This window comes from Alosa pseudoharengus, unplaced genomic scaffold (genome assembly GCF_046254945.1).
Source record: "Alosa pseudoharengus isolate Yale_2024_CS ecotype anadromous, Long Island Sound unplaced genomic scaffold, YU_APseudo_1.1 YU_APseudo_1.1_scf_19, whole genome shotgun sequence".
NCBI classification, from domain to species: Eukaryota; Metazoa; Chordata; class Actinopteri; order Clupeiformes; family Clupeidae; genus Alosa; species Alosa pseudoharengus.
The window spans coordinates 25,820,494-25,892,582 of NW_027468657.1; the positions used below are offsets into that span (position 1 = coordinate 25,820,494).

Consider the following 72,089-nt stretch of genomic DNA (forward strand, 5'->3'; position numbering starts at 1 on the left):
GAAGGCAACTGCAAGATCTGTCTGCAGGCTAAGACTCCCGCGATATTTTAAGGCCATGTGACATGGTGTCACGGTGGTAAGTCCCTCTCTGGCTGACAGAAGTCGGACAGAATTTCTAACCAGCAAGCATTGCGTCCATCCCAGTATGCATTGTGTTCAACCCAGCATGCATCACATCAAGTCAGATCTGCACAGATCTGCCTCAAGTCGAACTCGCCTACTCTCCACCTTTTCCGACAGCAACCTCTTCATTCCGGACGTTATGGCATCTGAACCCAGCAGGTTACCTGCTCATCTTTTTAATAAAGTAGGAGCAGAGAATGTCTAATAAGGGGAGAACCTTCACTCTCGGAACTCTTCCGGTGTGGTACTGCATCTAGGGGCGCTCGCGGGCGAGTCCAGAATGAATGGAGGTCTATGGAGCTGTACCCCCCAAAATCTACTTTTCTCGGGATATAATTTTTTTTCAAGTAATTTGAATATTGTATTCGAAAGGGGAGACAAAGACAATACACTTGGTTGAGTATTATATTTTTTAAAGTCACTTAATTGTTCTAAAAAGCCTTTCAATGTCAACGTGTCAATGACGTCATTCATTAGCATGATCATAGCATAGCATAGCATCCAGGCCCGGGGTGGGTAATCGGGAGAATTCCCGGTGGGCCGCTTCACTTTTGGGCCGGTCAAGGAAAAAAAATATTGACATTTGTCACGTTAGTCTAACTTCTCTTAAAGTAGTCTACACGTTCCGCATTCTGTGCATGGCACCGTTGCCTCTGTATGGGTTGTAGCCTACCATGTGAGGCAGTTCTCCCCTCCCAAAAAGAGTTGGTTGGGTCCATATAGCCCGTCTTTTCCAAAAAGTTTTCTCAGATACGGATAGCCGGGCCGGCCCTACCATAAGCGTCAGGAAGGATGGATGGTAGAAAGAGGCCAGGAGGGACTGAAACGGCCAAGTAGATGCTGCTAAATGTGCAAAGCTTCTAGATTAGGCCTACAGACAAAAGTGGCAACTGGTAAAGAGAGATAGCCTATAGGCAATGATTATTAGCAGTTATTGGGCTAATATTGGACGTTTGTAGCGTTGTCAAGCTATTTGCAAGCAACATATTAAATTACTTAAACTATTAGCCTTTTGTATCCGATTCATAGACTTTGCAGAATGCAGTAACAAAACTGAAGTTTGATCTGTGTAGGCCTATATGCGGTAAAAATTGTAGCCTCTGAGCAGCATATCAATCAGTCGACCACTGAAAATGATGAGCCCGAAATTAGTGATGAGGAGGCCATGACTACAGGGACAAGTAGAGAGGATAAATTAAAGTTATTTAATGTAAGAAAGAGCAATTATGCTACATGATGAACCTATATGCCTTGTTTGCTCAGAAGAGGGTGTAGTAAAGGACAACAATATAGCCTACCCATGCAAAAAACATGTAGCCTAAACATTAGTTCAGTATGCCTCTGTGGAAGTGTGGGATAGCCTAGGCTACATTTCAAAGGCTTTCTTTCTTTCTGTCTTTCTGTTTTTGTTAACTTGTGGAATAGTGGAATATTTTTTGTTAACTTCTCAGTTGAAGTGAATTATTATATAACCTTTACACATTTGTTGAACCATGGTACTAATAAAAACTACAGGATAGTAAGAGCTGAAACGTTGCTTCATTTATCCAATTTCCACCACTATGGAAAACGTGGGCCGGTCTTGGGCCTGAAACTCCCGGGCTAAAAAGTGGCTAAAAGCCCACTCCGGCCCTGATAGCATCAATGCTAGCGTGTTATGGGCAACAACGACCCAACCTGTAAGAAAATGAAAGGACATGACTCCCGGATTATTTCACTTTTGATTGATAATCCATATCCATTTTGCGAAAAATAAAATAAAATCTGAGGGTTTCAGTTGTTAAATAGGTGAAAACAATAAATGTAGCCATGTAGCTCCATAGGACCCCATGTATTTGGGGAAGGATTATTGGTGCTTCACTCCCCTCCCTGAAGGACATTTACACCACCCACCTCACCCGCAAGGCGACCAAAATTGTGAGTGATGCAAGTCACCCCGCTCACAATCTGTTTGATCTACTGCCCTCTGGGAAGAGGTACAGAAGCCTGCGCTCCCGCACTACCAGACTCACCAACAGCTTCATACACCAAGCTGTTAGGATGCTGAACTCTCTCCCTCCTCTCCCCCCTCCACCCTCAGCTACATAACATCCTGGACATTGGACCCACAATGGCCGCCTGCACCACTCCACTTGCACACTTGTACACTTTGCAACTTGTTGTTGTTGTCCTGAAAACACAACACTTCTGCTGCTCTTACATAACTTGCACCACTATGCCACTTTATTTCTTACTTAGGTCAAACAGAACTACCTCAGCCTCTTATTGGCCTGACTTTGCACTAGTATTTTATTTTATTGACTGTCTATGCACAATTTCAACCATTTTTTGCTGCTCTTATTTTTTTCATTATATGTGCCCTCTTATTTACTTATTTACTTACTTTTTGTTTACTTGAATGTTATGTTTTGTCTGTGGACTTAAAATTGGTGGGATAGTGAGAAACGTAATTTCGATCTCTTTGTATGTCTGGAACATGTGAAGAAATTGACAATAAAGCTGACTTTGACTTTGACTATTTTGGACTCGCCCGCGATCGCCATCTAGGTGAACTCTGGTGAACTGCAGCCAAATTCGGTTTGTATGGGATTAATAGAGAGTGGGGAGGCTCTCCATAGACGGGCTCTGGTAGGAGGGATACAGTTTTTTCTAACATGTGACTTTAACCCAGTTAAATTACCATTTAAGCTATCTAATTTTCATAAACAAGTGTTACTATACTGGAAATTGATTTACAAGCATAACTTCACCCCACACACAGCTATTGTATGGAACAATAGGTACATTTTACATAAGGGAAAATCTTTGTTTTATAAGGAGTGGATGGAAAAAGGGGTTTGGGCTATTGCCCACTTCATGGATAGAGAGGGAAATGTTTTATCTAAATTCAATTTGGAATGTTCCTTTAAGCTATACTCTGTAGTCATCAAAGCCATTCCTTTAGCAGTAAAAAACATGTTCAAGTGTATGTTACAGTATTCGTCAGTAATTTCTGTTTATTCTCATCTAACAATTAACAATTATAATTTTATGGATATGAAATGTGACAACAAAGTACTTGCAATGACGAATGAATGTTTTCCTATTCCTGTTAAAAGAAGCATATTATCATCTGAATTTTCAGTGATTCAAACAAAAAATTAGAAGTAGATATTTATCCTTTCCCCTATTACCAAAAATGAAAGAAGTGCACTTCAAGACGATTAATGAGATCTATCCTTATAACAATTTTTTAAAATTAAGATTCAAGTTAAATGATTTTGAAGAAGTATGTACTTTTTGTCAAAAGGAAGTTGAAACACAGGAACACTTGTTTTATACGTGTATGATAGTTAACACATTTTGGATTACATATAATTGGGTTTGTACAAAATATGTTTTACCAGATATTCAATATAACTCTGTTAGATTTGGTATCTTCTGGGAGGAGAAAAACTCTGAATTTTTATTTAATAATCTTATTGTTTTTGCAAAGTTTTATGTACATAAATGCAGGTATTCAAAAACCCTCCCTAACTTTGTGTCCTTCAAAAATGATATTGCTTTATTTTTTGAGTCCTTAAAGAAAGTTAAAAGCAAGAATGCATACAGATTGTGTAACCTTCTTTTGGTCTTGTTATCCCCTTAATGTTTTTGACTGTGTATATGTCAAAGATGAAATAAAGGATTGGAAAAATAAATAAATAAATAAAAATCTGAACCCAGCAGGAAACGCAACCGTGACGGCTCAACAGAGACTGAACCAGAATCACCTCCCGCTTGCGCTACTTCTACATCCATCGAGGTCAGTTTATTACAATCCATAAACAGCAAACTTGCAATACTGGAACACCCGGCTACTAGTACATAAAGAATGTTAAATACACATAAATCATGTGAATATATATATATTTTTTTAATCAAAATATTGCTGCAACAGCATTTATGGTAATGACACTGAATAAGTCTACTCCATGATCAGAATGAATACATGATTAAATTACTTACTTTTTCAGACATCAAATGTCACTCTGCTAGTCTTCATTTCCATGGTTACAGCATAAACAAGTTTTTCCCTCAAAAATATCCTTGTAGGATTCATAGACTGTCACAGTAATGACAGTATTGAACCTGATTCATATCAACCAATGCATATTTCTTGAATTTCCCCTTGGGGATCAGTAAAATATATATCTATCTATCTATATGAATTATACATCAAGTGCCTTTTTAAGTTACTATTTAAACATATATTGTGTTTTTTTAATGAACATTTTATCACATTTTCAGAGCAGATACGTTTTAAAATCTGGCCTGGTGAAAACATTTTTAAAAATGGAAATCATACTGATTTTAATGTATAATTTTTTTTGGTGGGGACATACAAGTTCCCTTAAAGGAGAATTCTGGTGTGATATTGACCTAAAGTGTGTTGAAACATGATACCAAGTGTGAACGTATGTTTCATAGCCCATCTCGGCTTGTCCCCTGCACTCCAAAATCTGGCGCTAGTTAGCCGATGCTACCAAAAGCATCGCCACATACCACACATAAAGGACTTGGTGCATGCGAGTAGTGTTGCACGGTGCACCGATACTACAAAAGTATCGCAATACCCTGAAATTAAAAATGTCACGATGCCTAATTTTATTAGTATCGATACTTTTGAGAATTACCGTGTTCATGTTATTCAAGTAACATGCTGTGCACAAGGCATGCTTCTAGCGCCTCCTCCCCTAACCTGTGGCTGTGCGTCTTTTCTCCTCACACACACGTAAGCGCAGCTGTCTAGTTGAAGTTGAAGTGATGCTATGGTAACAAATAATAGCAGGCTAAGTTGATTTGCTCACTTGCATCTCTCAAGTTTGTGTTGCTAACCTACCTAGGCTGTGGAATTTTGGACATTTAAGCCTACTATTTGGGTTCAATGTAATTTAGAAATAGGCTAAGCAACCATCGCAAACTTTTACATCTAAAGAGAGATCCTTGCTAACTATCCCACTAGCTCAGGTCACGTTTGACAATAGTGCTCGCTAAAATCAGTAATGAACATTGCAAGACACTTATCTCTTCTAGGATCCCAGAAAGATTTTCTGGGAAGATGTAAATTTTTTGAACATTTATTTTATCTAATGACATACAAAACATAATTAATTGCATCCACATATCCTTATGCGCTATGTGCAACTTTTATTTACTAGACTAAAACCATGAGACAAGGCCAATTACTCTCACGTATCTCTTAAAGTGACAGGCACTCAATTACACCTACACATCACCAATGTGCACTCAATTAGACCTAGAACACCACATTAAAGATATGCCTAAGTGTAATAGTTTAAAAATAGTTATAGTTTGAGAATAGTTTTCAAATTGCTAAATATATTTACTAGTAATTATGCAGATAATATTAAATATGACATAAGCCATCTTTTTCCATATGTGTTTTTGTGGAGAGAGTCATCCAGAATCTGGGATGGCCACTGGTGTGAATGATCCCACTACAGTATATTCAATATTACTGATGATGATGTCAAGGTGGTGGGCCCCCAAATCAAATAAATTTTTAAAAAAGCATTTCTTGACTTGGTATCGGTATCGAAACATTAATTTTGGTATCGTGACAACACTACATGCGAGTCACCGGTCTCTGCGAAACCATATTTTAATTATGACTCGTCATATTTCCTATTGAATGACCCCTTCTTTTTCTTTGAGGTATCTGGCTCACTACCATCGTCAGTGGGTCTTTTTTCCCCCCTACCCCTTCCAAAGAAATGCTCTAAAGATGCTTGTTTTTTGTTGCTCATTCTAGCAGTTTAGCTAACTTCGTGTGACAATACCGTTTGCCAAGAACTGATCAAGTGAAGTGAGCTGACCTGAGGCTGCGCAGTGCTGAAGGCAATATGTAAAGTGTTGAAGGCGGGACAGACAGACGTAAGAAATACCTTGCAAAATGCAAACATGCGTGCAATTCAAACAACTGCATATAGGCCAATGCCATGTAAAAACGTGACATTATTGTAAATTAAATTGAGTTTATTTAGTTTGCATGCATTTTTTTTTTTTTTAAACTCATGTTGTAGGCTACGGCCCGGTTAGGAATGTCCCGCGGCCCGGTGGTTGGGGACCGCTGGCTTAGAGCACCTTTTATTTAGCCTATTCAGCCTCCCATGTATTGATGGCTCCAACATCTCGTCACCAGCGATATGCTAATGAGACCCAGAACGTCCACGCCCTTTTTTAGGTGAAGGAAGTAGGCACTTTGCTATTACTTTTGACAGAACAGTTGGCTACTTCAATGAGCAGGCACCATGCCTAAAAGCTGTTGTGTTGTATTTTGCAACAACAACAAAAAAAATAAGGATTTGCGGTTTAGTATGTTGCCACAAAAAGAAAGGGAAGGGAAAAGAAGGGGTTTGTGGCTTCAGGCAATCAGGAGAGAGAATCCCGATGGGAGGCTGTGGGACCCGACGTCTAAATTTGTTTACGTCTGCGGCAAACACTTTGTTAGCTAAAGTCAGTCAGTCATGCTAGCTAAAGTCAGTTGATGTCCGATGTTAAATATGTCTAATCTAATAATGAAGGAATGAATGAAACTTTGCGAACTAGGAGCTGTGATTACATGTCATAGTTCAGCTCCGAGTTAGCCTGCAACACCTAGCACTAGTGCTATTGTAGTTACCATGGTAATGATAAACAAAGCCGTTCTCATATTAAATGCTACACTATCATGGTTGCACTCTGCACTATAAAATAGCGACACCGGTCAGGACTTGGAAGAGAGTTTGTATAACTCGTCTGCTGGCTGGCCATAGCATCAGATCGGTATAAATAGCTATATATAACACTTGGGTAAGGTTCAAAAATGTAATGCACTGAAATTCTCATAGACTCCCATTCAAATATTTCCAGGTAGTTTCACCTAAAAATGCCCGGATGTGTCAAAAAAACGGAAAGTACCCGGATTGTTGGAGCCATCAATGTTCAACACCAAAAAAGCCAACCGCTAGCATTTCGCTAACCGCTAGCATCTAGATAACAAATTACACAGCAAAGGACAACGCAGTTCAAACGAGGGTAAGCAACGCTAAACACTTTTATTGTCATTGTTAATATTCCACATCTGGCAGAAAGAAGACATCATTACAACAAACTGTGCAACCAGAAACTGTCACTGTGCAACCAGGAACTGTCATTTTAATGTCCTTGTGACCAAGCTAAACAACATCAAATTTGCTGAATTGTATAGTTGAATGACTGTTATTGTGTTACGTTAACATACCGGGCACATATTCAGCCTGTTTGCTATTGTGTAGTTGAAAAACTTGCCTTTCCAGATTAAATGTCTGTTCTTGGTCTTGGATTTTTGTGAAATAAATTTCTAAATAAATGGCACTTATAGTCCAGTGTGACTTATATATGTTTTTTTTCCTCTTCACGACTCATTTTTTGACTTATAGTCTTGAAAATACGGTAGGCCTACTCGTATATTCTGAAGATGCTTATATTTTGTTGTAGTTACAGAATAGCCACAGCAATCAGGATATTAATCCAGATGAGTGACTAATAAGAAGTTCACAGGATTTACTCGGCAGCCTCCTTGCCCTAAGAAAGAGACATTGAAACATTTAATGAAATAGAGTATGAACATATGATGTCTCATAATACGTTGAAATATGGTCAATTGGATTTACCTTTCCAGAATCACGGCTCTTTGCTCTCATCTTGTTGACCTGGGATTCAGCAATGTCAGCACGCTCCTCAGCCTCCTCCAGCTCATGCTGAACCTTCCTGAACTTAGACAGGTGGGAGTTGGATTGCTCCTCCTAATAATGAGAAAATATGTTTGATGAGTGCTAAGGCTTATGTTTTGAAGCAAACTAAAATTGATTGTGTCTATGAAAATTAATTTAGGGTCCAGGACAGGTGATAGCAGTTATTTTAAAACTTGACTAAAAGGAATAAGAGATACAAAATGTTTCATCCTCGCATTAATTACAGTGCATGAAAATGCACTGTTCTGTTATCCAAAGTCTTCTTCTTTTTATCACAGTGCATGAAAATGCACTGTTCTGTCATCCGAAGTCTTCTTATTACAGTGCATGAAAATGCACTGTTCTGTCATCCGAAGTCTTCTTATTACAGTGCATGAAAATGTACTGTTCTGTTATCCGAAGTCTTCTTCCTTTTATTACAGTGCATGCCAATGCACTGTTCTGTTATCCAAAGTCTTCTTATTATTATTATAGTGGATGGAATCCACTATCTTGAAATCTCCTGGCTTCTTCTTCTTATTATAACCCTTTCTTTTTACCTTTTCAAGAATTAATGCGACTCTAACCGCTTAACGTACAGACATGTTGAAATAACCGTTCTGAAGGTCTGGAGTGGGGCAAGAGAGTTATTATTTCAGATTTTTTTTAAAAGTTTATAATTTTTAAGAAATAAGGGATTAAAAAATTTAAAAAACTCATTTTTCCCCCATAAACTTCAAAGGCTGTGATGTCATAATGGCCTAAAGGCAGCTGCGCTTGTTAAAGGTCCAGTATGTAGGAAATAATGGAAAATAAACTGTAACCATTCCAAAAATGATCACCATATGTTGTCAGAGAGTAAGGAAACACGATGAATTGAAGTAATGGCTTATTTGACAACATTACTCTAACCCGTAAAACCCATGAAAAAAAATGAGTTACGGGGCGGAATCTCTTGGAATTTTCGTTTATGTTTTGAACGATTAATTCTAGAATAGCGTATTAATAATGGGCTAACGCATCCTCCTATTTGGGTTGCCAAATTAGCAAAGGCCAACTGTCAACAGCTGTCAGTTGTAGTCATGAATGCCTACGAGAGGCAGGCAAATTTCCAAAATTAAAACAAGAAACAAATTAAGTGGACATCGGAGGAGCTTCCTGAGATGGTGACGTCTTCGTCAAACGAAGAATATCAAATCTGACGCAGAGCTGGCCATATTTCTCCACAACAGGTAGCCTAGGCTAAACTTCATCTGCATCGCTAACTTCAGCTAAATATGTTACGTTGTGTTAGAGAGGTATGTTTTGTTTTCACTGTTTCCGTAATGTGTAGCTGGGTCATGGTTGGAGAAACGTTAAAGCAGCTGCAGGTCAACTAACGTTAGCTAAGTCTTCATTACATCTGGCAACCCAGAAGAGGCTCGCGTCTGGTAGTCTTGAGAACGTTCACCAGTGTTTTGATTTTGGCCTACAGAACGTTCGTTAACAATCCTACAAATCGCACCTTTAAGCTCCCAGAGTAGTTCCCGGGCTAATTAGAACACTGGTACAGGTGTCACCTGTGAATTCAACCGTCTCAGCTTCTAATGCATACAATCTGGTGCTCCCTAAAACTACACATCCTGTTTAAGTGTTTCCAGTGTGTCAAAATAAAAGTCACAGCCATATCTCATGCTTTGAGCATTATAACTCCAGAACGGTTTGACGCATATGCTTCAAAGGTCAAAGGTCAAGTCAATGAACACTCTTGAGTGCGATATCTCAAGAATGCCTTGACATACATGCCTGAAATTTGGTATGAGTGTTTGTATGGACTCAAAGATGAAGTGAATTGATGTTGGAGGTCAAAGGTCAAATGTCAAGGTCAAAAACACCTTGAGTGTTATATCTCAAGAACGCCTTGACACACAAGGTCTTTTGGTATGAGGATTTGTATGACCTCAAAGATTAAGTGATTTAATGGGGTTTTTTCGAGGAATTTCCCCACCAACATTAAGCCAGCAGCTTTCCATCCACTATTGTAATTCCTCTGGCATTACATTCTAGTTATTCTTCCCACCAAATTTCTGCGTCTAATTCAGCTTCAACTGTTTCACATAGAAACTTCGTTCAAACTTTGTAACGTAGGTCTTGAAAAGGACACTTGAGGAATGTATTTTTCCTTTTTGTAAGCGTTATACTTTCAGTGTCCCGCCGGCGGGACGGTTACCCCCCTGCCCCACCTCCCCCCAAAATTCTAAATCAATTGTCTGCACCATTTCAAAGCTTTGACTCTTGGGGATCCAAAAATGACAACTTTTTTCACTTTTTGACTGTTTCCTACGAAAACTAAAGGTTCTCAGCTTTCTATAGAGGTCCAACATTTGATGGTAGGCCCCAGAAGAGGTGGGAACAATGCCCTTGTAAATAGGCACAGTGCAATTTCAGGCAAAAACTTGAAATTATTTTTGAGATTTAAAGAGTTAACATAAATCAAGCTTATTTTCCCCCTTAGACTTTGCATTGGCACTATGACATCACAATGGGCTAATTAAACTGATTTGCACCTGTATCAACCAGCTGCTCAAAGGCCCCCTCAAAGAGCCAATTTAACTGATTGCACCTGTATCAACTGCGTTCTGCTCAACTAGGCCAACTCTCTCTGTGTCTCTCCATTCTACAAGGATTCTACAAGGATATTAAGCATACAATCTGGCTCTCTTCAGATGACAGATCCTGTTCAACTGTTTCCTCTACCCACAACTGTTTCAAAATAATAGTCCTCACTACAATAATTCACTATTAAATAATTGAACTATTTAAACTAGTCAACTATTTAACTGTTCAGCCATTCCAACTGTCAGTTATCATCAACTATGCCTCCAGCCAACTATATTAAACCACCACCTGCATAACAACCAACATAGTAACCATTGAAATAAAGCATATATGTCAGTTTCCATAGCAACCAACATGATTACCCTAGCAACCATCAAAGAAACAGCTTCATTTAGCATTGCAACAACCATGTCTACCTAAGCAAAACCATTGTAACCATCTCTACATTATCTGTTTTAACACTGTATGTTTTACATCATATGTTTTGCACTGGTTCATGCACTGGTAATTCCTCGGAATTACTTTTTCTAGTTACAACTTATAATGGTATTTGCATGAACACAAATTGTTTATCTTTTATTCATTTTAGTCCTGTTATTTTAAATTAAACTATATGTTTTATTATGACAGGCATTTGACCATATAAGCAACATAGGAAACTACTTACAGCTTCCTCAGCCTGCCTCTTGTAGGATTTGACCTTCAGCTGCAACTTGTCAACCAGATCCTGCAGTCTGTTAATGTTTTTCTTGTCCTCCTCAGTCTGAAAAGAAAAACAGTCTGTCAAATGTTGTCCTCTTCGACTTAAATGCTGTTCAATAGTGGTTAAAACAAATGTTGTACCTGGTAGGTGAGCTCTTTCACTCTTCTCTCATATTTGCGGACTCCCTTGACCGCGTCAACTCCATGTCGCTGTTCATTCTCAACCTCACTTTCCAGCTCACGAACCTTTACATAATCAAGATTTTCATTTCAGACAAGGTCTTCATTTTATTCATTACATTCTGAACAATTTTCTTCTCACCCAAGTTTAGCCACTTACCCTGGACTCCAGTTTCTGGAGTTGTTTCTTGCCACCCTTCATGGCCAGATTCTCAGCCTCATCCAGGCGGTGCTGCAGATCCTTCACAGAGACCTCCAGGTTCTTCTTCATCCTCTCCAGATGAGAACTGGTGTCCTGCTCCTTCTTCAGCTCCTCGGCCATCATGGCAGCCTAGAAGACCGTATGATAGTTTATGGAAGGTAGCATGAAAACATATCCTTAATGTTGACATATTTAATACATTTGGGATGAATTAAGGAAAAATAACTACTACATACATCAGTGATGGCTTTCTTGGCCTTGTCCTCAGCATTTCTAGCCTCCTGGACGATGTCATCAACCTCTCCTTGGATCTGAACCAAGTCAGCCTCAAGCTTCTTCTTGGTGTTAATCAGACTCGTGTTCTAACATTCAGAAATCATTTCAAATATGGCATTCTGTAGTTAAACAGCTAAGGATAGGGAGGGAGCTCAGTCTTCTAAGATGGATTGCATTTGACGGAGAATTCAAACCGAAAATCGACACTACATACAGACATTGGGTAACTGTAGGCATAACTGCTATATGTAAATTATCAAGGAAGGAGAAATTAGGAGTTTCCAAGAAATAAAAGATACTTTTAGTTTAAGAAACACAGATGTATTCAGATATTTACAGAGGGACTACTATGAAAAAAATTTAAAAAGAAGGAGGGAGAGATGCATCCCCTCATCAAAGTATTTGTGATGTCTTACTATAGAGAAATCCCTAGAGCAATTTCAATCCTTTATTCTTGTTTATCACCCGGAGAGAATAAATACTCTTTTCTGATTGGCTGGCGGGTGGCCTTTAATTCTGAATAACAGGACACCGTTCCATATCAATGCTTATGAATGGTAACTATAACAACCATAGTAGGACGACGGTTGCAGCGCTCTAGAATCTTTTGGTTGCAGGCTTCCCAACAATGGAATCAACTGTAAACAAGCTAACTGTCCATGCTAAAGTTGTACAACAAGCTGAACTAGTGAGCTTCTTTTTAAACAGAACCGCTTGTTTATTTACAGTGGCAACCGGGTGATAAGCGGGATAACGGCCTTCGAGGTGTGTCCAGTTATACGGAATTAATGGACTCCGCTGCGCGTCGGGGAGTTTTTGCCCCTCGCCCTCGTCCATTAATTCCGTATAACAGGACACCTCGGCGGCCGTTATCCCTTACTTAACCTGTTGAGGAGTGAATTCTTTAAGACAATGCCATTCCCCAGAGAGTGAATTATTTTCCTGGCTCCTTCTAGAATTCTACGCGAACGTCCTATAGTTTCAGTGTTCTTAACATTGTTTAATGGCAGAAAAGTCCCTGAGGGTAATTGTTGCGTCATGTTATAGAACCTTTTACGAAAACGTTCTAATCCCATATTTGTGATCCTACTCCCAGGGGCCCAGCTGCATCTTATCACATATTTGTGACCGTCAGTGTTGGGAAGTAACTGAATACATGTATTCGGGATTACGTATTCAGAATACAAAATATGAGTAACTGTATTTAGTTACAGTTACATTTTCAATGAGTGGTATTCAGAATACAGTTACTTTGGCCATTTTAAAGGGTTACTTTTAGAATCCTTCTCATATGAATTTCTGGGATTTTTGAACTGAAATTCTAATATTTCTGTGAGATGATCTTGTGCATTAACAAAATGTATAATGTTTCAGTTTATCCGATAAGGTTAAGTTGTGGGTTTTTTGCTGACATCGCCTGTGGGTCTTACAAACGGAAATAGCAGCTTGATTTCCCACTTGATAAAATGTAAAACAGCGCTTATGTAATCCAAGTATTTAGAATACGGTACTTAGATGGAGTAATGTAACGGAATACGTTACAAATTACATTTTAGGGCATGTATTCTGTATTCTGTAACTGATTACATTTTAAAAGTATTCTTCCCAACACTGGTTACCGTACTCCTCAACAGGTTAATGGAATCTAAACAATAGTCAACACTATATATAAAGACCAAATGGAAGAAAGAGCTAGGTGAGGAAATCAGACCACCAGACCACCACACAATCTCAAAGGTGGAGAGAGTTTGCTTGGAAGAACCAGATCCGCTACTTTATCACCCCTTTAATTAATTAAAAGTAAACAACTATCAATGCAACAATCATGCTGGAGTACATGTCGTTTTATGTGAGATCTTAGGTTATGCAATTCCATTTACAGTACATGTAAGGTCCTATATCTAGGAGACTTAGAAGAATATGTATCCAAAGATGACCAATATCTAGTAAAGATTTTGCATACAGTGAGTAAGAAGGCTTATCACAAAGAATTGGCTAAAAGATGCAAATAGAACTGGGGAAAGTGGTTACAAAATGAATTGAAGGTAGACATAACAAGTTAAAACAAAAATGTAGAGTATGAATGTCCCCTCCTGTCATAGGCCACCTTATATCTGTTTATTTGCTTTTTGTTCTTTCTCTATGTATGTATTTGTTGTTACCAATAAAAATAAAGTAAAAAAAACAATAAAAATAATAATTTCATATTTTCTTTTGATGAGAAAAATATATCCCCACCTGAGAGTGCAGGAGGCCAACACGCTCACTTGCATCAACCAGCTCCTGTTCAGCCACTTTGCGGCCTCTCTCTGTCTGCTCCAGAGCAACTCTGAGCTCCCCAATCTCAGCCACCATCAGGCCGTTCCTGCGCTCCACCATGGCAACCTGCTCCTTCATGTCTTCTTGTCCTCTGACAGCATCATCAAGGTGCAGTTGGGCATCCTAATTTTAAAAAAAATGGAATGACAAAAGATGTGCCATACTAGCAAGAGAGTTTGGACAAAATCATATAATATTGATTTATGGACATTCTTGAACTATTAACCAAATAGTAATTATGGTAAGTTATGATCCTTGTACTAGTTTATTGCATAACTGACCTTGAGTTGACCCTGCACATTTCTCAGTTGTTTCTGGGACTCAGCAGCCTGGCGGTTAGCATGGCTCAACTGAATCTCCATCTCATTGAGGTCTCCCTCCATCTTCTTCTTGATTCTCAGGGCATCATTTCTGCTCCTGACCTCAGAGTCCAGAGTGCTCTGCATGGAGTCGGCTATCCTCTGGGCATTCCTCTTGATCTGCTCCATCTCCTCATCCTTCTCTGCAAGCTTCCTGTCAACTTCACCCTTGACCTGGTTGAGTTCAAGTTGGACACGAAGAATCTTGGACTCCTCATGCTCAAGAGTTCCCTAAACAAGAAAATTAAGAATTTTAAAATATAAAAATATCATAATTTCTGTTTCTCACTGTGTAGGAAAGCCCTCCTGATTTTTTACCTCAGCCTCTTCCAGGGCTGTCTGGATCTCAGTCTTTTCAGTCTCTACAGCCTTCTTGGACTTCTCCAGCTCATGGATGTTCTTTCCAGTCTCACCAAGCTGCTCAGTCAGGTCAGATATCTCTTCTGCAAATGTGCAGTTATATTATAGCAAACATTATCTGCAAGTTTAAAAATGTTTTTTGAGTGGGATATGGATTGGGTTATTTTGACTCACGCTGCAAGTTCTTGTTCTCCCTCTTCAGCATCTCAAGATGGTCAATAGACTCCTCATAAGAGTTCTTCATCTTGAACAGCTCAGTGCTGAGAGAACGAGCCTCTTTCTGGGCACCTTCCAACTCGGCCTGACCCTCCTCGTATTTCTGCTTCCATTCTGCCAGGATCTTTTAGGAACAGTTTTTTGTTGTGAAGCTTATACATATTCAGCTTTTACCTACATTGCACATTTGAATGTTTTGCAGGTAGTACCTTGTCAAAGTTTCTTTGCTTCTTGTCAAGATTGGCAGCAAGACCATTTGCTCTCTCCACATCAATCATGAGGTCCTCAACCTCACCCTGGAGTCTCTGCTTGGTCTTATCAAGAGAGGCACATTTTGAGTTGACAGCCTCAATTTGCTCCTCAGCCTCTTGGAGACGCTGGGCAAGCTTTTTTCTGAAGGAAAAAGCACAACATTGAAAAACATGATGAAGAAAACAGGTTTTAGTGGGGAAAATCCATATACAAAATAATGTTCAATCTTTAGCACATACTTGGACTCCTCAAGCTCCTCAGTGCGCTGGATGGCATCAGTTTCGTACTTGGTCCTCCACTGAGCAACTTCGCTGTTGGCCTTGGACATGCCACGTTGAAGCTCAGCCTTTGCTTCCTGCTCCTCCTCAAACTGCTCCCTTAGAAGGTCACAGTCATGACGAGCAGACTGAACAGCATGAGCCAGGGCATTCTTGGCCTGTTTGTTAACAAGTAAGGGTGTTTATGAAAGCATTTCCGAAAATATGATTTATGTAATCCAATTACTTCCTTCCATGCATATGTATCAGTACCTTGATTTCCTCTTCATTCAGTCTCTTCAGCTCCTCAACTTGCTGTGTGAAGGCCTGCTTACTTCTGGTCAGCTGAGACACAAGAGCATCTTTCTCCTCAACCTGGCGGCCAAGCTCACCATTTTCAGTCTGAAGTCTTGCTCTCTGACCACTAATGTCATTGACCTGTCGGGCAGCCTCATCACTCTTGGCTTTGGTTTCACTAAGTTGGTCTTCAAGGGTGCGGCACATCTTCTCCATATTTGTCTGTTTATAATAAGTAAAACGTTACTGAAATTATTGTAAGTTGATTTGTTTATAAAATAGCATGAGGGTAACCATTTCACCAACCTTAGATTTAGTAACAGCCTCCATATTGCTGGAGAGATCATCAAGCTCCATCTTGTATTCACTCTTCTCCTTCTCAAGCTTCTGCTTGACACGTTGGAGGTTGTCAATCTGCTCTCCCAGCTCAGCCACACTGTCAGCCTGCTTCTTGCGAAGAGCTGCAGCAGTGGCTTCATGCTGCAGGGTGGACTCTTCAAGGTCACGACGCAGCTTCTGGAACTCAGCCTCACGCTTCTTGTTCATCTCAATTTGAGCAGCAGTGGCACCACCAGCCTCCTCAAGCCTTTCACTGATCTCCTCAAGTTCCCTGGAGAGATCAGCTCTCTGCTTCTCAACCTTGGCTCTAGCTGCACGCTCAGACTCAATCTCTTCCTCCAGTTCCTCAATGCGGGCCTATCGGGGGCGAAAAAATATTATAGTATATTAATAATACAGAAAACTGCAAAAAAGCTCAGACTTTCAGTTGGTGGAGAATAATTAGACCTGAAGCTCCTTGATCTTCTTCTGCAGCTGGGCACCAAGTGATTGTTCATCTTCAATCTTACTAAGAAGTTGACTTGTTTCAAAATCCTTCCTGATTAAAATAAGATTGAAGAAAAGGAAGAATCATTTCTGAAGTTGGCTGCATACATGGGAATAGAATAGTGATATTTTATAATAAATAATGCCTTTACTTCTTTATCTTCTCATCAGACTGCTGCTTGTCATTCTCCAGATCCATGATGGTCTCCTGGGCCAGCTTCAGGTCACCCTCAAGCTTTCGCTTGGTTCTCTCAAGGTCCATACGGAGCTTCTTTTCTTGCTCCAGGGAACCCTCAAGCTGCCAATTTGAAGTGTGAGGTCAGTATGTGGTAAATGGTCAATGTTCAGTGTGAAAGTGGTCAAATGTTTATATTTGGACTTACATCATCCACTTGCTGTTCAAGCTTAGTCTTGGATTTGGTCAGAGTGTTGACTTTGTCTTCCTCTGCTTGAAGATCATCAAGAGTCTGCTGGTGGGCCTCTTGGAGGGCTTTCTTCTCCTTTGTCAGCTTAGCAATGGACTCATCCTGTGAGGCCATCTCTTCAGTTAGGTTCTTGACCTGCACATAGAATGTTTTATATTAGTGAACAGTGTAAATAATAAATATTTTTTTCGACAAACTACATTGATCGGCCCTTTATAAATCCAGACCTTGTTCTCGGTGGCATGTTTCTCCTTCTCCACTTTGGCTAGCGTCAGCTCCAGATCATCAATATCCTTCTTGAGCTCAGAGCACTCATCCTCCAGTTTCCTCTTTTTGGCAGTCAGCTCAGCATTGATTTCCTCTTCATCCTCCAGTCTCTCGGTTGTCTCTTTGAGCTTGGCCTCGAGCTGGATCTTACTTTTGATAAGACCCTCACACCTCTCCTCAGCATCATTGAGACCCTCAGATCCCTATTGTAAATATAAGATGGAAGCATAACAATACATAAATTATACTAAAAACACAATGCTGAGACTGGGTAGTGGTATGATTGTGAATATTGAAATGGTACACTATACACTTACAGATGACACTTGTAGCGCTAGGTCATTCCTCTCTTGCACCAGAACCACCATTTTCTCCTCTAGCTCCTTCTTCCTGGCTGTTGCCTTTGCACAGTCCTCTTTGAGTTTTTCATAGTTCTCCTTCATGTTGGCTAGCTCCTTCTCAGTTTCAGCACTCTGCAGCAGAGGCTTGATCTTGTAGTAAACCTTCATCCATGGCCAGTGCTTGACATTCATGAATGAGCGGACATTGTACTGGATGGTGTAGATTGCTTCTCTGTAAAAGGTAAATGGTTTGAAAACACCTGGGTCAGTTAATTGTCAAATAATGACAGTGACTAGTCTCATCTTTGATACACGTATATTATACATGGGAATTGGAATGATCTTTAGTTATAGCTTTCAAAAGTTAGAAAAGGATGCCTTATGTTATATTTCCACTAACAATTTATAAAACACTTATTATGAAACATACACCTTAACCTGAATAAAAAACTGTGATGATATATGGCAGATGATTTTTGAACATGATTGCACCAAATACATCATATATTACCTCCTTGCTGTCATCTTCACAAACTCTCTCCTCATCAGGTATGCACGGCAGAGAGCCTGAGTCATTGTGACCAGGGAAGCCAGTTTCTCATCTCGAAGCTCCTCAAGGTCACCCAGCAGACCAGCTTTGAAGAACACCTGAGGAATGAATGAAAATATAATCATCTATTTGACACAGAAAAAGCTGTGCTCTAGTTTACTCATGAGATACAGATAATAGATTGCATGAAACCTATCTACCTTTGTGTGTCCAAACATGTATTGCGTGTGATCAACATCAATAGATCCCAATAGCTTCTCAGAAGCCTTCTTATTATCAATGAACTGGCCGTCAGGGATGACACTGGCATTCAGCACTTTGTATCTAGATAAAATAAATAAATGTCCATATAGAGCATTACTTTTTCCTCTCTACATGCAGTATTGAATAAGTGTAATACTTCTTTGGCTTTCTCAGTTCACCTCTGCTTGAAGTCAGCATAGAGGATTCTGCTTGGGAAACCCTTTCTGCAGATTCTGATACCCTCCAGCACACCATTGCACCTGAGCTGGTGGATGACCAGGAAGTTCTGCATATAACCTGTCAAATACATGTCATGAGATCTGCTATTCTCAATGGAATACATAAATACACAGATCGATATTGACTACCAAACGCCCTTTACCTGGTTTCTTAATTTCATTTGGAATCAGACAACGCACAAAGTGGGGATGGGTGCTCCTCAAGTTGGTCATCAGTTTGCCCAAGTTTTCCTGTTAAGATAAGAAAGCTATTAAAACATCCCCTCACCTTTCTTTAGGATGATTTGATGTGTTTGTTATTGGTTTAATATAGATACCCTGAACTGTGATGACACTGTTTGCATGGAGCCACCCTTCTTCTTACCACCCTTCTTAGCGCCACCAGTCTCTGTTGACATACAAACAAGTGAAAAATTTGACAGTTGAGTTACAAACACAGAAAGTTCATAGACTGGACATAAAGCTCAACAGTCCCGCCCACCGCTGATTCTGAAAGTAAGAATTCAATGCAACTTCTTCATTGACAACTGGAGTATAAGCCATAAAATTGTACCTGTCCATGGTAGACTTAAAACCAGCAACGACATGAATAAGCGATTGTACAAGCTCATGTAGATGTCCAAATTTCATCGGGCATCAACCTTCTTTAGAGAAAAAAAAAATATTCGCAATTTAATGGAAAAGTACTACATTACCCAAAATCCTAACATGTAAAAACCTGAAAAGCAGAGCCTTTGATTGGTAGAGGTCACCATTGCCATGGAAAAGTTTATGCCACATGTCAGATTGTTACTCCCTGGAATCAAGAGGAAGGAAGACATTAAACTATTTTTAGGCTGCAAATATTCGAATGAGTCTTGTACCTTTGCCTTTTTTTCTCGTTTTTCTGATTGTTTTTTTTTATTGATTACGAATGACGTAATAGCTGGTCAGGGTCTTAAACTCTTTATATATGGATTATTCCAGATGTCAATTGGAGAATTTAATGGGATTAGTTTTGGAAACGAATCTCTCTCGGAGGAGGGGTGGGACTGTTGAGCTCTATTTCTGTATTAGATTTTACTTTATATAGCTTTTTGTTACCCTCAACAACAGGTGGGTACAGGACAGACAGGAGTTTAACTCCCGACTTCTGGTACAGCTGTATAACAGAATCGTTCAGTGGATCCTTGTTCTTGTCCAGCCACCCAGTAACATTGTAGTCCACAGTGCCGGCATAGTGCACCAGGGAGAAGTGGGCTTCAGCCTTGCCTTTGGCAGGCTTGGGCTTCTCAAAGGCCTTATTTTTGCCAAGATGCTGGTCATACAGCTTGTTCTTGAAAGTGGTGTCAGAGGCCTTGGGGAACATGCACTCCTCTTCAAGGATGGCAAAGATTCCCATAGGCTGTTGGAAAAATGAGCTTAGTTTTAAAAGTGGCTATTATAAAACAATACAAATCTAGCACTTGGCTCATTTGACTGATTAAAACTGACCTTCTCAATGAGCTCAATGCAAGCGGCTAAGTCCATGCCGAAGTCAATGAACTCCCATATAATGCCCTCTTTCTTATATTCCTCTTGCTCCAGAACGAACATGGTGTGGTTAAAGAACTGTTGCAGTTTCTCATTGGTGAAGTTGATGCATAGCTGTTCCATGCTGTTGTACTGTGATTGAAAAATAGTTTGTAATATGAATGTCCTCTACTGAGATTATACTACTGTACATTGTGGTGTGAGTGAAAAATGGTGTTAACTTATGCTTACATCAAAAATCTCAAAGCCAGCAATATCCAGCACACCGATATAGAACTGCCTTGGCTGTTTAGTGTCCAACATCTGGTTTATACGAATGACCATCCACAAGAACATCCTCTCATAGATGGATTTGGACAAGGCCGAAACTGAGTTATTGACCTGAAACAGAATATAGCAGTGGTCATCCTATGCTCAGAGACCAAAAAGTAAAATGCTTATAAGGACAAAAACAGGTCATTTTACTACTAGAAATTCTGTCCAAATACTGCAATGTGGTTTGTGATCTTAAGTAAACTTTTTAGTGACTAAAATAATACCTGTGGCACAGTCTGACCCTTGGTGACATACTCGTTTCCGACTTTCACTCTTGGGTAGCACAAAGCCTTCAGCATGTCAGCGGAGTTCAGGCCCAAGAGGTAACAGATTTTGTCAGCAGCTAAAAAAAAGTGTAACAGTGAAGCATTTTGGTGATTTGAAATGTATAGCGACCAATTTCATACTCCCCATTCCAAACAAATTTGAGACGGCATAAGAAACAAGTTTGTCCACCTCAGCTTTTTGTCCAAAATAGTGTTAGGTTAAAGGCTATATGTCTAACAAAAACATAAAGGTATCTAAGTGACCATTGTTTTGTAAATACTTGTCTTTAAATGAAGATAATACTTTTTTAATCCAGAGGGAAATTTAGAATATGAGTGTTTATACATGAATACACATATGATGATATAAATAACATGGTGGTATGACAATTTTGTTGGTTTGTTTGGTTCTCTTTCGGAATCTACCAGTGCCAGTCCATTTTTGTCAATTATGATAAAAATGTTTACTAGATATCAGTCATATTTAACTTTAATTTACATTATAAAATTACCTCAATAAATAAGACTACCTTGTAGTTATTACTAGAACTGACTGATTGAGTAGAGTGTTGTAACCTACTCTCAGTGCCATCAGGCTCAGCCTGCTCTTCGCGCTGCTTCTGCTTGAATTTCATGTTGCCATGATGAAGCACAGCACCAGTCAGCTTGTAAATGATGACTTTCTCCTCTGCATTGAAACCCAGGATGTCAATGGCATCCTATAATGATAAATTATTTGATTATTTTAAAACTATCTTCAAGAAACTGAAGAGGGGAAAACCAATTATTGGAAGACTTACATCTGTGGCATCCAACTCCTCTTTGTCATTAATGCTCGCCACAGTGATTTGACCCTGACTGCACATTGGGAAGTCATAGGGGTTGGAAGTGATGAGGGCCATTTCTGTCGGGATTAAAAAATGAATTTGCAAATTCTGAATTACATTTATTGATTGAACATTTGGTGAAATTATTAACCTTACCTATAATTTCAGGCTTGTGGTTGGTCATCATCTGGAAGAAGATGTGGTAGCCTCTCTCATCAGGAAGCTGGAATGTCACTCTAGACTTCTCCAGCAGGTCTTTTTATGCAGGGAAGGATGTATTGTCAATTGATACATTTAAGGCAATAAAAGAACATTTCTACTTGGAACAATTATACTTACAAGTCTCAATATCAGCACTAGCCAGTTTTCCAGATGTGGCAAAATGAATTCTGATGAATTTTCCCTGTTTGAGATTACATTTTGACATAACATGTATTAATTTAGCTCATGCTTTTAACCAAAGCAGGTTACACATGAGGAAAATATTCAAGTATTCAATAAATATTCAAATATTCAGTAATACACCTAAGAGTTACAATAAATCTGCCTTTTCTAATAAAAGAAATCAAAATATGATAGTGTAGAGTAGACAGAAAGAGATACTAATAAATATAAAACAAATTGCATGATAAGAAAAACCTTAAGAATTTGATTCTATCTAAAAACAAAAAAACATCTAAGAGATTAGATTTTTAGAACTTACAAAACGTGAAGAGTTGTCATTCCTCACTGTCTTGGCATTACCATAAGACTCCAGCAGTGGGTTGGCAGCAATAATCTGGTCTTCAAGAGAGCCCTGCAAGTCAATACATATATCGTCATTGAAGTTAATGTCTGTGTTGCTATGTGATAATTAGCCTATAAATATGCAAGGGGTCCTGTACCTTAATTTTTCCACTGCTGCCGGATGATGCATCTTTCTTCCCACCAGCCACTGCAATTGTTGCAAAGTACTGGATGACACGCTTGGTGTTTACAGTCTTGCCAGCACCAGATTCTCCGCTGTATTAAACAGAAGATATTGCAATTTTCTGTATCACAATTACAAAGTGTACCAGAAGAGTATACAGAAGATAATGTAAAGGTTTAGCCTTTTAATAATGTAAAAAAGTTTTAAGGGATGCATGGACAGTTACGTGATCAGGACAGACTGATTCTCTCTGTCTGTGGGGAAAAATAGAGATTGACATGAATGGTTCATTTTACATTTAATCAAATATATAATGTATTATTCAGTGATGGATTTAAAACTGAAAGCATACCTTGGAGCATGAACTGAAATGCGTTGTCAGAGACAGAGAAGATGTGGGGCGGGGCCTCCACACGCTTCTTGCCTCTGTAGGCATCCACCACTTCTTGGTCGTATACTGGGAGCCACTTGTAGGGGTTCACAGTGACACAGAAAAGTCCAGAGTAGGTCTAGAATGAAGAAATTAAGAAGATAGTTTTTTTCAGCTTTTCAAATTCATTTTATTTTCTTGATTTGTTTAAAAGTGTAATGCTTACATAGATCATCCATGCTGCATAACGCTCTTTGAGGTTATACAGGACAGAAGCTTCATTGAGATGGGTCATCATGGCCATGTCCTCAATTTTGTCGTATTTCGGAGGATTCAAGGGGAAGACTTCGTCTTCCTTCACTGTCCTTTCCTAAAACCAATGTAGAAACAGTTTTAACAAAGAGATGTATTCAAGAAACTTTCTGTGAAAATGACATTTTTACATCAGAGCAATTTCAACAGCCTTGCTTAAAGTACCTCCTTGGTTTCAACCGTTTCAACAACGGCTTTGCCGCCTTCCTTCTTTTTAAGTGTAGCCTTGACGTACAACTCCTCTTTGTCAACCACAAAGCAAGCAGTCTTTGCATCAAAGGGCCTGGTTTGGGCCTCAAGTCTCTCCCTCTCGGGCTTACGAAGGTAGATGGAAGCTTTGCCATACGTGGCCATGTCAGCGTCCCCCATGGTTGCTGGTTACTGCATTAATCATAAACATGAAGAGCAAACTGTGTCAACATAAAATGCTTTGCACAATCAGACATGTACAGATAGGGTACTGTAAATAAAGTGGTTGACAGTCAACAGGGAACAAAACATGTATGGATCTTATCAAAAGGGGACTCAAACTGCACAATGCATTAAAAAAGTAAAATACAACACAATATTTTGATATCTTAATAATAATGGAACCCATTTATTTACTGCATAATTGTCCTGAAATGTAATCTCATCCCCATCATACTAATATTGACTTTGAACACATTGAATATACACACATATCCAGATATCAATGAAATATGGTGGGGGTGGGGGGTAGGGGGGTTAAACATAAGCTTCCATTTTAGAACTGTGAAGGCCTTAGAGTCATAATCAGTGACATTACGTCACTAATGGTGTAGGCAGCATATTGGACACAATCTGCATAGATTGAATATTTCTATACAAATAAGACCTTGAAAGGAGCAATAATCAGTAAATGCCCCCAAAAGATCTACTTTACTAGAATGCAAGTAGCTTGCTTTAATCATTTAGCTGTTCAGTTAAATCAGATGTACTGTAAATCAGATGTACTGTACCTTACCTTTTCCTCCCAAAAGAAGATGCAATTTCCACAGTTGTTATGAGTATCTAAATATGATAAAACACACAAATACGTATTTTAGTATCAATACATTTAATGTAGTAATCTTAAGTTTATTATTACATGCTTTAGAGATGCAGTTTGTCACATTCTCTAATAGGAGCCACCTCCTGACTGCCTGTCTGTAAAAGCAAAGAATGACTTACTGTGCACTGGAACCCCCTCTTTTGCAGCCCTCCCATACTCTCAGCAGGTCCTTTTATTGACCGTATTCTGTCAACTAAGCAGAGCTCTAATTAAGCAAAGTGTGTTTGAATCTATTTAAACATCACCTCAACCTCACTGAGACGAAACAGCAGACTAGACGGTTTACTTATTAAGGAGCCATAATTGAAATATGTTGTTTTTTGGAAATCCCTTTGTGAAAAGATTTTTTGTGTATTTTAACTGATTCATTTATGGGATACATTAGGATTTTTAAAAAATAAAAACCATTTGATATCTGGAGATGCTCATTATGGTCACATCTGTGGCTATTTTTAACCGAGCAGAAAAAAAACTGCAAGAAGAAGTTATGGAATTGGCACACTGAACAATGTTGTCTATGAATATGTTTTCACTATGAACATAGTATCAAATGCAATTGTTATCATATATCATAATTAAAGTGTATTATAAAGTGTATTGTCCTATTTTGTTGTCACAAAGTGTTTGACGACCCCAATCATGTTTGGCTAACTGCGAGTCTGGCTGTTTTGCTACTTTGTTTGATACGTTGATCAAGCATGATGATGTCAATCAAACATCTCACGCAGGCTGTTTGTTTCAACGTAGCCATATTGTAATGAAGGATCAGATTAGTTACTTAACTTGGATATTATGGGGATTTTAATATTTTTTTTTATATAACCCTTGTAAGGTGTTCATGTTTTTGTTACTCAGCCAATGTTCAAGGGTCTGGTGGACCCATCACATTGTAATGTTTTTAAATTAATACAGCCATAACAATTTATGTAAAAATAGTTCAATTACCAAGGATATTGACATAATTTTTGGTTAATTAATTAAATTAAATTAAATTACAAACAAGGTATGGGTGGGAAAAAAACCCCAATAGAAACAAGGGTTTTGATCAAACACACACACTCACACGCACACACTCACCCTCACACCCTTTGTAGATATCAGTTTACAAAATGTTGTTTCCCAATGTAATTAATATGTCCTTCAAATATTAATGTTCCGTATTCTATTTCTGCCTGCCACGCATACATAACATGTGTTACTAGTTTTGTTTTGGCAGTGAGTGAAGCGGCATAATTGTAGGGCAACATTCCAAAAGTGAAGAGCACAGCCGTTTTATTACTGGTGTTCAGTGACAGATTTCAGAAGCTCTCGGCCTGGACACACTGCACTACCAAATGTGAGAAATTGAAGCATAAAGTAGATAAGAAGCAATGATTTCTTCTCTATTCTTCTTTAACCTTCTGACACTATTTAAATACTTGTTTTTGAGGTTAGCCTTTTTGGCCTATTCAGGGTTTTTTTATGGTGGCTCTTCAAATACAGTATGTGCAACCAGTCTCTAGCTTCCATAGTTAATAAATATGACGGTATGGTGTTTCAGCACACGCACACACACACACACACACACACACACACACACACACACACACACACACGTGCGCGCGCACGCACACACGCACACACACACACACATATATATGTATTTGTCCCCTTCCCAACTTCTTCTATTTTTGTCACACTAGAATGTTTCTGATAATCAAACTCATTAGACAAAAAAAAAAAGCTATCCAACTCTACCTGGTCCTATGTGAAAAAGTAATTGCACCTTAGTTATTAAATTAACCAACTAACCAAGCTCACAGACACACCCAGCCATGATTACTGCCAACCCTGTTTAATCTAAACATCACTTAAATAGAACTTGTCTAGCAATGTGAAGTTGGCTAAAAGGTCTCAAAAAGCAGCACATGTAAAGCAGCAATGAGGGGGCCAAGCAGAGTGCAGATAATTGAGCTGCCGAGATGGCAGATAAATTTGACATTGCCAAGGTCTCTACTGCATCGCCTGCCAATTGTCTAAAGGTCTCTACTGCACCACTTGCCCATTGCCCAGGGTCTCTCAACTGCACTGCCTACCCAGAGTCCCTCCACCGTGCTGTCTGTCCATTGCCCAAGCCTTTGAATGTTTTAGCGTTGGCCTGTTGGTGGCACTACAGCAAGCATGGTAAAGTGTTGTAAATTGGTGAGGGGGGCCTAACCTTTTGCCCCAATCCACCGAGCAAGTTTCAACTTGATAGGTCAAAGTATTGCAGAGATATTTGCATTAATGCTATTAAAAAATATGAAATTTGATCTGTTGGTAGCGCTAGAGGTTTAGATCTAGAGGTGTGAAAATTGGCGTGCTTGGTTATCGCCAAGCCTTGATGCCTCGTACCAAATTTGGTTTCGATTTGTGAACGGGTGGCTGACATGCGAGTTCACTTCCTGTTCCTCTAGCGCCGCCCTAGTGGTCAAACGTTACTAAATGTACTGTGCGTCCTCAGGATGTGGTCCTAAGTCTACGTACCAAGTTTGGTGTCGAAACGAGAAAGTGTTGCTAATTATAACGCCCCTTGTGGTCAACGGTCACTAAATTTATTGTGCGTCCTCAGGATGTGGTCCCGAGTCCACGTACCAAGTTTGGTGTCGATACGAGAAAGTGTTGCTAATTATAGCGCCCCTTGTGCGTCCTCAGGATGTGGTCCCGAGTCCATGAACCACGTTTGCTTTCGATATCTGAAAGCCTGGCCGAGATATTAGCTCATTTCCTTTAACTTTAGCGTCCCCCTAGTGGTCAAAAGTCAAAAGGTTTTTTTGTGTCCTCAGGATGGTGTCCCATAACCTGACTCCGCCAGATGTCTGACTCCGCATATCCATCTGGTAACTTTTCATTGAAGAACTTTTGGTAAGGGGCGGATATACTGGTTAGCTGATTGGATAAACCATCTGTCTATCACCACCTTTGTTGGTTATCGACGGGCCAAATCAACCAATTAGATGAATGTTCTTCTAATGCCTTCTTTAACAAAGGCTACAATTAAGTTAGGTAACGTAACTAACGTTAAGATGTTTTAACTTACCATTTGTATGTGACATGAACCTAATCAATGACAATTTCCATCAAGTTTTCACGGTAGGCCCTACACTTCTTAAGAAAGTAGGCCTACGCTGATTGGACGTTCGTTTGGTGAACTGCTCCAAATTCTCTTTAACGAAAAGTTGCCAGACTGATCTGCGAGTGAAACCCTGAATCTCGTGAGATCAGGATGGTCTCACGAGGCTAGGTGTCCCAAGTCCATGTACCAAGTTTGGTGTCGATACAAGAAAGTGTTGTGAATTATAGCGCCCCTTGTGGTCATCGGTCACTTAATTTATTGTGGGTCCTCAGGATGTGGTCTCAAGTCCATGTACCAAGATTGGTTTCAATATGTGAAAAGGTTGCTATAAGATATGAGCTCATTTCCTGTTACTCTGATGAAAATTATGAATTTTGACCTGTTGGTGGCGCTAAAGGCTTAGACCTAAAGCTGTGGAAAATGGTGTGCGTGGTCATCGCCATGCCCTGATGCCTTGTACCAAATTTGGTTTCGATTTGTGAAAGGGTTGCTGACATGCGAGTTCGCTTCCTGTTTCTCTAGCGCCGCCCAAGTGGTCAAAAATCTGACCAATAACTTTTGTTGGGCTTTGTCTAAAGATCATGTGCCAATTTTTGTCACGATCGGTTAAAGTTTGTGGTCTATTTTCTTGCATTCAAAAATTTGAACTGTTGAACTGGTGGCGCTAGAGGGTAGGACTTATTGGCAAGTTGGTGTGCGTAACCAGGGCCATGCCCTGATGGCATGTATCAAGTTTGGCACTAAAGAGATATGAGCTGACTTCCTGTGTGGCGGCTTCACCGCCATATTAGATTTGCTCTTACGGGCCGATACTTTTGAAATTGAAAAATCTGTCTCATAACTTTTGTGAGGCTTGAAGGTCTGAAGATTAAGTGTATCAAGTTTCATAAGAAACAGACAAAATCTGAGACCCGTGAAGCTTTTGGAAAGTTTTGGAAATTGGTGGGTGGGGCCGTACCTTTTGCCTTAATCAACTCTGCAAGTTTCAGCTTCATAGGTCCAAGTATTGTGGAGCTACTTGCATTAATGCTGTTAAAAAATGGATGAGTTTTGACCTGTTGGTGGCGCTAGAGCGCTCGAGGTGCCGACATGACACTTGGTGAAATTAATCATTGGACTGTCCCCAATCAGTGTGCCAAATTTCACAACTTTTTTACCAGACTTCCATGGCAGAATAATAATAATAGGAAAACATAGAAACACAATGGGTGCCTTCGCAGCTTCGCTGCTTGGCCCCCAATAAAGATATTACTAAATACATCTCATAATGAGTAGTTATTCACCATCATTTGCAAATTGGTAATGATGGAGAGGCAAATTTGAAGCACTGTTTTGTCATTGACTGACACCACGGTGAAGTAAGTTTCACTTTGCCAATGAGTTCAAATAATAGATGAGTGCAAATGTGTGTACGCTATACTCTGCTAATCTTTAGTGAAGCATGGTTTAGTGGAATATCTGTTCCATACGGTCTTGCGTGCAAGCAGATTCTTTCAGATGCGCCACAGACTATGAAAATATCGATGCACTGTTTAAAGTTGTGCTGCTCGCTGTTAAAGGGAAAGACAGATGTCATTATCATTGGTTTAAATGATGTTACGCCCAAAACACACCCATGACTAATTAAGAAACCTAGGAACTAGAGATGTCCGATAATATCGGCCCACCGATATTATCGGCCCGATATTAGCATAAAAATGTAATATCTGTTAATATCGTTATCGGATTTTTTTTGCCTTAAAACCGATAAAATAATGCTTGCGTTACACCCAAATAGTGCCTATGCGCTCCTGAAGCGTTTACCGGCGCACAGATGATGACCTCATCAAGCTGCGTCTTGAAGCATACAAACAAGCGTGGATGGCTGCAGTAACAAACTTGCTCGCTCTGTTTCAACATTATGTCTGTGGTTTGGAATTGGCCATGGCCGTCGTAGCCCCTTGAGTTGGCCGTGACGCCCCTTTGAAAATCAGAGGTTTACAGACCACGGTGGCCTTGGTGCCCCCTTCTTTAAATATTCTGCTTTGCGTCCTACTAATAGCGATATATATTTAGCCTATGGCCAAATTACGCAGTGGAGAAAGTGACAGCGCAAGAAAGTGCGTCCAAATTAACCCATTCTTCTCAGTTGAACTACTCGCGAAGTAGCCTACTCATCACACAGACATCACAAGTATCACATGAAAGAGCTTTTTCTCAGCTTTTAAACGATGTTAGCCGCTAATTGCTGTGGTGAACGGTTCGCGAGAAAAGTAAATAATATCATTCAATCATAAATTCTACTGAAGGTTTTGCGTCCATCTCCCTACCCATTCATCTCGGTGGAATACTTCAGAACCCTCCGTTTAACATATGACAAACCATATATCAGAATAAACAGCAGACCTTACCGAACAGAAAGGTGTAAATCAGTCCCCTGTACAGTTAGCCGTTCCAGACTAATCCCGTTTTGAATTTGCAGTAAATTTCAACATACATGGATGTCTCCAAATTTGGGATTTTTTGGGTTTTACACAGTGTTTAAATTGTTCCACATTATTTCATAACGGGCCAAATACAAAACAAATATTACAAATGTCGCCTAGATATCGGTAAATCAGAGGACAGCTGACTGTAAGAGTTTGTGAAAGTAGCCTTAATGATCACAAAATGCTAAGCATGCATAGGCTATTTGAGTTTCTTAAAGCTGAGCTGTGCTTAAATTGTTCAATACATGATTTCATAACAGGCCAAATATAAAATAAATGTTAAATATAGCCTAGATATCTGAAAATATTAGATGATCAGATGATTTACAGTTATATGTAATATGTCATGTTTTTGTATACAGTGATGCAGGTCTACTGCAGTGAATACAACTTTGATCATTTTTATAGCCTACTACTGTATAGTTAACTTTGGCCTTGGTGCCCTGACATGTGGCCTTTGTGCCCCCCACCAAATATGCCCAACTGAAGGCCAAGTGGCCTTGCCCCTAAAATGGTGAAATTCCAAGCCTGATTGTGGGTATGGCCCGTTATGTACTTCACCTCAAGCCTGAAGTATTTTTTGTAGCTCAAACAAATGTTTTCAAAATTGTGCAGTATAGTTGCTTGCCACATTGTAATTGACTCATATTTGTGCATTCATTCAATTAAGGTGATTGAGTTTTAGTTAAAGAAACAGTTCATGAAGCATCCTACAAATGCAGGCTCATTTAACACAGAAAAAGGGTAGCCTGTCATACACCATGCCTGTTATTTTAGTTGGCTTTACATTCTGCTATGTTGCACATAGTTGTTCAGGTACAATGTTTTATCATTTGTGAAGAAGTCAAATTTGCCCTATTTGTTGTGGGCATTGTCAAGATTATCTCAGGGAGAGTGTAATCCAAACTGTTGTTTGAGACAATTAAAAAATAAAAAATAAACATGGCACTTTTTCCCTAAATTAAGTTGAAGTATTTTTCTTATTTTGCACAGACAATGTTAACATTTGGAAAGCCTTGTTGCATTCAAGAATGCATCCAGTGGGGCATCACAATAACATTAAGCATGTTGTGTTAATTCCACAACAGGAGATATGTGATGTTACCTAAATTAGTTTTTAAGGAAAAATAAACCACATATCGACATCGGTATCGGCTGATATCGGAATCGAAATTTGAGAGTTGGACAATATCGGCATATCGGATATCGGCAAAAAAGCCAATATCGGACATCCCTACTAGGAACGCCTTGTTGCGCCATCCACCCGACGTTTGATAACGAAAACACTCCCAAATGTTGACTGACAACCGAGCAAAAATAGCATCTATGGGAGAGTTGCAAGGCGAAAACCACTGCTGACCAAAAAGAACACAAGAAAGGGAAGGCTTGTCTCACATTTGCAAATGATATATGTGACCCTTGCAAGGCGAAACCAGTCGTTTTGGTCAAATTTACAAAATTAAGTTAATGTGCTCACATGAACGGCCATTGACTAAGCTTTCCAACAATATGTATATCGAGGGTATTACAAAAAGTATCGCTAAGATAACCGCATCCAAAGTTGCCATGGTTCTCCTGTCACGTCACTGTAAATTGTCACGTGCGATAGTGTGAGGACACAGCTATTACTAGCCTTACGGTAGCGTGACTTTGAAGCGGATGACTGACTATGTCCAGTTTTATCAACCGAGTGAGTGTCTTTTTCTGCCCCCTAGTTAATACCTGGGACGGTCGTAAGGTGTCACTATAGTGGGGGGCCTTAAGCACATTTTCGCGCAAATTCATCTAAAAGCGCCAAATTTTGCATAGATGTAGCTTAGGTCATACTGAAATGATTTAGCTAGGGCGCCGGAGACAGCGACCCTTGGGGCCAAGATGGCGGCAAAATCCAATATGGCCGCTGCGCGAAAAGGGTTCCGGCTATAACTTTTGAACTACATGAGTTACAAATACAAACTTGATATCTTTTTCAGCTTAATTGATCATGGGGAATACATAGGAATGTTAATATTTATGACCCGGTGCATCTGGACCACTTATTCCTCCAATTCTAATATGGCAGCTTCGGCTGTAGTATGGGGCCTTACACCCCATTCTTTGTGCAAATTAATCTACAAGCAACAAATTTGGCACGGATAGAGCTGAGGGAATAATGAAATGATTCAGCCAGGCCGCCCGAGCCAGTGGTCCCTGAGACCAACATGGCAGCCAAATCCAAAATGGTTGTCGCCTGAAAGGGATTCGGCTATAGCTTTGGAGCCAGATGCGATACAAATACAAACTTGATGTCTATTTTACCTTTTTTGATGATGGGAAACCCATAGGAATACTTACATTTATGATTGGGTTTATCAGGACCCCCCAAATTCCCTAAATTCAATATGGCTGCTGTCCGAAAAAGGGTTTTGGCTTCAGATTTTGAACCAAATGCGCTACAAATGAGGATGTTGTGTCTATTTTTAGTTTATTGACCACAGGAAGTCCATTGGCATATTTATATGTATGCTTGTGTAAGTCTGGAACCTGTATTCTTTTCAAGACTTTGTTGAAAGTCTTTTTTTACCACAACTTTGAAGGTTATTCTCAATGTGGATTAATTTCCTTATAAAAGTGAAATGCTTTCAATGTACCACAGGTGAATACATTTTGAAATGTAATCATATAAGAAAGAATAAGACACAATTATTATTGCAAGGCAATATTTATAATATGTCAAATTGTTAAAAGAATAATATAGTCAATTTGTCCAAAACTCTTCAAAGGTTTGCTTAGCACATCAAAAAACAGCAATAACATAAAAACAACAACAGTGAATTTTCATGGTCTCTCTCATGAATTTTTGCCTGAAGAAGACCCAGCAGGGTCGAAACGTTGCCTGTTGTGCATTAAATATATGGGAGTCAAAAGCAGTGTTGCGGACATTATATTTTTTCAATTGAGTAAGTTTTAATTTGTCCTGCACCTGCCAGAAGGTGGGATGTGCACACAATAACTGTTTGCTCTCTCATGAATTCTCATTCTTATGGTCTCTCTCACAATTGTAGTCATAAGAACAAAACACTTATGGAAAAAAAGTAGACCTGGTTAGGAAGGAAGTTGGTAGGAAAGGAAGTAGTTGGCTAAACACTGTCTTTCGTCATCTTCTGAGACCACAGGTGACCACTACATGAACCCATTACAATTTGCATACCGTCCAGAGGTGGGTGTGGAGGATGCCTTAATCTACCTGCTTCATAGAACACACTCTCACCTGGACAGGGGCTGGTAGTATTGTGAGGATCATGTTCTTTGATTTCTCAAGTGCTTTTAACACCATACAGCCTATGCTGCCACGTGACAAGCTTTGAAGGATGCAAGTAGACACCTCCACAACTTCATGGATTACTGATTACCTGACTGACAGACCACAGGTTGTGAGAATGAAAGGGTGTGTGTCTGAACAGGTAGTCAGTCGCATAGGAGCACCACAAGGGACTGTTGTCTCCTTTTCTTTTCACACTGTACACCTCAGACTTCCAGTACAACTCTGAGTCATGTCACCTGCAGAAGTTATCAGACAGTTCACAGACTGCAGTTGTGGGGTGTGTCAGTGATGGTGAGGAGACGGAGTACAGGCAACTGGTGGACCACTTTGTGACATGGTGCAGAACAACCACCTTGTCTTGAATGTGGCTAAGACAAGGGAAATGGTGGTGGACTTTCGTAGGACCAGTGAACACACTCAGCACAAAGTGAACACACAGTGAGGTGAAGCACACATTTATCCCGACGCAGTGAGCTGCCTGCTACAGCGGCGCTCGGGGAGCAGTGAGGGGTTAGGTGCTCAAGGGCACTTCAGTTGTTCCTACTGGTCGGTGTTTGAACCGGCAACCCTCCGGTTACAAGTCCGAAGCGCTAACCAGTAGGCCACGGCTATCCCAAAGAAGGGTCAGAGCAGACTCTTATTTTTTGAGAAAGCTTAGGTCATTTAAATTTAATGTGTGGTCATGGTAAAAAAAAATAGTTTTCATCTGTAGCTTATTCGGTTCAAAAGTTGTAGTCAAAACCCTTTTTCGGACAGTCACCAGATTGCATTTGGGGACTTTGAGGGTCCACATATACCCAATCATAAATATATATTTCCCATAGCCAGAAAAGGTGAAATATTTATTAATTTTACATTTGTATCTCATCTGGGTCAAAATATGCAGCCTACAGTAATCCCTTTTCAGGTGGCGGCCATATTGGATTTGGCAGCCATCTTGGTCCCAGGGGCCACTGACTCCGGCATCCTCAAAAAATCATTTCAGTATGCCCTCAGCTGCATCCATGCCAAATTTTGTGCTTGTAGATAAATTGGCGAAAACAATGGGGTGTAAGGCCATATTGGAATTGGAGGATTAAGGGGTCCAGATATACTGGGTCATAAATATAAACATTTATATGTGTTTCCCATGATCAATTAAGCTGAAAAAGACATCAAGTTTGTACTTGCAGCTCATGTGGTTCAAAAGTTATAGTCGGAACCCTTTTCGGGCAGCGGCCATATTGGATTTGGCTGCCATCTTGGCCCCAAGGGTTGCTGGCTGCGGCGCCCTAGCTCAATCATTTCAGTATGACCTGAGCTACATCTGTGCCAAATTTGGTGCTTGTAGATAAATTGGCGCAAAAAATGGGGTATAACTACAGTCAAAACTGCTTTTTTGGACAGGGGACATATTGGAATTGGAGGATTAAGCTGTCCAGATATACTGGGTCATAAATATAAACATTCCTATGTGTTTCCCATGATCAATTAAGTTGAAAAAGACATCAAGTTTGTATTTGTAGCTCATGTGGTTAAAAGCTAGTCGGAACCCTTTTCGGGCAGCGGCCATATTGGATTGGCTGCCATCTTGGCCCCGAGGGTCTCTGGCTCCGGCGCCCTAGCTAAATCATTTCAGTATAACTTGAGCTACATCTGTGCCAAATATGGCGCTTTTAGAAGAAATTGCATGAAACGACCTATTTATGTGCTTAAGGCCCCCCACTACTATAGAATATAATTAATGTATTTCGGGGGAAGTAAGGGGAGAAGAAGTTCTATGCACACAGATTGTGTAGGCTATAGGCCCACTTTTAAAATGTGCTACTGCTACGTAAATGGAAAACTTCTCCTGGTCCGTAAAATGACGCCAGGATATTTCTAAAAGTTTGTGCTTTTGACCGTTCGTGCCCTGAAAGGCAAGTCTTTCACATTCACATTCGGTTACATCTGCCAAGAACGAGAGCTTACACATTGAGTGACGAGTAGCCTAATGAGTAGGCTACATTTTAGCTCTACCGTAAAACCTTATAGCGGCGTGGACAAATGGAATGACTGCTAATGTGTTTAATCTTCACCTAAATAAAGTCAGGGTTTAACAGTCAAAACATATGTTTATCCGTGAAATTTGTTAACAATATGAAAGTGTAGACTGTATACTGTCGAATTATGCAAAAACGTGAAATTCAACATTTTAACCCATGCGTTTGTTAATCGTGGATTTTCTCAAAATAGCACTGTGCGCAAGACGACTGGTTTCGCCTTGCAGGGTCACATATGATGATACATTTGGGATAATATTCTCTGGACTGATGAGTCAAAAGTGGAACTTTTTGGAAGACATGGGTCTCGTTAAATCGTTGACCGGGCGACTTGCCATAGTTGATGGAACCGTGAATTCTGCTCTCTACAAAAACATCCTAAAGGAAAATGTCTGGCCCTCAGGTTGTGACTTGTAAACACAGTTGAGCTATGCAGCACAACAATGACCCAAAGCACACAAGCGAGTCCACCTCTGAATGGCTCAAAAGAAACAAAATTAAGGTTTTGGAGTGACCTAGTCAAGGTCCTGACTTGAATCCAATTGAGATGCTGTGGCATGACCTTAAACGGGCAGTTCATGCTCTGAAACCCTCTAATGCTGCAGAATTAAAGCAATTACAGCGGGGAAAATAAGTATTGAACACGTCAACATTTTTTTCAGTAAGTATACTTCCAATGAGGCTATTTGCATGAAATTTTCACCAGACATTAGTATTAACTCAGATAATCCACCCATATAAAAAAATCCAAACATTAAAGTCCATAGGTAGAGTTATGTGCAATAAAGTGGAATGACACAGGAAAAAAGTATTGAACACGCCTGCTGAAATTTCTTAAATACTTTGTGGAAAAGCCTTTATTCGTAATGACAGCTTCAAGGTATTTCCTGTATGATGAAACTAATCAGTCAGAGTATTCTGGTGTGAGTTTGGCCCATTCTTTTAAACAGATAGTCCTTTAATATTGAAGATTTCAGGGGTCCCTCTTGTAAATCCTGATCTTTAGTTAACTTCCAAAACTGTTCAATTGAATTGAAGTCAGGGCCTTGATTTCCTTTCTCTGAAACCAATTGAGAGTTTCCTTTGCTGAATGGTTAGGATCATTGTCCTGCTGGAAGGTCTAGCCATGTCTCATCCTCATCATCCTGGTGGATGTAAAGATTCTCCCAGAAAAAAATGACTCCATTCATCATTCCTTCAACTGTATGAAGTCTGCTAGTACCATGAGATGAAAAACAGCCCACACCATGATGCCACCACCTCCAAACCTCACTGTTGGTAGGGTATTTTTAGGGTGATGCACAGTGCCATTTCTCCTCCAAATATGGTGTGTAGTATGACATCCGAAAAGTTACATTTTTAACCAGAATACATTCTCTCAGTATTTCATAGGATTGTTCAAATGTTGTGTAGCAAACTTTCAACGAGCTTCGACATGTTTTTCTTCAGCAATAGAATCATGCTGGATGAGCGTGCATAGAGGCCATGGCGGTGGAATGCATTACCTATGATTTTCTCTGTAACAATTGTACCTGCTGCCTCCAAATCTTTCTGGAGCTTTCTCAGAGTGGTCCTTGGCTCTTGGGCTACTCTTCTGACTATCCTTCTGACTTCCTGGTCAGAAATCATGCAAGGAGATCCTGTGAATGGCCAGTTGATGATGTAGTGATGTTCCTTCCACTTGCAAATAATGGCTCCAATACTGCTTGCTGGATGATTCTGAAGTTTTGAAGTGCATCTGTAACCAGTTCCATTAATATGTTTGGCAACAATAAGGTTGCAAAGATCGATCTTGGGAGAGCTCTTTGCTTTTACCCATCATGAAATGTTTCTTGTGTGACACCTTGTTAACAAAAAACCTTTTTATAGCCCACCAGTATGTACTAACCCAGCTTATATCAATTTGCACAGATAGGAGGGATAATTTCTCTAACTACTTATAGATTCCAGTTTGTTCCTTGCCATTCCTTGCGTTTGTGTACTGCTTTATCTTAGCGTGTTCAATACTTTTTCCCTGTGCCATTCCACTTTTTTACTCATAACACTACTTTTAGACATTAATGTTTGGATTTTTATATATGTGTGGATTACCTAAGTTAATACTAATGTCCGGTGAAAATTTCATGCGAATAGCCTCACTGGAAGTATACTTACTGAAAAAAATGTTGACGTGTTCAATACTTATTTTCCCCGCTGTATATAATGAGAAGTGGGCCAAAGTTCCTCCGCAGTGATGTAAAAGACACAATGGCAGTTATCACGAACGCTGGGAATGATGCCAAAAACCTCCCTTCCTACCAACCGGTGGATCCATCAAACGTGATGTCAAACAAGGGTGGAGGATTGGTCCACTGTGTAAGAATTGACTAGTTGCACGAAAGGCTCTTGGTGAGCTCATTTGTTTCCTGTGGAGCCAGGTGTGTTTGAACCTGCCGCACCTCAACCTGCCAATACCCGCTAGCCAACTCAACAGCCGCCTGCTGCAAACTCGTCAGGGACTCCTAAATATGCAGCAGCGGAAAGGAATCCTTGTGTGTCACGGTCATCAACACAAAACCACCATGACCCGTCTTTCTTGCGGACTAGGACCACCGGAGGCTGGAACTCTCTTTGATGATCCCACCATCAAGCATGCCCTGTAGGAGTGTCCGGAGCTTGTTCCCCTCACTGGCTCGTTTTGGAAATGCTTCTACAGTATATCATCTCTCTGACTGAATCCTGGCTGGACGAGGAGATCCCAGACACTGAGGTCAGTCTTGATCATTTCACCATCATAAGGGCCGACAGGACCAGTCAGTCAGGCAAGGAGAGAGGTGGCGGGGTCTACATCAACAACAGGTAGTGTGAGAACATCAAAGACCCCAAAACAGGTCCTGCACACAGGATGTGGAGATGCTATCGCTGTTCTTGCATCCCTTCTACCTCCCGAGGGAATTCCCCACGGAATTCCCCAAAGGTGCTCACTGCTCCCTGAGCGCCACTGTAGCAGGCAGCTCACTGCGTCGGGATTAGTGTCACCTCACTGTATGTTCACTGTGTGCTTCATTAATTCACAGATTGGGATAAATGCAGAGACCAAATTTCCCTCACGGGATCAAAAGTCAAGTCAAGTCAAGTCAAGTCATTTTTTATTTATAAAGTGCAAAAGAGTATATACTTACATACTTACTTACTGCCAGTGACGGACTGGGATTAAAAAACGGCCCTGGCATTTTCACCAACCAGCGGCCCACACGGGGACGCGCATGCACACGCGTGCATGTGCCCGCAACACACAGATATAACTTCACATGCACGGACATAACACGTTTGTAGCTATCTGAACTCTAACTTTAATATGCATAAAGACTGAACCAAGAACATGGATATATCATTGCACAACTCCAAAAATATGAAATATGAAAATGAAAAAAGAATAGCCTAGAATAGGCTACATGGATTTCTATGCAACGTCACGAAAACATGCGAGGCAGAAAGCACCATAGAACAGCATAGAGCAGTGCTCTCCATGAAAAGAAATGAGTTTTTGTGCTGAAAACTGCACCAATTTGAAATCACGATGGTTAGAGAATGTTCAATATGTTCAATATCCCTAAAGGAATGCATGTCTTCGCCAAAAATGACAAAATACGATGTTAATGCAAATGAACGGCAAACTCTGAAATATAGCCTGAAATGAGATGTTATTATCATTGAGACAAGGGGTATATAAAAAATTCTGATTGTAGCTTACAGCAGCCGACTATTTAAGTGAAGTGTATAACACTGTGGCACCAGCGTCTTCTGCCCCACGGCTGCGCGCGAATGTAGGCCTAGTTTTGTTGGTAAACGGGAAACCCATCAGAGCAGCCGCTCCACAAACGTGTCTTAATTAACGTCATGCAGTTAACAAGGTGCGAAAGAGCTTGCTCATCAGCATCCAAGTTCATTATAGGACCTCTTTCTCTGTCGCCATCAGCATAAAGGCCTCCAAATTATCATGTGACAATCGTGTCCTTAGGCGATTCTTGATGAATTTAGGAGTGGAAAAACTCCGTTTGTATGCCACTTGAGTACATGACAGTGTTAGTAGGAATTCATTTGCTAACCATATATAGTTGTAGGCACAGGTAAAGAGGTTTAACTGCTGGAGAAGGAAATAGCAACAGATTGCACAATTCTTGCAGGTAGCACATTTCTTGCTCACCAGGTTTTTTCTGTATCTTCCTATATCTCCGCGGCATCATCAAAGTCCGACGCTTTGACTGTATACTCGTTTAGAGGAGACTTTTTCAGGCTGTCCCAGTGCGTGGCGAGATGTGTCAATTCCAACTGTAGATTTTCAACCGTAGCACCTTCACTGAATTTAAGCAGACATTCTCTTATGTTTCGAAGTGCATTTGGGGGCAGTTTATTAGCTTTTATAAGGGGAAAATTCCGAGGATCAAGGCATGCTAGATCGGCAATTCCCCGTGCTGAAGGAAGTAGATGCATTCGGTTTTGAAATTCCCAGAAGTCATTGCTTCATGTAGCCTAACTTTTGTAAATCAGTAATAAAATAAAAGATACACGCAGCATATTTATTGTATTCCAATTTCAAACAATGCACTTTTAAATCATTTGATTGAATAAGGTTACAAAAGAATGTAGACTGATGTAAATATTGAGGGTCACCATGACTGTAGTGTAGAGACTCATGTCTGGTATAAATACTGATCAGGTTCCTACTGTGGAGGAGGAAAAGGGAGTTATAGATAAATGTAACACTATTGATGCTTGATAGTGGGCCGAGAGATATTGTAAAACCGTCTTAACGATAAATGGGCCGCGCAAACCTGACAAGCATGCCGCTCCGTGATTGGCCGGCCCACGAGGGGCCGCGGCCCTTCTGGCATCTGCCCAAATGCCAGACCGTCCAGTCCGTCACTGCTTACTGCCAACCGTCAGACTACACCTGGACCCATATCAATTTGCATACAGACCCAGACTAAGGTACAGAGGATGCGGTGGCATGCCTTCTCCACCCCATCCTTCAACACCTACAGACACCTGGCAAGTTTGCTTCATTCCTTTTAATTGACTTCAGTTCGGCCTTCAACACAATCCACCAGCTCATCAACGAATTGCATCAACATCCCTCCACCTCTCATTCACTGGATCCATAACTTCCTCAGCAACAGACCGCAGACTATGAGAATTGGCTCAACAACTAGAGCCCGACCGATATGGGATTTTGAAGACCGATACTAATATCGATATTTGAGAGTTTCAAAAGCCGATAACCGATATATTGGCCGAAAGTAATTTTTAACCAACACAATTTAAATACTTTCTCCCATAAAATTTTGATCAAGGTGGGACATTATGTGTAAAAATAGGCCTTTAAATAAACTATCTGGTTTCCTAATGAAAGGCTCTTATACAGTTTTTTTTTTAAGAAATAAGAAGTGTATAGTCTTTCCACCTTTGATAACCACCATTCACACTACTTCCATCCGGCCACAGATACAGAGCACTGAACTGGACTAAAGCGACTTTAAAAAAAAAGTTTTACCATCACATTGCTGAACAAGCTGTAACACTGTCACCACCACCTCAGTTTTGTAGGTTCTCACACTGGATGTGTCTATGTAGGTGTCTTAATGTGATGTGTCTTTGTGATGAATGGTGATGGGTAATGCTGGGTGGATGAGATATATGTCACATAGGTGGATGGGATTTATGTGTTACATGTTTTTATATGCTGTGTGGGGTGTGTGTCACAGGGGTGGATGGATATGTGTTACATGTTATATGTGTTTTTGATCTATGTTGTTGTGCTATGGAACTGGATGTAAGAAGATGTGTGGAAATGATGATCCCTATGAGACAACAAAGACTCTTCTGGAATAAGGCCTGGCTAAACAGAGTCACCTGGGAACCAGTGTCCAGGATACATGGGATGGGCTGCCGCTGTACAGTCACTTCTACAACAGGACCGTCCCCAACTAATGTGGGCTTAATGGGGACTTCAGTTTAAGGTCCCCTCCTCAGTCACCCGCCCAGTGGTGACTGAGGAGCTCAAAAATCCTGGGGACTGGCTTGAACACAGGGACAACTATATTGCATATGGCCAGCACGACTGCAATAATTATATAATTATTATAATTATATAATTATTATTAATTGTAAAAATAATTTTGAATGTTTTGTTTATTTGACATCTAACTAGATGTACCGCAGAGCGGTACAAAATATGACCGCCGCCCAGTCCAGCACATTTTTTCCACAAAAATAAATCACGCTGAAAGGCCTATATGATTCTAACTGTCTCACTAGATTGCATTATCCACACTCAATTCTCACTGATATCTGCTAGACAACAAGTACCAAAACATGATTAGTTCATAGATTTCACATGTAAAATTAATTTTATACAACCCCACCTCCATCTTGCCTGTTCATAATTCTGAGAAATTCTTGAATTGTGTGCATGTACATGTTTATGTTATGCGTGTGTGTGTGTGTGTGTGTGTGTGTGCGTGCTTGTGTGTGTGCCTGCGTATGTGCCTGTGCATGCAAGCGTACATATGTCTACTGTGTGAGTATGTGTCATACGTATGATTACTGTGAATGTATGTGTGTGTGTGTGTGTGTGTATCTGTTTGTGCACATGTGTGCACATGAAATGGGTTAACATGACCCCTGGAGGCAAACATACGGAAAAAAATGGTCATCCTAGGCCCTACAGTTTTTAAGATATTCACAGAGAACTGTGTCTGCCCTACCCTTCTTTCGGGGGGTCCAGTCCAGCGGGGGGGCTACAGATCAAAACGAAAAATTACGGTTCCATGCTATCCATGTGGGGGTACATGCCCACCAAGTTTTGTGTACCCTGGTCTTTCAGTGTCCCGGGAATCCTTGTTGGTGTACGTCACTAAATGTACACATAAATTATTTTATTGTAAGGCCCCCCATGAACGAAAGTACACAAAACTTGGCATGCATTCGGAGGGTGTCATAATGATCCTACACTTTTAATTTCGTGCAGTTTTGTCAGCCAAAGATATTGTGATGAAAACACCTAATTTTTTGCTTTTTCATTTTTAACTAGGTGGCGCTATACATAAAAAAAGTGGTAATGGGATGGGTTGACATGCCCCCTTAAGACCAACATACATAAAAAAGGTGGACCTCCTAGGCCCTACGGTTATCGAGATATTCACAGAAAACTGTCTCCGGCCACCTACAGGCCAGTTGGTGTATAGTAACATAAATTAATTTATTGTGTGGCCCCCCATGAACGGAATTCTACGAAACTTGGCGTGCATACAGAGGGTGTCATAATGATCCTACACTTCCAATTTTGTACAGTTTTGACTTTGTTAGGTCACAGATACCTTCAATTACAACACCTAATTTTTACTTTTTTGTGTTTAACTAGGTGGTGCTATACATGAAGTGAGTGGTTATGGAATGGGTTGACATGGCCCCTTGAGATCAACATACAAAAAAAAAATGGTCCTCCTAAACCCAACGGTTTTCGAGATATTCACAGAAAACTGTGTCTGCCCTACCCTCCTTTCGGGGGGTCCAGTCCAGTGGGGGGGCTACAGATCAAAACAAAAAACGATGGTTCCATGCTATCCATGTGGGGTTACATGCCCACCAAGTTTCGTGTACCCCGGTCTTTCAGTGTCCCGGGAATCATTGACAGAAATTTGGGCATGCGAAAAAGAAAAAAAGAAAAAAAAAAAATCTCACTAAACCTATATGACCGCCGCTTCGCTGCGCTGCGGTCATAATTATGACAGAAATGCAGCAACTGCATGTCAAGCCTGTGATGTGGAGGGGGTTTTGCCAGTGCTGTAAAACCTACACCTTCTCTCCTTTCATGTTGTTTATACTTAGTTGTCAGTAGCTCGTAAAGACTTCCCCAAGTAAATGATTTATTGGCACTGTTACAGTCAGCTTTCAACCCTCAACCCTCCCTCTAAGCATACTACTTGCAGTATCCTGTTACGTTATTGTAAATAGATCCTTTATTTCTAAAATAATGTTCCCCTCTAGATTAGTAATAAACAATGTACATTGAGCTGTATCTTTGTGCCAGTCCTGTTTCCTATGTGTGCCTGACCAAACCAAAACCATAGTTTGTTCTTACTATGATATATTTTATGGGTCAAACAACAAGACTATCATAAAATAACAAGACTTGTTGTTTTATAAAAGCCCTATAATAAACTATAAGATCATTACTGGGTTCAATTCAATAGCATATTTTCAACAAGTAGTGACCTTTACACTTACATATTGAAATATCCCACAGAGTCTGCCAAATTATTTCACTAGTGTGCATGCAAGTTAATTAGAGATGTTTCAAAGACATTTCCTTGGACCCACATGCTAAATTGGCTGCCAGCAGCTTTCTGCCAGATTGCAACTATATCACTAAGACCCTGTCCCATACAAGATTATATGGGGTACGTCTGATCCAGTTACTAATTCACAGACATCTGAACATGACAGCTTTGACAACAACCTTTTTGCTGTGGCTGCCATATTTATTTTTGTTTTGCCATAATAGGCGTAGTGCCCACTGAAGTGAACTGGGCACGTGCCCACTCAGATTGTTGATGTTTCAACTGCTTGATGATATATTTGTTCAGCATGCAGAGCAGTTTTTACAAGTGGATAAATCTTTTTGTGGGGCACTGTCCCTTTGACCCATTTGAATGAGCTCCACTGCCTTACATGTCTTCCCCCCCCCCCCCCCCCCCTGCTAAATTCTAAAAACTATTTTTGGATCTGGAGTGTGTGACTGTGAGAGCTTTGGATCTGGGCTGCATCGACTGTGACAGTTTGTTTGTTGGAGGGCAGGGAGCTGCAATGACATTCCAGGGCATTTGTCCTTGACAGGATGTGGGCCATTGACAGTGACAGGGGAGGGGTACTTACAGGTGTGCTGACACCTTTTAGATTAGATTAGATTCAACTTTATTGTGCAGAGAATGAGTACAGAGACAGCGAAATGCAGTTTGCTTCTAACCAGAAGTGCAAAAAAGCCGAAAATTTGCACTCTATTATTTGAACTCATTGGCAAAGTGAAACTAACTTCACCATGGTGTCAACGACAAGACAGTTATATGCAGTTACTTTCACCATCGAAAACATAGGCTGGAAAAAGCAACACTTACCCTAATATTGCTCAAATGACTGAATAAAAAAACATTTATCCTGCAGAGGAGTTGCTTATATCTTGTGACAGTGCGTCTTCAGCTGTGCTCCATACGTGTCTCTCACCTCTCCCCCATCACTTTTAACCGTCATTACCAATTTGCAAATAATGGTGAATAACTACTCATTATGAGATGTACAGTATTTCGTAATATATTCTAATTATGTTTCCCATTGTAATCGTGCAATTTGTTTTGCATGGACGTGCGCTGGTGTGCGTTCATGGATGATAGAAGGATGGCGCGTTGTGCACCTGCCAATATGACTGTTGACAATGCGCTCTTAAAATAACATAAACAACTCGCCATAGACTTCTGACCAGGTGTACAATAGCGATTTTTAGACAATGCGCTAAGCCACTCCCTAAGTTGTTAATTGCCACACCCCTGGGCGCATTGAATAAAAAATAAACGTGCAAAATAAGGAATTAAACTTTGTCCGCGGGTGGAAAATGAGTTTTACGCCATGCGCCAGGGTGCAAAATACAGCCCTTAATGTTTAATGCATTGTGTAGCATCCCCACCGAATTATAGTCAGAAGTCTTGAACTGATGGTCTTTGTCTTTATTGAAGTCTCTAAACTCATCCATAACAAACCAACCACCATAAGCAGTTATTCCTCATCGGAGGGTGCTAATTGCCTCCTGGCTGGGACAAATGAAAGCATGGGGGACGAATTAAACATCCTACAGCTTAAATTATGTAAACCCACAATTTTAATATTTGACAACATATCATGAATGGTACTTAAAGTATGTGCTATGTTAGATAGATTGCTGCTGGGCTATATGTCTTGGTTCATGTCTGTTAACAACTCATTGCAGTCATGGTGAAGTGCGTAGCCTATCTCGGGGTTGCATCCATTACAAACAAACATGCAATGTGAACGTCTGGGGTTGGGGAGAGCACTAAATGCTCTACTGAATAAGCATGAAGTCAAAAAAACACTTTAATAATCAAAAAAATAAACCACTAATGAAGTAAACTTGTGACCATCAAAAATCGTTTATCGTCTGTTTAACTCCGTGTTAACAGGACGTAACAGGAAGGCATTTGGCTGAGCAACGGAGGTTAATATGCTCTATATTTTGTCCAAACAAATGATGTCTGTCTATCATCGTTGCACTCGGAGAAAACCGGAATGTTTCATTCGTCCTGCATTTCTTCTACGGCTGCAAACGGGATTCACTCGCAGTTAACCAAATATTTCTAAATATTAGGGCAGGGCAGGCATATTTCTGGCTATTAAATTATTTCTAAACCAGTCTGCTAAAGTCTGTAGTGAAGTCTGTGTAGGGTTTTCTAGGCTCCATTTCTTTTTACGAGACACCCTGCTCACAAGAGCCATCTGCCGGTTGTTTGGGTTGTTGCAGCGTCGTTGCAGCGTCACTGGAGAAATACAAATTAAAGTCGCGTGATCCTGCGTGATGTCACTCGAGGGAAGCTGGCCAATTTGAAGTAATGCCCACTGTATCGTTCACTACAGTATGGTTTATCTAGTTTACCTTGCGGTAGGAACTTACTAGTTCATTCATTCAAAATAAAAGTCCCTGAAGACGACACTGAATACAGGGCAGCATTATGCAACATAAAATGCAATAATAATAATAATAATGACATTACAAAATACATTAATGTTTTTTCTTTAGAATTAAATTTAAATTGGGGATGTTACACTCCCACCAAATTATGAATGTTTCATTAAACAACACGAACAATGAATAATTTCACAGAGGGAATGACAGTATTACATTAAACTCATAAGCTTAAGAAGCCTCTAACAACAGAACTAACTTCTGCACTGGACACTCCAGTATGGAAAGTTTGCAGGTGCGCTCACCCTTTTTGTTCAGTCTCTTATCTCCTACTGAGATTTTTGCTCTTCTTATAAGTCCATCCTTACCCTTGACAGTCTCTACGACTCTTACAAGTCTCCACTCACCTCTAGGTGACATTTCATCAGTCCATAACAACATCACCCACTTGTAGATTTCTCCTTGGCGAGTGCCATCTCTGCTTTGCCATTATGCTGTGAAGATACTCTCTTTCAGCGGCACCAGAACTGCTCCGCGAGATATTGCACTCGTCACCATCTCTTTGCTCCATACAAGTCTTCTCTGGGGAACATACCAGGCAGAGGCAGGGCTGGGCTGGACTTCATTTGGATGAGATGATTGGGGGTGAGGGGTTCCAGGCTGTCGGGACTGAGTACATTATCCACAGTGAGGGGTCTACTGTTAACTATGGCCATTGCTTCATACAGTACAGTTCTTAGTGAAGAGTCATTGAGTCTGTTGTGAGAAAGTGACAGTGTGGAGTTCAGGACGCTCCTGACCGTTTTGATCTGGCACCACCTACGTGGCTGGAGTGGGGCGCGTTCATGATGAAGTCACACTGCCTGTGTGACAGAAATGAACTTAGTCTGTTAGTATCAAGCTCTTGCAGAGCTGCCTGGAATTCATTCTTGGCGCCAATGAAATTTATGCCTTGATCACACTGGATTTGACGGACAGCACCTCTGATAGTGATGAAGCATCGTAAGCTTTTTATGATCAGCATCAGTGGACAAATCCTCCAGCGTCTCCAGGTAGATGGCTCGTGAGCAAAAGCAGGTAAGTAGCAGGCCATATCGTTTGTGCTGTTTCCTTCCCTCTGTAGTGACGAAGGGACCAAAACAGTCCATACCACAATAAGTGAATTGAGGAGAGGGCTCTGTGCGTTCTGTAGGTAAGTCAGTCATCCTTTGGCCCTCTGGAGGTCTCCTGAGTCTGCGACAGATCACACACTGACGAATGAATGAAGAAACTGCTCAGCTCATACCGGGGATCCAATATCTGTAGTGCAGACGTCTGCAGTGCTTGAGCTTTTCTGATCTCTGGATCTCCTACAGCTAGGTCGGGTACTTCATCTTCTGATGTGGATATTTCACTTTCCCAGAGGAACATAGGACCAGTGAACCAGTTGGATCTGAGCAGCTCATTAACTGTTCTTCCCCTGGATGCACCGTCTGCTGGACTTTTATCCGTTGGTACATAATGTCATTGCTGAGGGGTGGTGTTCTATTACGGATCTTCTGGACCCTGTTGGTAACAAAGGTATGAAAGCGTCTTGAGTGATTATTTATGTAGCTCAACACTACCTTGGAGTCTGTCCAGAAGTGCTCTTTCACATTAGTGTAACTTAGCTCCTCTCTGAGCATGTTGCTGACAGTAACTGAAACTACGGCTGCTGTTAATTCCAGCCGTGGTATTGTCGTTAACTTTATGGGAGAAACACAGGCTTTTCCTATCACTAGAGAGCATTGAATTTCTCCTCTCTGGTTCTTGACTCTCAGATAAGAGCACTGCCCATATCCACTGGTGCTGGCATCCGAAAAGTGGTGTAATTCTGTTTCCATAACTTCTCCAAAATTGACAGGTAAATAACATTGATCTACATCTATTTTTTCTAGGTTGGTTAAGTCATGTCGCCAGCTCTCCCAGCATGGCTTCAGACGTTCTGGCAGGGGGTCATCCCAGCCTACACCTTGACGACACATTTCTTGTAAGATCTTCTTTCCCGTCAGGACATATGGCGCAAGGAAGCCAAGAGGGTCAAATATGGAGGCAACAGTAGCTAATATACCTCTGCGTGTTCCTGGTTGCTTTGGCAAAGTGTTCAGTGTTGTGTTCATTTTTTCGTGAACGTTGAACTGAACGCAACACATTTTTTAATAAAGAACTTGAACGTGAATTAGTTCACATTATGTGTCATGAACGGCAGACATCACTGTAAAGGAACGTTGGAATTTGTTTTCCATTGAAAACTGAGTGACATCTGTTTTCTCTTTTGAAACGCAACGAGAGAAAGTTCCTCCCTCCTGTATTCTCGCTGGTGCCGCTTAAATCATGTATCACCAGACAGAAATGGTTTTGACATTGTGTGCGCAATGCATTGCGGGCAACGTAGTGTCCGGCTGAGAATAGTTGAATAGCATACTGGCTTCCGCACAACGTTACCCGTGATGAATTGCAGCAGAGCGGGGTAGGCATAGCAACGCCGCGTAGCAGGCAACGACGAGAGCGCGGAGGGCTGGATTTCATTGCACTAAGTATAGAACTGGTCTACCTTGTCTGTACTGCTGCAAGTTTCATCACCTGGTAAGAAACCCACAATTGCAGTGTCATGAGCAAATGTCTACAATGAGCAGCTTCAAAGAACGTATAGTAATTTCTAGCTCGTAGTGTAAAAAGAAGTATTTATTTGAATATCTCACAAAAAAAGTAAAATGAACTGAACTTTGAACTAGTTCAGAATTAAAATTGTGAACTTTGAACGTGAACTGTTCACTTTGAGCATGTATGAACTGAACTTGAACTAGTTCAGAAAAGCTGTGAACTGGCACAACACTGAAAGTGTGATTGAATCTGAAGCTGTCATTTTCTATGCTCCAATGTATACCTAGAGCTCGCTCCAGTGGTGTGTCAGAGAATGTCAGATCCTTTGTCTTGGTGTCTGTTGCCTGCTCTGATGCGGGTGTGGTAACTTGGATAATAACCAGGACCACAGATGTTGGTAGCTTTTACAGTAGTCTATGAAAACAAAATGTACAGTTATGATCGGTATCTATCTTATGGTATACGTATCTATTTCCTTATACCGCAGAATGAAAGCATATTCTTTAAATCTTACCCTTGCTCCGGTTCGTAGCGCCTGCAATTTGTCTCTGAGTTGTGAAGACGGCGTGCTTCCTGTAAATGACAAGACAAATAAATACACTTTAATAAAGCTGGTTCTGCTCACTTGTTCTTTTGCAAGGCTACTAGGCTACTCTTAGCTTTGGTTTTAGGCTAGGGTAGGCTACTTTTAGCTTAGCTAGCAGTCATCGAACATATTCTTACCGCAAGCTTGGGATTGTGCACCCGTCTTCTCTTCTTAAAGTTTGTCTCTCCCGCACAGTTTTTCTACTCCAGAGCAGCCAACCGGCCTCTATGGACAGCAACCTGGAGTTTACCTAATTGCTCCAATGACTTGCAGACAGCTCCGAGCAAAGAGGAGGTCACGACCCCATTAAGAGGCAAAGTTAGTCTGTGAAAACAAAATGTACAGTTAAGATCGGTATCTATCAACGTAGCCTATCTATTTCCTTATAGCCTACAGCAAAATGAAAGCATAGTATTCTTTAAATCTTACCATTGCTCCGGTAGCGCCTATGTGTCTCCGAGTGAACCCTGGTAGGCTACGGCTGGCTACCGCGGCTTTGATTTCCCGACAGCAGATGTCCATTCTCCTGGTGAGACAAGTAACCACTCATCTGGCACTAGATCCAACGCTCTCCATTCTTCCAAGCAAAAAGGGAAGTGCTCGTTTAAAGGTCCCCTCTTCTAGAAGGAATGAGCGCCGATGATCGCGGGCGCGTTGTTTATGATTCACATCCACATACATCCAAGTAACGTGAAGTAGTAGCCTAATGAAACTGTAGGCTAGCCTTTCTGTTCTGCTGAATCCAAGTACAGCTCGCTGCAGCCTGGGGGAAGGCGAGGCTTGGAGATGCTCCTCTCTGAATTTGCTGCCGCACACGGACTGTTGTTTATCCTATCAGCTGTTCTGGTGGAAGCGCGACCACAGTGCAACCACTGCTCACTAGAGGAAGTATCTCCCCTGCTGGTGTGGGGGCGTAACGGTTGGACTTAGTGCTGTGGCGTATAGACTGAGAATGTTTTGGACTGTGTAAACAGTCTACTACCAGGGAAATAGCCAATATATATATATATATATATATATATATATTCCCCCAGGCTGTATATATATATATATACCCACACAGCAAAAGGACTCCGCGGCGGATATGACGGCTTCCGGAACGGACCCGCGAAACGTACCCGTATCGGAGTCCAGAAGCTCTCAGGAACGGATCCGCTACGAAGGCGGATCGCGGACCCGCCGTGTCTCCGCACCGCATCCACTCCGCATCCGCGATTAAAACCTTACCTCCGCGGCGGGTCCGTTTTGAATCCGCAAATTGATACATACAGTGGGCATCGCTTTCAAATGGCCACTTCAGTCGCGCATTACGAGGCGTGAAGCTGCGTGAAGCTTTAGTACCACTTTCAGCCACTGTGCGTCGCTCTGCCACTGTACATCGCTCTGTCAGTAGCCTGACTGCCGCCCCCTCTGAAAAAGCAGGAGGCTACCAAACATAATTGTTACCGAGAGGAATCCCAGCCTACGAATTCAATAACAAAATAAATCATGCATAATTAAACATTACCTCGATTAAGGCTACTTGGGTATGGCTTAAGGCTTGACTACACGGTGGTAGCAAAAATCGAAATCTGCTATGTTATTGTCAGTGTTGGGGGCAATGCAACTACGCAAATCAAAACAGTGTCTTAATTTGCCCTACTTCTTGACTGCAATGTAGTCAATTGACTGCTTCACATGTCATTTTTATTTTTCTGTACAATAAACAAATACATCTGCTTTATGCCGCAGAATTACATTCATATTTGGCTGACTGCAGACACGCCACTTCCCTCCCGATATTCCAAGATTAAGATAGTAGCCTATACAAAAAGCATACTATCATAAAAATTTGTTAAAACGAATAGCTATTTGCAATTTGACAAAACACTGGTCCTCATTTTGCGAATGCGAGGACGATATGAGCCTGTTGCATTTAGTTAGATGTCCGAGTCACGCATGTTTGAAAACCACTGGCTCGTAGCCTAATCACAATAATTTAACACACGACAGTTGGATAGCCTACTTCATCATGTCCCCATGCCTACATTTTTGTGAGTAGCATAGATATCGTTAAAAACAATAAAGTAGCCTATGTCTCTCCGTTTGGGACATCGAAAACGTATATTTTTAATAGGGTAGTAGACTACCGTCGGAGATGCTGACTGGCAAAAGCCTCGGGATAACACGTTATCTCCACTATCATCAGTCATGCCCCTTGATCAAAGTGGGGAATTAAATAAAAGTTTGAGAACCACTGGCTTAAAAAGTTACCTGCAGTCCAGAGCAATATTCTGATGATCGGCGATGATATGGGCAAATGTTTGTTTTCCAAAGTAAGAATTTCACTTGACCATGCACCTTCGACAATGAATAGCTCATTACAGTGCATGAAAATGCACTGTACTGTTCTTCCTAGGCAACTTCTTCTTATTATTACAGTGCATGAAAATGCACTGTACTGTTCTTCCTAGGCAACTTCTTCTTATTATCATTCCGCTTACCACTTTTTCTAGACGCAATTTCTCTTGAACAGTTTAACTTAGAAACTTCATTCAAACTTTGTAACGTAGGTCTTCAAACAGATCGGGTTGCTATATCTTTTCAACTTTGAAACTTTTATACTTTTTAAACTATTAAAGAAAAACGTTTTAAAAATCCCCATAGACTTAACATTGCCGATTATGACATCATAATACGGCCATTAAGCAATTAGAATCCTATGGCAGGTGTTCAGGCCACCTGCAGCCTCAGGCTTTAAGCATACAATCTGGGTCAATTAAGTCTACACATCCTATTCAACTGTTTCCTCTGCCCAAAACTGTTTCAAAATAAAAGTCCTCACTACAATAATCCACTGTTAAACAATGTAACCCATTAAACTACTGAAAGTTTTACATTCAACTTTTAAACGGTCTACTTTTAAACTATCATTAAACTATCTATCTATTAAACTAGCTGTCTATCAACAACTTTTAAACTATCTACATTCAACTTTTAAACTTTTAAACTATATACATTCACTAGCTGTCTATCAACAACTTTTAACTTGTCATCAACTATGTCAACTATTTCGTCACGATTTCGATTTTATTTCGAAATCGATCGAAATTACATCTCAATCTCGAACTTCGAACTTAAAAGTAGAATCGACGATGCAGCCACACCCCCAATGTCACGTCCAGCATGTATGACAAGACGCACAAACACACATGCACGTGCTGAACTGCAGCGTCAACACTCCTCTAATTTTAAGCTGCAGCCAGTTAAAATATAGGCCTACACATCAACCTACCGAAATCAAAGCCCCTCTTGCTACTTTGAAATCACCGGTGTGTAAGTGTCAATTAAAACTAACTTAGCCTACTCAACTTAGCAAATGAAAAGATGGTCTAATTACAGTCCAAAGTTACTTTAAGGCTTAAAATGCACATTTATAAGTACATATTCCATGAACACTAACCTTGGGTCTCTTCGGAGTGTGCTGAAACAATGAAATTAACATTCTGTGTTGTTTCATTTTACCATGTTCACGTCTCTGTTTTAGCCTAATGTTAGTTCTGTTTACATTACAACCTCGCGGTTGGAACGGTTTCAAAGCGGTTTCAAAATAAAAGCCCCCCGAAAAAGAAAAGGCCAAAAAGAGTAAATAACATATAAGGAATGCATTAATAGTAATATTTTAAAAAGATCGAAAATCGAATCGAATCGTGACTTTAAAATCGAAAATTACATCGAATCGAGGATTTGGAGAATCGTGACACCCCTAATGTCAACACTTTTCATCAACTATGACTCCTACCCACTGTAGCTAGTTAGCATGGTTAGCATGTTAGCATTGCTAACATTGTTAGCATTTTTAACAAAACTGCTAAAAATGATTAGCTAGGTTAGCTAAGTCACATGGTTAGCATAGTTAGCATGCTAGCATGTTAACATGCTAGTTAGCATTTTTAGCAAAACTGTTAAAAATGATAAGCTGGGTTAGCTAAGTAACATGGTTAGCATAATTAGCATGTTAACATGCTAATTAGCATAGTAAGCATAACTGCTAAAAATGATTAGCTAAGTAACATGGTTAGCATAGTTAGCATGCTAGCATGTTAACATGCTAGTTAGCATTTTTAGTAAAACTGCTAAAAATGATTAGCTAAGTTAGCTAAGTAACATGGTTAGCATAGTTAGCATGCTAGCATGTTAGTTAACATTTTTAGCAAAACTGCTAAAAATGATTAGCTAGGTTAGCTAAGTAACATGTTTAACATAGTTAGCATGCTAATATGTTAGCATAGTTAGCATAACTACTAAAAATGATTAGCTAAGTTAGCTAAGTCACATGGTTAATATAGTTAGCATGTTAGCATTGCTAGCATAGTTAGCATGTTTAACAAAACTGCTAGAAAATGTGAGTTAAGTTAGCTAAGTAGCATGGTTAGCATGTTAGCATTGCTAGCACTGCTATAAAACATTAGCTAAGTAGCATGGTTACCAGAATTAAAAATCTTAACATAACTGCTAGCAAACAGAGCCATTCCAACTTTTAGTTATCGTCAAATATCTACCTATACACAGCCATTAAACTATTTGAATATCAACATTCATTCAACTTCCAGTCTGTCAACAACTTTTACAGGGTGTCCGCGCGGTAGTAAAAGGTAGTAAATAGAATCTACCAAAATTAAGGCCCTTGAAAGGTAGTAAAAGGTAATAAATGCAATTTGACTTTGTAGTAAATTTTTCATCACCACCTCAATATGAGTTTACATTTTTTGCTTAATATTTGTGTCTACATGTTTTAACTTCATCTTGCCTAAATATATACTGTACGTGCTAACAGGACCTGAGTGAGTCGGAGTCGATAGCAATGACGTAGAAGTAAACTGTGTAGAGTTCCGTGGTTGACAGCCTATCAGCGATGCCAACAAACAACATTTTCGCCTTTTTGCTTCAGTTGATATTACAGGATGCAGGGATGCTTTTCGGCGACTCTCGCGTTTTTCACGTCATCTAGGCCCTACCTCAGGCTACCAGAGCAGCGTTTATCATATGGGCCTGCTGGTCCGGTGTCCGGTGCTTCTGTCACTCATCTAATAATATTTGTTCATGTAGCAAAGGAGCGGTAGATGTAGGCCTAGGCTAGCCTATCACTCTGATAGCAGCTAAAAAAATATAGGCTACACTCACTCCGTTAGGAGGCAAGTCTCTCAGTTTACACTAGGCTACTTCAGCTGGAAGTTTTAACAACTGTGGACTTGACTAGTGTAAGCTTTTGTTCAGCTGACGGTAGCGCTGCCATCTGACTGTGATCATCTAGAACCGTGCAATAAAATTCCATCTATCCCATCAGTAACAAAGTTCAAACTAGTCACTGACATAGTAACCGACAACATTTTTTTAACGTAACCTAGACCTAGTATCTAATGTTACGGAATTGCAAGAAAACGAGTGAAAACAATTCCTTAGTTTTAACCACGCAAGTGCGCGTGTCATTTATTAAAACGGTAGAAAACTGAATCAAAGACGGTACTGTCCATCAACAAAAACAGCATGCAGTTTAAAAGTCCCGTTATTTAAAGTCCCAGACATTTAAAGGGACAGCGATCACTCAAGACAGACCTACACCACAACTGAGTGATGAACGTGAAATTCTTTGAATAGACTACAAAACACTGCATTTAGATGACAACTGCGTGAAGAACCACGCTAAAGTTAATGGCGAATTAAGTTTATGGCATTCACATTTAAATCATTCAATAGCCTATGAAAACTTGATCAGTTAAATTGTTCTCATAAAAGGAACAGCAGGCCTACAAAACCAAGTAAACCTACTTGATTCCACAGTCAATGTTCAGTATTTGGCCTATAATTTAGCCTATAATATTGGCATTTGAATCCATGAAAACTAACCAAAATCATGTGGCATCCTTACCTACCTACCTAACTGTTGTTTTGGGAAGTATTTATCATGCAAGCATCGTGCATCCATGTTGAGTAATGCAATGAAATCATAGTTTTCAATTTTGCATTAGTAAAGCAGTCCACTGATGTGCATGTTTTCACGGACTGCTTTGTGTCAAATGTGCAACAACAATACCATACCAATAATAATGGCTTTATATATCCATATAGATTTCTGGGCCTATCCTTAGACTGGAGTTGTTTTTTTTTTTTGTTTTTTTTGGGGGGGCGGGGTAGTCGGTGGTGTTTGTTCTTCATTTTTCACCACACGTGTTTGGTGTTTTAGCGTCATTTGTGCCAAGGTTATCATTCACCTTATTAGGGCTAAGGGCTGGTTAGGATAACTCAAGGGCTAGGGTTAAGGTAAGGACAACTGAAACTGAACGCCTCGACACTACAAAAAAACATTGTCATTGACAATGACCATACTTAATGATCACAATTAGAAATTATTAGTCTACCTAATATTTATGATTTATGGTTATGGTTATGGTTATGGTTATGGTTATGGATTTAGCAGACGCCTTTGTCCAAAGCGACATATAAATACAAAACAACATAATAATATTTAAAAATGAACAGGGAACAGATTAAAATCTAGGTCAAATATAGTAAGGAGAATAGTTGTAGTACACAATGATATCAATTCAATCAATAGCCTAATAAAAAAAGCAATGTAAAAAAGGGGAAAGGCAATAATAAAACAATAATGTCAATTCAATCAATAATGTAAAAACAATAACATGCTAAGACTACATTAAGGAGAATTTCAATAATAAACAATAATGTCAAATTAATTAACAGCCCAATTAAAATAAAACAACATTATATAAACCATAACACATAAGCGCTTAAACAACTAAGTATATGTTGAATAGGAATGTCTTTAGACCCCTCTTAAACGACCCAAAACTACCACAGGAACGGAGAGCACTGGGCAGTTCATTCCACCAACATGGAACCACTGAAGAAAAGAGTCTGGAATTAGACCCAGTTTTTATGACTGGTCGACACAACATACGCTCACCAGAAGACCGCAGTGGGCGGTTGGGGATGCAAGGCTTGATTATTGAATTAAAATAACTAGGAGCAGATCTAGTTAGTGTCCTATAGGCCAAAGTGAGAGATTTAAATTTAATTCTGGCTACTATAGGGAGCCAATGGAGAGTAACTAGGAGAGGAGTTACATGTGTCCTCTTTGGCTGATTGAAGACCAGGCGTGCTCCAGCATTTTGAATCAGCTGTAATGATCTTGTTACACAAGCGGGTAAGCCAGCTAATAGTGAATTACAATAGTCCAGCTTAGAGATGACTATGGTCTGAACAAGAAGTTGTGTGGAATCTTGTGTCAGATAAGGTCTGATCTTCCTAATGTTTTATAGCAAGTAGTAAGTGGTACCCCCCCCCCCCCCCCCCCCAAAAAAAAAGGGCTGCTGCTTGATGTCGTGTTGGTAGTAAAAAATATTGTGGAGGTAGTAAAAAAGGTAGTAAAAAGTAGTAAATTCAACTCTATGATTCCTGCATATACCCTGTTAGATCATGACAGCTAGCTAGCTACCTCAAGCACAAAACATACTGTAAACTAGATGTACCGCAGAGCGGTACAAAATATGACCGCCGCCCAGTCCAGCACATTTTTTCCACAAAAAGAAATCACGCTGAAAGGCCTATATGATTCTAACTGTCTCACTAAATTGCATTATCCACACTCAATTCTCACTGGTATCTGCTAGACAACAAGTACCAAAACATGATTAGTTCATAGATTTCACATGTAAAATTCATTTTATACAACCCCACCTCCATCTTGCCTGTTCATAATTATGAGAAATTCTTGATTGTTTTTGTTATGTTTATGTTATGTGTGTGGGTGGGTGTGTGTGTGTGTGTGTGTGTGTGCGTGCCTGCGTATGTGCCTGTGCATGGAAGCGTACATATGTCTACTGTGTGAGTATGTGTCATACGCAGTGCCGGCCCAAGCCTTTTGGGGGCCCTAAGCAGAATTTGATTTGGGGGCCCCGTCCCACAACGCAGTCACCTGTGCTTGGCGATAATTGACAACTTCACACTATAATGTCATATTATAAATTAATTCAGTGAGGTTATGTATTAATACAGCGACTGATTATGAACTACTGTCCCCCTGGACACAGATGCATAAGGACCCTCTCCCCCTACCCTGTTTGTGCAAATGTGGGTACAAACGGGTGTGTGTGTGTGTGTGTGTGTGTGGGGGGGGGGGGGGGGGGGGGGTTAGATGTGATTTCCTGTATTCTGGTGCATTTTTGGGATGGTCAGCTGGAGAAGGGCAGTACCTAAATTTGTTCAGATTCATAGCCTTTTGCTTTTTGACTTATTGGTAGTGAATTCACACAACTACTTGGGGTTCAGGGTCCCTTGACCTCTTGGGCTCGGTAGGCTCATTCAGTAATCCATCCTTGCTCACATGCCAAAAATGTTTTGGGGCTCCAATCTAGACTTCTGGCCCCATGTGCTTGGTAAACCAATGTATTAATATAGTTGTTATTTACACCAACCCTGTCACCTTTTAATCTTAGAGGGTACTAAAATCACAGATTTATTTGAAACATTCATATTCAAAGTGAAGCACTAAGGGTGGTTTACTGAAGTTGAATTGACAAATAACAAAATACAACAGCATTTGTATTTGTTGTAAACAAGTACATCAGTTTAATGACTTGTTTTTCAACAGATTTGCTGAACAAATCCGCAAATGTGCATTAAATGAGCAATTTTCAACTACAAAATAAAAACAAAATAGACAAACATTAATAATCAAAAATAAAATGTCCCAAAAAATAGATAATTATTCCTACTTCGTTCCTGGTTTTTAGGCATCTGCAACTCTGCAGTGGACGAACCTGCAATGATTAAATAAATACATAAATAAAAAAATAAAAAAACGATGTTAAATGTGTCGTGTCATATTAACAGGCTATGTAACCATTTGCCATCAAGAAAACCTCACCTTCTGGTAGGTAGAGTTAGGTAGAGGTAGAGATGTGCTCCAAAGGACTTCAACAGTGTCTCTGAAAAAAAAAAAATATTGCATAAGTGCATAGTTGATCGAGCAGAATGAGTTTATTTTGCTATCATTACTTACACTCAAATAACAAGCAATTCCACATGTAACAATTCATATTCTATTGGCAAATGAGGCATAATCAAAAGAGTATACTTAATTGCAGTATGGTGAACGCTTAACATGGTGATCTACTGCAGCCTAAATATTAGGGTAGCACCGCTACATCACTTGCCACTATCTTAATCAAATGTAAGTTTATTTTCATCACAGAAGTCTCCCCACCCAACATGGTATATTTTCTCAAACACTACCATCTCTCTCCAAAGATCTTAGAGCAGAGCGCACTGCTGTTCCATCTTTGCCTATGAAGCTGGAACGTTACCAATGCCCAGAGTCGCGCTAGTCAGTGGGTTGGGTTGGGACTGGGAGCCTGGGCTTAGTCTGTTGTTGCTATCAGACTTACCACTATGTCACATATTATAGAGCAGTAATAAACTATCAACACTTTCAGGTACGAAATCAGAAACAATCCCTCTGTGGTAAATTTGCCTTCAGCTACGTTTTCATGTAGCTACTGTAGTGCTAATGTCCACTTCAGTCAGCTAGCTAACTTTAATTTACGACATAATAAGCCCACCTAGAGCAAGGGTACATGCTTGATTGAACATCCAAAACAATCCCAATATCCTTGACATCTGAAATACATCTAGATAAATATATATTAATGGGAGACATTTCTCTGTTGATGGCGGAGATTTAGCTCTGGTGATGGCTTATATTAGATCATGACAGCTAGCTAGCTACCTCAAGCACAAAACATACTGTAAATAATCATGCAAAACATACCTGTATCTTGCTCGTTTTTCTCCTCCTCTGTCATTTTCTTCGTTCTGTTTTCGGCACCAGAGAGATACGTCCTTTTTTGTGACTTGTCTTAACATTACCGTCTCTTCCGATTGTTGAACTTGATGCAGTGTCTGCACGAATTGTATATGCACCCGAGGTGTCTACTTTATGCGCGTGACTCAAAGGCTGGCAGACACAGTAGCAGTAGGCAGGCATATTGATCATGAAATCATAATTTTCTTGATTTGAATGATAATTGTTTCATTTATTCATTCATTGATGTCACTTGTTTACGTTATTTATTATGTAAAAAAAAAAAAAAAAAACTCGATTGGGGGCCCCCTGGTGGCCAGGAGGCCCCAAGCAGCCGCTTAGTTCGCTTATGCCTCGGGCCGGCCCTGGTCATACGTATGATTACTGTGAATGTGTGTGTGTGTGTGTATCTGTTTGTGCACATGTGTGCACATGAACTGGGTTAACATGACCCCTGGAGGCAAATATACGGAAAAAATGGTCATCCTAGGCCCTACAGTTCTCAAGATATTCACAGAGAACTGTGTCTGGCCTACCCTCCTTTCGGGGGGGTCCAGTCCAGCGGGGGGGGCTACAGATCAAAACGAAAAATGACAGTTCCATGCTATCCATGTGGGGGTACATGCCCACCAAGTTTTGTGTACCCCGGTCTTTCAGTGTCCCGGGAATCCTTGTTGGTGTACGTCACTAAATGTACACATAAATTGTTTTATTGTAAGGCCCCCCATGAACGAAAGTACACAAAACTTGGCATGCATTCGGAGGGTGTCATAATGATCCTACAATTTCAATTTCGTGCAGTTTTGACCATGTCAGCCAGAGATATTGTGATGAAAACACCTAATTTTTTGCTTTTTAATTTTTAACTAGGTGGCGCTATACATGAAATAATTGGTAATGGGATGGGTTGACATGGCCCCTTGAGATCAACATACAAAAAAAAGGTGGACCTCCTAGGCCCTACGGTTCTCGAGATATTCACAGAAAACTGTGTCTGCCCTACCCTCCTTTCGGGGGGTGCAGTCCAGCGGGGGGGCTACAGATCAAAACGAAAAACGATGGTTCCATGCTATCCATATGGGGTTACATGCCCACCAAGTTTCGTCTACCCCGGTCTTTCAGTGACCCGGGAATCATTGACAGAAATTTGGACATGCGAAAAAGAAAAAGAAAAAAAAAAATCTGACTAAACCTATATGACCGCCGCTTCGCTGCGCGGCGGTCATAATAATCATGCAAAACATACCTGTATCTTGCTCGTTTTTCTCCTCCTCTGTCATTTTCTTCGTTCTGTTTTCGGCACCAGAGGGATACGTCCTTTTTTGTGACTTGTCTGAACATTACCGTCTCTTCCGATTGTTGAACTTGATGCAGTGTCTGCACGAATTGTATATGCACCCGAGGTGTCTACTTTATGCGCGTGACTCAAAGGCTGGCAGACACAGTAGCAGTAGGCAGGCATATTAATCATGAAATCATAATTTTCTTGATTTGAATGATAATTGTTTCATTTATTCATTCATTGATGTCACTTGTTTACGTTATTTATTATGTAAAAAACAAAAAAAGAAACTCGATTGGGGGCCCCCTGGTGGCCAGGAGGCCCCAAGCAGCCGCTTAGTTCGCTTATGCCTCGGGCCGGCCCTGGTCATACGTATGATTACTGTGAATGTGTGTGTGTGTGTGTATCTGTTTGTGCACATGTGTGCACATGAACTGGGTTAACATGACCCCTGGAGGCAAATATACGGAAAAAATGGTCATCCTAGACCCTACAGTTCTCAAGATATTCACAGAGAACTGTGTCTGGCCTACCCTCCTTTCGGGGGGTCCAGTCCAGCGGGGGGGCTACAGATCAAAACGAAAAATGACAGTTCCATGCTATCCATGTGGGGGTACATGCCCACCAAGTTTTGTGTACCCCGGTCTTTCAGTGTCCCGGGAATCCTTGTTGGTGTACGTCACTAAATGTACACATAAATTGTTTTATTGTAAGGCCCCCCATGAACGAAAGTACACAAAACTTGGCATGCATTCGGAGGGTGTCATAATGATCCTACAATTTCAATTTCGTGCAGTTTTAACCATGTCAGCCAGAGATATTGTGATGAAAACACCTAATTTGTTGCTTTTTAATTTTTAACTAGGTGGCGCTATACATGACATAAGTGGTAATGGGATGGGTTGACATGGCCCCTTGAGATCAACATACAAAAAAAAGGTGGACCTCCTAGGCCCTACGGTTCTCGAGATATTCACAGAAAACTGTCTCCGGCCACCTACAGGCCAGTTGGTGTATAGTAACATAAATTAATTTATTGTGTGGCCCCCCATGAACGGAATTCCACGAAACTTGGCGTGCATTCAGAGGGTGTCATAATGATCCTACACTTCCAATTTCATGCAGTTTTGACTATGTTAGGTCACAGATACCTGCGATTACAACACCTCATTTTTACTTTTTTGTGTTTAACTAGGTGGCGCTATACATGAAATGAGTGGTTATGTAATGGGTTGACATGGCCCCTTGAGATCAACATACAAAAAAAAAAAGGTCCTCCTAAACCTTACGGTTCTCGAGATATTCACAGAAAACTGTGTCTGCCCTACCCTCCTTTCGGGGGGTGCAGTCCAGCGGGGGGGCTACAGATCAAAACGAAAAACGATGGTTCCATGCTATCCATATGGGGTTACATGCCCACCAAGTTTCGTCTACCCCGGTCTTTCAGTGTCCCGGGAATCATTGACAGAAATTTGGACATGCGAAAAAGAAAGAAAAAAACAAAAAAAAAAAAAAAAAAATCTGACTAAACCTATATGACCGCCGCTTCGCTGCGCGGCGGTCATAATAATACTCTCCCATCATGATATTTAACAATAAGGAAAAATTTTATTTGAATACCGTCAATGTGAAAACAACTCTTATGTAAGCTATATATAGCTACTGTTCTCCTTGCTATTTCAGTTCGTAAGTCCATACTATCCCATGGCAGAGCAAGGATTTCATGATTGGGCAAGGTTGCCCGGAGACATTGAGCAAACTTGGAAGGCATTGTGATATAAGGTGAATGGTGAAAAGGGGAATGGTCAGAGTTATGAAATACCTGTGGGTGGTTTGCCAAATGATGGAAACTTTTGGAATATTTCTTTTTTTTTTTTTAGCTTATCCACCCTCACACTGGAGTCCCCAGTTCATATACAAAATTTGGTATCAATATGTGACAGTGTTCCTGAGATATGGACGACTTCCTGTTTCGGAGCTTCGTCGCCGATTTCGTTTGGCTGTGACGGGCAAACGCTTTCGAAAATCAAAAATCCTTCTAGTAACTTTTGTGAGGCTTGGTCCAATGATAATGTACGTCAAGTTTCGTGGCGTTCGGACCAAATTTGTGACCTGTGAAAATTTAGTTTCGCTTTCTATTTAATCCAATATGGCGGACGAACGACACGCCCACTTGACGTCATCTTCTCGAGCAAGTTACACCGGTACTGCCCGGACGTTTTAAAGTTGGAACGGTGTCTCTGTCTCAAAGGGCCTAGGCACAGGGAGAAAAAATTTAAGGGAGACGGGAATAATAATAAATATAACCGCAAGCGGTGATTTACGGGGTCCGAGCAAAACGAACATGATGGCATAGCTTTTTAGTTTTACATATGCTTTGATTGTTTGGGCACAATTGTTCAAAAGAAACGTGATCGGATTTCGGTTATCGGATTTCAGTTACCGGATTTCAGCTATCGGATTGGATCAAATCTTGAAAATGGGTTGTTCAAAGGGAAACAAGGATCCTGAAATTGGATTAGATCACATAATCTATTCTTGGTTTTGATCTGGATAAAACCTTCACTTTGTGTCGTTTAAAACTTTTGAGTTGGATAGGAATAAATTTGATGAATAAAATTAGGATTACCCTGTGCTGTAACATTATAGTGTGCTAACCTCCACAACCCAACAGTATTCTAACAATACTTGATTCTACAGGACTATTTATTTGTTGTGGATAAGATGAAGGGTTTGATAATGGAAGGCAGTGTTTCCCACAGAATTGAATTGTATTTGTGGTGGTGGGTTCTGTGTCGGAGTCAATAAGATAAACAGCGTATAATTATACAGTTATACTTGCCTTGCACTACAAGTCCATATTGACAAGTAGCTGTAATGCTGTAATGTTATAGTGTGCTAACCTCCACAACCCAACAGCATTCTATTCTAGTATGCTAACCTCCACAACCCAACAGTATTTTAACACTAATGCTTCAGGTGGGATTTGAACACTCAACATAAGGATGACCAGTACAAGGCATTATCCCACTAAGCCACTGTCAATCCTACATCTTTGCCAGTCACATTCACATGGTGAAAATGTGTATTGGTAAACACACAAGAAAAACTCCAAGTATACATTTGACAATAAAATGAAGGGCTTTCCTGAAAGAGAACACCTGAAAACGTTTGGAAATTCTGGGACAATTAGACATTTGTAGAGAAGAACAGTAATGGATGAAATATAAATATGATAGACTTAATGATGAAGGAAAAATAGTAAACAAAGAAGTTCCCCTATATGTCAGAGTGTGTCGGCATTCTGATTCTTGGCAACTAATGAGTGTGAATGTTAATTGCCTGATGTCATTCAGGTGCTGTTCAATGGTGTCAATCTTCAATAACCAATAGCATGTGCATCTTGAGCTTCAAGCTCTAGCAGGATTCGAACTCTCAACCTAACAAACACCAGCAGTGTGTAATGAGTGTGAATGTTAATTGCCTGATGTCATTCAGGTGCTGTTCAATGGTGTGACTCAGAAGGCTCAATGGTATGGAGTGATGACACGGAGATGGCAGGTTTCGGTGCAACACAAGTTAACTTTATTTGAGTTTCAATTCATCTGTTCTTTTGTTCTTTACTTGTATGTGTGCTGCATCAAAGAGGAAACAAACAGAAAATGGAGTAATCAGTGAAATGGGGTAAATCAGTACAGATCCCAACTCACAAACAAACCAATTGACATTTGAACAATAAACTGAAATCATATGGCTATATAAGGTGAAACTAAACAATACTTGACATCCCAAGTCAACCAACATCACCTAATCATCTCTCACATGGGACTCCAACACACCAAACCAACAAACAAAGACCTTAACTTTACACATGATGGCAGAGCTACTCTACAAACTGATAAACATCACAAAAGTCATAGTGAGGGTGATTAAAGTGATGACTTACGTTAACTCAAAGACGCACACAGAGCAGGACACACTGGAGTGCTGGGTTGAGATGAACAAAAGAGCAAACTGAGGGCGAGCAAACAATTTATCCTGGTCTGAGCCCCTGCTCCGGAGCTACAGGGTTTCCCAGCGGGTAAACTTTGGAAAGATTTGCAAAGATTTGGAAAAGATTTTTGAAAGACTACAGTCTCAGACCCTCTCACATCTAAAGACAAGTAGTAGAGTTTTAAGTCACAGACTATGATTTTGCAATGACTAGGGATCTTGCAGGGTCACTATTTACAAGACTGCAACATGATTCCTTTAAATTATTACCCATTGTGCAATAGATAAACAGGAACTGAAAATTATAGCCTACTAAACTCAGTCATATTTTCGTGTTTCTGCAGCATTGTTTCATGCGTGACATCCTTAACCGATATAGAGTTGTTCTGTCAAGTGGAAGAGCCGACTAAATATGTATAAGAAATGACAAATATTATAAGAATAACAAATAATTATAGGCTACAGCTTATAATTATACAGTAATACTTGCCTTGCACTACAAGTCCATATTGACAAGTAGCAGTAATGTTATAGTGTGTTATCCTCCACAACCCAACAGCATTCTATTGTAGTATGCTAACATCCACAACTCACTAATGCTTCAAGTGGGATTTGAACTCTCAACCTAAGGATCACCAGTACAAGGCATTATCCCACTGAGCCACTGTCAATCCTACATGTTGGCCAGTCACATTCACATGGTGAAAATGTGTATTGGTAAACACACAAGAAAAACTCCAAGCATGGAGGGGCGATTAGACATTTGTAGAGATGAACACTAATAGATTAAATATAAATATGATAGACTTGATGAAGGAAAAATAGTAAACAAAGAAGTTCCCCTGAATGTCATAGAGTGTCTCGGCATTCTGATTCTTGGCAACTGATGAGTGTGAATGTTGATTGCCTGATGTCATTCAGGTGCTGTTCAATGGTGTGAATCTTCAATAACCAATAGTATTCGAGCTAGAGCCTAAAGCACTACCGGGGATTCGAACCCTCAACCTAACAAACACCAGCACTAGGCATTATCCCACTGAGCCACTGACAATCCTACATATTGGGTAGTCACATTCACATGGTGAAAATGTGTGTTGGTAAACACACAAGAAAAACTCCAAGTATATATTTGACAATAAAATGAAGGGCTTTCCTGAAAAAATACACCTGAAAACTTTTGGATATTCTGGGGCAATTAGACATTTATAGAGAAGAACAGTAATGGATGAAATATAAATATGATAGACTTAATGATGAAGGAAAAATAGTAAACAAAGAAGTTCCCCTATATGTCATAGAGTGTGTCGGCATTCTGATTCTTGGCAACTAATGAGTGTGAATGTTAATTGTCTGATGTCATTCAGGTGCTGTTCAATAGTGTGAATCTTCAATAACCAATAGCATGTGCATCTTGAGCCTAAAGCTCTAGCAGGATTCGAACTCTCAACCTAACAAACACCAGCACTAGACATTATCCCACTCTGCCACTGACAATCATACACATTCAGCAGTCACATTCAAATGGTGAAAATGTGTGTTGGTAAACACACAAGAAAAACTCCAAGTATACATTTGACAATAAAATGAAGGGCTTTCCTGAAAGAGTACACCTGAAAACTTTTGGATATTCTGGGGCAATTAGACATTTATAGAGAAGAACAGTAATGGATGAAATATAAATATGATAGACTTAATGATGAAGGAAAAATAGTAAACAAAGAAGTTCCCCTATATGTCATAGAGTGTGTCGGCATTCTGATTCTTGGCAACTAATGAGTGTGAATGTTAATTGTCTGATGTCATTCAGGTGCTGTTCAATAGTGTGAATCTTCAATAACCAATAGCATGTGCATCTTGAGCCTAAAGCTCTAGCAGGATTCGAACTCTCAACCTAACAAACACCAGCACTAGGCATTATCCCACTCTGCCACTGACAATCATACACATTCAGCAGTCACATTCAAATGGTGAAAATGTGTGTTGGCAAACACACAACATCAAGAAAATTCCTAGCATACATTTGACAATAGAATTAAGGGCTTTATAAAAAAGAGTACATATCTGAAAATGTGCACTGTTAATGGTATCCACCTAATGATGGTTGTATGGTTGTTATCCAAGAAAAAAAAATTACTCATATAGGAATATAGGTGATATAGGAGAAATGGGCTGAGTGGTCGAACTTTTTTGGCCTATATCTCTGAAATGGAACAACGTATCCAAATTCTTTTGATAACTTTTGTGAGGCTTTGTCTAAACATTGTCTGTGAGAATTTTGGTGAAGATTTGATTATTTTTGAAGCCTGTGAAACTTTTTATGATGTTTGGCTTTTCTCTGAAATTGTGGCAAAAGTAAAAATTTTTAGAGCATAAGACCAGGGTGAAAAAGATGCATCTGAATGTAGAGATTAATATGATGAAATAATTTTGAGTCTAGGTGAATCTGGTAAGGAGAAATAAGCGTTTTTGACAAGAGCGCCACCTTTGGGTGCAGTACCCCAAATTTGGGTTATGGGTAGTGGGGGGTACTGGTAACAATACTTGAAAATGTCAAGTTTCTAGGACTTACGGTTTATAGGAATATAGGTGATCTAGGAAAAAAGGCCTAAGTGGTCTAACTTTATTGGCCTATATCTCTGAAATGGAACAAAATATCAAAATTCTGAGCGATAACTTTTGTGAGGCTTGGTCTAAACATTGTCTGTGAGAATTTTGGTGAAGATTCGATTATTTTTGAAGAGTGTGAAACTTTTTATAATGTTTGGCTTTTCCATGAAATTGTGGAAAAAGTAAACATTTGTAGACCATAAGACCAGGGCCAAAAAGATGCATCTGAGTTTAGAGATTAATATTCTGAAAGAATTTTGAGTCTAGGTGAATCTGGTAAGGAGAAATAAGCATAATTAACTTTTTTTTTCAATAGCGCCACCTTTGGGTGCAGTACCCCAAATTTTGGGTTATGGGTAGAGGGGGGTACTGGTAACCATACCTGAACATTTCAAGAGTTTTGGAGTTACGGTTTAGGCTGCAGTATGACTTTTACAGAATTTTGGCCAAAAAATGAACGGTACAGAAACAATAGGGTTCCTGCAGCTACGCTGCTCGGACCCCTAATAATATTAAATATAACCGCAAGCGGTGATTTACGGGGTCCGAGCAAAACGAACATGATGGCATAGCTTTTTAGTTTTACATATGCTTTGATTGTTTGGGCACAATTGTTCAAAAGAAACGTGATCGGATTTCGGTTATCGGATTTCAGTTACCGGATTTCAGCTATCGGATTGGATCAAATCTTGAAAATGGGTTGTTCAAAGGGAAACAAGGATCCTGAAATTGGATTAGATCACATAATTAGGGCCCGAGCACCGAAGGGCGCAAGGCCCTATTGTTTTTGTAAGGATTATTATTATTATTATGACCGCCGCGCAGCGAAGCGGCGGTCATATAGGTTTAGTCAGATTTTTTTTCTTTTTTTTTTTTTTTCTTTTTTTTTTTTTTTTTTTTCTTTTTCGCATGTCCAAATTTCTGTCAATGATTCCCGGGACACTGAAAGACCGGGGTAGACGAAACTTGGTGGGCATGTAACCCCATATGGATAGCATGGAACCATCGTTTTTCGTTTTGATCTGTAGCCCCCCCGCTGGACTGCACCCCCCGAAAGGAGGGTAGGGCAGACACAGTTTTCTGTGAATATCTCGAGAACCGTAAGGTTTAGGAGGACCATTTTTTTTTTGTATGTTGATCTCAAGGGGCCATGTCAACCCATTCCATAACCACTCATTTCATGTATAGCGCCACCTAGTTAAACACAAAAAAGTAAAAATTAGGTGTTGTAATCGCAGGTATCTGTGACCTAACATAGTCAAAACTGCACGAAATTGGAAGTGTAGGATCATTATGACACCCTCTGAATGCACGCCAAGTTTCGTGGAATTCCGTTGATGGGGGGCCACACAATAAATTAATTTATGTTACTATACACCAACTGGCCTGTAGGTGGCCGGAGACAGTTTTCTGTGAATATCTCGAGAACCGTAGGGCCTAGGAGGTCCACTTTTTTTTTGTATGTTGATCTCAAGGGGCCATGTCAACCCATCCCATTACCACTTATTTCATGTATAGCGCCACCTAGTTAAAAATTAAAAAGCAACAAATTAGGTGTTTTCATCACAATATCTCTGGCTGACATGGTCAAAACTGCATGAAATTGAAATTGTAGGATCATTATGACACCCTCCGAATGCATGCCAAGTTTTGTGTACTTTCGTTCATGGGGGGCCTTACAATAAAACAATTTATGTGTACATTTAGTGACGTACACCAACAAGGATTCCCGGGACACTGAAAGACCGGGGTACACAAAACTTGGTGGGCATGTACCCCCACATGGATAGCATGGAACTGTCATTTTTCGTTTTGATCTGTAGCCCCCCCGCTGGACTGGACCCCCCGAAAGGAGGGTAGGCCAGACACAGTTCTCTGTGAATATCTTGAGAACTGTAGGGTCTAGGATGACCATTTTTTCCGTATATTTGCCTCCAGGGGTCATGTTAACCCAGTTCATGTGCACACATGTGCACAAACAGATACACACACACACACACATTCACAGTAATCATACGTATGACCAGGGCCGGCCCGAGGCATAAGCGAACTAAGCGGCTGCTTGGGGCCTCCTGGCCACCAGGGGGCCCCCAATCGAGTTTTTTTTTTTTTTTTTTTACATAATAAATAACGTAAACAAGTGACATCAATGAATGAATAAATGAAACAATTATCATTCAAATCAAGAAAATTATGATTTCATGATCAATATGCCTGCCTACTGCTACTGTGTCTGCCAGCCTTTGAGTCACGTGCATAAAGTAGACACCTCAGGTGCATATACAATTCGTGCAGACACTGCATCAAGTTCAACAATCGGAAGAGACGGTAATGTTAAGACAAGTCACAAAAAAGGACGTATCTCTCTGGTGCCGAAAACAGAACGAAGAAAATGACAGAGGAGGAGAAAAACGAGCAAGATACAGGTCTGTTTTGCATGATTATTTACAGTATGTTTTGTGCTTGAGGTAGCTAGCTAGCTGTCATGATCTAATATAAGCCATCACCAGAGCTAAATCTCCGCCATCAACAGAGAAATGTCTCCCATTAATATATATTTATCTAGATGTATTTCAGATGTCAAGGATATTGGGATTGTTTTGGATGTTCAATCAAGCATGTACCCTTGCTCTAGGTGGGCTTATTATGTCGTAAATTAAAGTTAGCTAGCTGACTGAAGTGGACATTAGCACTACAGTAGCTACATGACAAGGTAGCTGAAGGCAAATTTACCACAGAGGGATTGTTTCTGATTTCGTACCTGAAAGTGTTGATAGTTTATTACTGCTCTATAATATGTGACATAGTGGTAAGTCTGATAGCAACAACAGACTAAGCCCAGGCTCCCAGTCCCAACCCAACCCACTGACTAGCGCGACTCTGGGCATCGGTAACGTTCCAGCTTCATAGGCAAAGATGGAACAGCAGTGCGCTCTGCTCTAAGATCTTTGGAGAGAGATGGTAGTGTTTGAGAAAATATACCATGTTGGGTGGGGAGACTTCTGTGATGAAAATAAACTTACATTTGATTAAGATAGTGGCAAGTGATGTAGCGGTGCTACCCTAATATTTAGGCTGCAGTAGATCACCATGTTAAGCGTTCACCATACTGCAATTAAGTATACTCTTTTGATTATGCCTCATTTGCCAATAGAATATGAATTGTTACATGTGGAATTGCTTGTTATTTGAGTGTAAGTAATGATAGCAAAATAAACTCATTCTGCTCGATCAACTATGCACTTATGCAATATTTTTTTTTTTTCAGAGACACTGTTGAAGTCCTTTGGAGCACATCTCTACCTCTACCTAACTCTACCTACCAGAAGGTGAGGTTTTCTTGATGGCAAATGGTTACATAGCCTGTTAATATGACACGACACATTTAACATCGTTTTTTTATTTTTTTATTTATGTATTTATTTAATCATTGCAGGTTCGTCCACTGCAGAGTTGCAGATGCCTAAAAACCAGGAACGAAGTAGGAATAATTATCTATTTTTTGGGACATTTTATTTTTGATTATTAATGTTTGTCTATTTTGTTTTTATTTTGTAGTTGAAAATTGCTCATTTAATGCACATTTGCGGATTTGTTCAGCAAATCTGTTGAAAAACAAGTCATTAAACTGATGTACTTGTTTACAACAAATACAAATGCTGTTGTATTTTGTTATTTGTCAATTCAACTTCAGTAAACCACCCTTAGTGCTTCACTTTGAATATGAATGTTTCAAATAAATCTGTGATTTTAGTACCCTCTAAGATTAAAAGGTGACAGGGTTGGTGTAAATAACAACTATATTAATACATTGGTTTACCAAGCACATGGGGCCAGAAGTCTAGATTGGAGCCCCAAAACATTTTTGGCATGTGAGCAAGGATGGATTACTGAATGAGCCTACCGAGCCCAAGAGGTCAAGGGACCCTGAACCCCAAGTAGTTGTGTGAATTCACTACCAATAAGTCAAAAAGCAAAAGGCTATGAATCTGAACAAATTTAGGTACTGCCCTTCTCCAGCTGACCATCCCAAAAATGCACCAGAATACAGGAAATCACATCTAACCCCCCCCCCCCCCCCCCCCACACACACACACACACACACACACCCGTTTGTACCCACATTTGCACAAACAGGGTAGGGGGAGAGGGTCCTTATGCATCTGTGTCCAGGGGGACAGTAGTTCATAATCAGTCGCTGTATTAATACATAACCTCACTGAATTAATTTATAATATGACATTATAGTGTGAAGTTGTCAATTATCGCCAAGCACAGGTGACTGCGTTGTGGGACGGGGCCCCCAAATCAAATTCTGCTTAGGGCCCCCAAAAGGCTTGGGCCGGCACTGCGTATGACACATACTCACACAGTAGACATATGTACGCTTCCATGCACAGGCACATACGCAGGCACGCACACACACACACACACACACACCCCCACCCACACACATAACATAAACATAACAAAAACAATCAAGAATTTCTCATAATTATGAACAGGCAAGATGGAGGTGGGGTTGTATAAAATGAATTTTACATGTGAAATCTATGAACTAATCATGTTTTGGTACTTGTTGTCTAGCAGATACCAGTGAGAATTGAGTGTGGATAATGCAATTTAGTGAGACAGTTAGAATCATATAGGCCTTTCAGCGTGATTTCTTTTTGTGGAAAAAATGTGCTGGACTGGGCGGCGGTCATATTTTGTACCGCTCTGCGGTACATCTAGTTATTATTATATTAACTTTGTCTCAGAGCGTTTTCCTTTTTTGAGGTGGTTAACATGGTCGAAAACGCTTGACATTTGGCACACATATCAGGTGTCACGCAAAGCAGTTAGGTACAAGAGCTTGGCCCTGGGCGTGGCCCAGGGACTCAGTAGCGCCCCCTTAGGTGATTGAGGCAGTGGTTGGCACATACTTTCAGCTAGACGCATCAAATTCGGTAGGTGTGTGTATCTCCCCAAGATGAACAACTTTCGTATGTACAATGCATTAGCCACGCCCAACAGGAAGTGAGGTATTTGGGATTTTGTGCGGACTAAAATGTGATGAATTGTGATGCCAGAAGACGTTCTTCCCATCGGTGAAAACGCATGAAATTTGGCACACACGTCAAGAGGTACCATGAATACACAGGGGAAAAGCCTTGGCACTGGGCTTGGC

The 72,089-nt window shown here is 40.3% G+C and overlaps 1 pseudogene; it reads right to left on the reverse strand.

Annotated features, from left to right (window-relative positions):
- Nucleotides 1–7,624: 7,624 nt before the first annotated feature.
- LOC143133173 (myosin heavy chain, fast skeletal muscle-like) lies at nucleotides 7,625–23,648 on the reverse strand (annotated as a pseudogene).
- Between the last annotated feature and the right edge of the window lie 48,441 nt (nucleotides 23,649–72,089).